The following is a 69,358-nucleotide window of genomic DNA, read 5'->3' as shown; positions in this document are numbered from 1 at the left end:
TAGGAAATATGGAGGATATTTGATCACTACCAAACGCCACAAGAACTTCTGGCTTCTGGCCTAGTATATCATCAATCATATCACTTCATTTGTATTTGGAGCTTCCACAAAACAAAAGTGTACTGCAGAAGCAACGAGCTTTACATTTCAAATGCAATCAGTTGTATAAAAAATACAGTCCATCTTTCAACCTCATGGAGTAGCATATAATGGTAATGAAAACATGATTTGCAAATTCGAGCAACGCTCAAAAGTTTATATAAACCACATACCAAAAGTGCATATTATAGACCAATATGTGCATGCATTTGGACATACATATCAAACAGCAGCATACTCTAGATGACCGAATTTCTTTTTTTTTTTTTTAGGCAGAGCAGAAATCAGGATTACAAATCGCAGGCAAGTTTAATACACTAAGCAACAAGGTTTGTAATAACGACACAAACAACAACGCTCGAGATCAGAACCTCCCCTCTCACATCTCAACCGCACGTCTCATCCTCCCATATTGCCACCTCAGTATAACCATCTTCAGTAGCGCAGGCTCGGAACATGCCTACCGTATTGAATGGCATCGCAACGTCTCCCGTTGCAGACACCGCGACCAGACCTGTAGTACGGCTGGGTGCACACTCTTCAATCACATATGTCGCTGCCTCTTTGAGAGACAGCCTCTTGTACTCCATAAGAGCAGCGACGTCCCGGCCAACTGTGGCTCGGATGATAGCCTCACCCTTGCCAGTAGCAGAGACGGCGCACAGCTTGTTGGCGTAAGTTCCTGCACCAATGATTGGCGTGTCGCCTATCCTCCCCACCATCTTGTTCACTAATCCGCCAGTTGATGTAGCAGTAGCTAGGTTTCCTTTCCCATCCACAGCCACGCACCCGACTGTCCCAAGTTGACTGTCTCCGTTAGAAGGCGGCACTTCTTCAACTTTGGTTAGTGGTTCTGTATAATCGATCTGGAAAAAGAGAGCGTGTTAGAAGCATATCATCCAGTTTAGTACCAGTGATGGTTTCATATAATGCAGTAGCATTCATGAAGATGGCAATATTTGATTATAATAATGTAACATCTTAATCGAGCAAGTAAAGATGGAGCTGATTCAATAATAGACATTAGACACACATGTTGAATTTAAGTGTTGAATAACCAAATCATGTAAGGATTTCATCTATGTCCATTCAACTTGAAGACAAGCAAATATCATGGTCCAAATCACTGTGCCTCCATTGGAGTTTGTATGAAATATTCCGAATGCAATGTTTTTTAAGACTGTAATAATCCACCTAAGGTATATTAGGCTAGACATTGGTTGAGTGTTCTGAAATTTGGCCAATCTTAAAATAAAGACATTACCAAGTGAGTTACACATATCCACTATATTAAGAGAGATGGATCTAAAACGAATCAGAGGCGACCATTTGGGGTGAGAAGACAGACTATCAATAGCTAATACAGTTCAAACACTATCATATGCTTATGCTCAATATAGGATGATGCAGGAGGAATGGTAGAGAGAGAGAGAATCAAGTAAGGAGCATACCTGAACTCGATTAGCTTCTTTTGCTTGTTTCAGTCTTTCAATGTTTTCTGGGGTTATAAAATGGCTTGACTCACATTCAGACGCACACAAAAATCAGACATACGGTATATGATTGAATTCAGCAGCCATATCAGAAGTTTCCAATTATAAACTATACTTAGGTAGATGACATTATTCAAAATACCTAGTCAACTGGTTCACTTTCAGGCTTATTTACTAGTAAAACTCATACACAGAACAGAGAGTGTTGAATGTAACCACTTGAGAAAAAGAGACTTCGTAGTAAAGCAAGAATCATAGTGAATTGACTGAAGATGAATCACGGAGAAAACATTTCGACCAGATTCAGCCAGAGAAGATTGAGAATTGGACAAGCCTAATGTAGGTTCAAAATCAAACCGTATCTCTCATGATCATCATACATGCCAAAACACGTATACCTCAACAAAATAATAGCATGAAGTGTCACAGAAGTTTCATATCAGAAAATAAAAGGCAACATGAAAAGAATCCCTCAGAAAACAATGTACATATCTTACTTGATCCCTTGCAAAAGCCTCGGCCCCATCAAATCCAAGATATATATGAGGAGTTTTCTCCATAACTAGTCTTGCTAGCGAGATTGCATTTTTGACCGTGGTAAGGCCAGAAACAGCTCCACAACGCTTCGTATTCCCATCCATGATACAAGCCTCCATTTCCACTGTTCCATCGCTTGTCAAGACAGACCCTCTCCCAGCATTAAAGTGCGGATGGTCTTCCAATTCGCGGACCTGCACAGGACAATCCAACCCTGCTGCATTACTCGAAGTAAAATAAGAGGACAAATTTTTCCAACTTTTCTACACAGCCATGGATCAAACAACATTCACATTCCCCTTATTTTCACGGTGCTAGATTGAAGCTCAATACACAATTGGACACCTAATCAGATGGATTTATGAATAGTGCACTTTACCATGATGCATAGTAGTAGTAGTAGTAGTAGTAGTAGTAGTAGTAGTAGTAGTAGTAGTAAACAAAATTATGCGCAACACATTTGTAAGTGAAAACTGCATATTTCGATCCAGCTACGTACGAATACTCTCATTCATATTCTCAATAAACATATCTAATCACAGATTAGCAAAGTGAATCTAGGCAAGCGAGATCGTGAAGAATAGTAAACGGAATTGAATTTAAATACATACGACGAGTTCGACGACATCGAGTGGTGATCGACCAGCTTTGATAGCAGCGACGCCGACCTGCAGAGAGTGGCGGAGGGCTGCTTCTCGGGGCTGACGGCGGTCCGGTGGCAGCGAGCGAGGGATATCACCGGCGCCGCCGTGCAGTGCTATAGCCCAACCCATCTACTACTAGTTAGTATCCGTGATCAATGGGAGCAGTTATTTTCTTTTTTGTTTTTATTGGACGGACATCTCGATGATTGCGACATCATCTCTTTCATTTTTTTTGAAGACTGTTAAACATTTTTTTATTGGGCATATCAGAGTTGACGTGGAGATATTAGTAGTCATGTGCCACGTCATACCGACATGACGCGTGAATTTTTTGGATCCAAATTCTGCACATTATAGAAAAATATTTGGTACAATTATGAAATATTATTTTGAAATCAGTTGTGATCCCAAAATTAATTATGCATTAGTTATTTATGGCCGTGATACTACTAACTATTTATATGCGGCCTTTTGATATGATGTGCATAATTTGAATAACTAGAGTATTTTAAATGATTGGATATTGAGTATTTCTTAAAAACTTTTTGTTATTAAGCCTTTGGAGTAGTGTATAAGTTGACAGAAATAAGTATAGTCTTTTTCTCAAGAAAATCATAACTGCTCATGAAATTGAAGGTCGCAATAACTTCCCCTCATTTATATTATTCTTTAGTTTTTCAAATTAAAAAATTTCAGTAACTGTGTTCAGTGTTCACCACTCCTTTAAGCCGCCGCAGTGAAGTGGTAAAGAATGTAGAGTCCGAGACTTAGTAGCATCATGCTTCAATACTTGCCGCCTACCTCTACGTAAGAATCAATAATGCTTTTTCATTTATTAATATACTCCACTTATCACTGTTTGATTTCATCAGAAGAAGCGGCCAACACAAGCGATGAATGAAGAAGCTTCAGCCATGAAAGCAAAGATGGCGTCATCACATAACAGCCTGCGGCTGGCTGACCCACGCTTTGCCGAGGAAGATTACATAGTGTTTTGCTTTGGGGAAGATGGGGAGATTCACTTGATAAATAATGATAGAAGATCTGCAAAGGTCTGATCTTTCATCATCCATTACTTATTCCATTTCTTGATTCAGAATGAAGTTGATGAGCAGCCAAATGCAACCAAAATGGAGTCCTCTTTTGAGTCATGTGATTCTTCTAGTGTATCACACACCAGCACCTCCAGCTCCTTTGCCTGAGTCCAAACAAATCTAACATACACTGCTTTTGTAGTAGTAATAAATATGAACAAAAAATTGAATGTTGCAGGGTGGGAATGGAGTGGATAGGAAGCCCCCTTCATATGCCCAAGGTCAAGGAAGAAAAACGGGACGCCTACAGGCGCTGCTCTACATTCTAATGAGGCATTAAGCTTAGTTCCCTGCGCTTTATTGCCCCCACAATGTAATTTTTAATATCAACATGAGTTGATTACCAATTGTCAGCAGACATCCAAAAGAGTTTTTTTGAATGGTAAAGAATTAGTGTTTATTTGCAAATACTTAATTTGAAAGTGGAAACATTACTGCAAGTAGATACATAACTTTGTAATTAATTCTGCAATAACCACCTAGATGAATTTATATTTGGGATCTCAATTTTTCTAAGAGGAATGAGCCAACCTTTTTAGCTAACTCATGAACTATCCATGGAGATAAGCATGCTACTACAATCACCTTCTCATTTGAGAGAGAACTAACAAACCATTACACTATCTCAACGTAAAGAAATGCAGTTTACTGGAATACCTAAAGGACTCCATTCAAAATAAATATTACCACTCGTTTAGATATCACACCACATCAAGATCTTCCAATCATTTTATGCAACACGGCATGCAAAAGCTATAGACGTATGTTTCAGAGAACAATGCCTCAGAGAAGCTGCTAAGATTGTTGCAGAACTAATGACTGCAGATGAAACCTTTTTCTTGCGGCAGCAGAAATAGATTCTTCATTTTGCAATTCTTTTGTAGCTGCCACAGCAGTGATATAAGCAGCCCTTGCAGCTTCCAGTTCCTGCATATCCATTTCATGATCCTGCAAAATTAGAGGAGATGGTGTATCGGTATGGCAAAAATCCGTATGCTTATATCTGACAATACAGTGGCTAACAGCAGAAATGGGCACCATAAACTAAGGACATAGTGACTGACTCCAATCGCTTGCCACATAACCAGCCAAAATTGGGGAAACGTAATACAGAGAGCAACATAGTTGTTTGTTAACTTCAGAATCCTGGGGGGGGGGGGGGGAGAAATAGCTGCCTCCGAATGGTAATTGACTTACTATGTCATGATTTTGATCAATAGGATAGAGGACGTCGTCATAATCTTCAGCAGAAATGGAAGAATCATTCCTTGTCAAGCCTTCAATAAATAGCATAAAAGATGATAGCTCCCCTTGCACCTTGTCTAGATCTCCCTGGACCCTCTCCACTTTCTTGTTGGAAGTCGTAGCCTCCCATTGTAACTTTTCAACAGCTGCTTGTTTGTCGGCAAGCTTAACCTGTAAAAAGAATTCCCCCAGATTAAATAATAAATAAATAAAATTTAGTTAGTATAGGTACAAACGGTTCGGAGTCAGAAAGATGGATCGGGAGCATGGTACAGCACAATTGATCATTTTATGATGTTAATTGCTAACCCTAATAACATTCAGCTTCCTAGAAGGAGCTCACGTTACATACAATTTGAGGATGTCAAGTCAAACTAGTTTTTTTTCAACAATCTTACTACTGTGAGAAAATATGCTTACTATCATCATGAAACAAGAGCTTAATCATGCAAAGAGTGAAAAGCGGATAGAAATATTATGTAGATCAGAAAGGAAAATAATGTCAGAAATCAAAATATTGATTTTACCATCTAACAGGGAAGGATAGAGCATCTTTATATGCTGCTAATTTTAGTCATTCTTTTCAAGTCCATTTATATGGTTGAAAATTATTAGAGCTATACTGTTTCAGGATATAAGATTAGATGTTATATCCTAAAGTCAAAAGAACAGAGTGATGAATGGTCATCCTAGATATTGTACTGAAGGATACTTTGGAAAACCAGCATAATAAATAAACTCAGCAAGGTCCAGAACACAATATATCTGTTAACAATAACATCACAAGTGTCACTCAAAATATCCATACCTCTGCATCCGAAAGCTGTAGTTGAGTGGAATTAATTAGTGATTCCTTTTCTGCAGTCTCATTTTTAAGTTCCTCATATTTTGTCTGAATCGAAGCTATCTCATTCTTTACAAGTTCTGCTGATTCCAAAAGTCCATCCTTTTCTGATAACTGCTTCTTTAGCTCCTCTACTTGGTCCCTCAATGCCGTCAGTTCTTCTCTCTCCTTTTCAGAGAGCAATGTTCTCGAGGAAACTGATAAGTCTTCTATGTCTTGGCTGTTGGCTGCATTCCTGTCTCCCTGGTCCCTGCGCTTTTTTGTTGGAAGAGTAGCACTCCTTCCAACTGTCTGCAATATACATCAAATATCAATACCAGCAAAAGAATTTACTAGTTAGGCAAAATCATAGTGTGAATATAGTGGAAGAGTAGCACTCCTATTGCTACTCCTCCACCACCACACACACACACATCTAGCATCAAGAAGTATAGTTGGATGAATGAAGGTTATCATAAATCAGTCATTACACTACTAAGTACTAGTATACTAACTGTTCTACCACAAAAAGCACTGCATAGTCTCCTACAACACATTACCTGCACCTATGCAGATGCACTAAAAGGGATGTAAGCTGCTAAAAATCGCACAGATAACACATTCACATACACATAAGTACCCTAAGTTGCTTATTTAGCTATTTATACAAAATATAACAGACTCAACTTAGTTAGCTAAGTAGGTAAACTACTAATTTTAGGTAATCACTAATCGAGTCAAACAAACTTCAATTTGTGAAGTATTTGGAAATTCATTCAAAGAGATGAATACTACTTAGAGTGAACATCTCCAACAACATCATACACAGTTCAAACTGGATGAATACATATTAAATATGAAACTGCACCACTTTACATGTAAATCAATTTGTAAATTCAACAATGTAGAGAGAGTGAGTTTTACCTTTTTATAGAGGGATTCTCTAGAAGGCGTCTTTGTGTAGATCATAGAACCCCGCCGCGTGAACGTGGAATTGGATTTCTGATCCTAGAGTTGCAAAAATTCAAATTAGAAAATAGCAACAACGGAAAAAAGGGAAAGTGAAGTGAAATAGGCGTGGATTGTTACAATGAGCGACTGGACGAGTGGGACCATCTCCACCAGGTTGTTGAAGAGGACCGGATCGACGCCTCCGTTAGCAGTGGCAGTGGCGGCGGCGGCGGAGAGAGAGGAGAGCGTGCAGCTGAGGTCGCCGCCGGAGAGCCATGACTTGGGGTCCAACCCAAAGTCTTGCGAATCCAACAAATGCTGCTGTTGAGATTCGTACATCCTCCCCTTCATTGATTTAGAAATCTAGGTAGATATGCTGAGTTTCTTCACATCTTTGAAGCCAAGGATTTTTGTTTTTTTTTGAAGCTATGGATTTATGTACGGGTGGGTCGATTTATAACGTTATCGTATCGAAAATATCGATATGAAAGAATTTCATATCATTATTGTATCGAAAGTTTCGGTATACCAAAATTTTGGTATGAAAAAAACTATACCGTTACCGTATCAAAATTTCGATACATTATACCGAACTTCGGTATACCGTTCTGAACGGTATATCGTACGAAAATTTTATACCATTTCGAATACATGTATACAAAAAAAATATAATTTCAAAACTGAAAAATAAAACTAAAATTAATATAATTTCAACACAATGAAATAAAACATTGTTCACATCTCCATAATCAAAATCCAACACAACATAACACCAAAAAATAGCATAATCAAGTCAAGTCCGAACAAAATACATTAGGTCATCCGCATCGCGTCTCGGTGTTGTCTCTATCTCGGTCTCGTCTCGGCGGGCGTCTCGGTCCGGAGGGTGGGTTGGCGAGACGTCTCGTCACGCGCAAGCGCCAAGTGGCGAGCGCTTGCGCTAGCTGTGACGCCCACTCGCCGGCCCACGAGTGGGCGTCGTTATGCTAACGAAATAAATAATTTTTTTTAAAAAAATTGATTTTAATAAAAAAAATTTAAAAACGGTAATATTACCGTTCAACGGTAATTTTTTATTTTTACTTTTTCCTTTTTTATTCTATAAATACTACTCTTTCGTTCTCATTATACACAAACACACATCTATTATTCTCAATTCATCTCTCTTTTCTCTCCAATTTTCATCTCACCTCTCCAATTTCCATCTCAAAATGTCCGGCGACAAAAACTCTGGTTGCTCCGGCGGCTATTACTTGAACGCATTTGGCGACTGGGGGGCATGTACAATGTCTTGGGTGCTTCCGGTTCCAGTTCGTCGACGCCAGGCACCCAAGGCTCGTCGACGCCGGCGGCGTACCAACCACCCTATTTTGATGTGGATGCATACTCTCGTCCCTCCGCCCCGAGGTATGGGCAATCGCAGGGATTATACCAAATTAGGGAGGATTTTCCGGATGAACCCAATCCGGAAGGAGGACGAGGCGGTGGAAGCTCCGGGGGTCGCGCATTCGACGCCGTGGAGGAAGAGGAGGAGGCGGCCGAGGAGGAGGAGGAGGAGGATGTAGGCCATCATCCATACAGCCGCAACGACACGATGACTCTGTTCAACGCTTGGGTCAGCGTCTCGTACGATCCCATCGTCGGGAATCAACAAACCCGCAAGGATTTTTGGAAAAAGGTCACCGACGCCTACAACGAGAACAAGCCAAAGGGGTCCCGCCGCCGCACCATGAAGATGCTCCGCAGTCATTTTGACTGAGATGTCAAAAATTTTTGCTGGATCTACAAGAATGAAGCGGCGAATTACCAAAGCGGAGCTAGTAGAACCGACATTCTGAGAGCGGCTATGAGAGTCTTTTTTTACGACAACAACAAAGAATTCAAACATGTCGATGGTTGGGAGGCGGTCAAAGACGTTGAAAGGTGGGCTGGCGGTGTCCAGTCCAACACGGGCTCAGGCTCGAAACGCACGAAGCACACGACGGGTGGCCAATACTCGTCTAATGAGGGTAGGTCAGGCAACGCCTCACAAGAGGTTTGAGGGCACAACCACCGATGCAGGGGGCTCCTCCAGTGGGCGCCGTCGGCCGCAAGGGACCAAGGCGGCGAAGGCGGCTAGAGGGAGGAGGGGCCGAGGCGAATCAAGCCAGGCAGGCTCAGTCTCAGGCTCGAACACCGTATTGTACATGTATTTGACCGCTGGCTGACACTTCTCGCATGACGCCTCCCCAATATCAAGCTCATCTTGCCGGAATTGAGTATATGACAAGACAAATTGGTATTCCGCCTACAGGTGGCTTGAGTGCACCACCGCCGCCTTCGGGGGATGATTCCCCGGCGGAGTAGTTTTTAAGTGTGTAATTTTTAATTTCTAGTATTTTAAATTATGTCTTTTTATTTATTTTTTTAGATTTTAATTATGTATTTTTTTTAGGATTTTAAATTATAATTTTATTTTATTTAATAGAGTGTGTTTTTATTAATTGAATTTTTTGGAAATAAAAATAAAAAATAAAATTGAATGAATAGTTACGGGATGAGATGATTAAGAGATGGAGGGATGCAGGTGTTGTCTCTTAGTTAAGAGATGGGGTGAAAAGTACAGTGGGGCCCATGAATAGTGAAAAGATGAGACGGTTAAGAGACGGATAAGAGACAGAGATGCGAATGGCCTTACAATAATTAGCAACTTGATCTTGAGCACCAAACCCTTCATTTTGTTGAAACCATCTAGAAATATTAACCTACATAAATTCAAGACCAAGAGATAAATTAGTACTAATTCAAAAGGGAATTTTAATCGCACACGAATATAAGCATAGAATAGAATTGAATAATAAATATTTTTTAAATATATAAATAAATTAAATGAATATCTATTTATAATTTTAAACTTTTAATTTTAAAAGATAAATTATATTATTATATTATAATCGGTATGAACTGTATGTATTGATAATTCAATATTATTAATTTTGGATATATTTCGGTATACCGATAATATCGATATATATCGTATATTTGATATAAAACGGTATACCGTGGTATAAGAAAATTCATATCGTTATCGTATCGAAAACTTACGATACGGTATTGTATTGTACCGAAAATTTCGGTATACCAAAAAATTCGATAGTTTTCGATACGATACGATCGATATACCATTTTTTCGGTATATTTACCCAGCCCTAGATTTATGTAGAGGTTTATTGACCGGCCGGAATTTGAATTTCCTTAACACTTGGTAAAAAAAACTTAATGAAAATAATAACGGCCGCGGAAATATTTTATTCATTTATTTTAAATTTAAGTACGAAAATAAAGTACTACTACAATTCAAATTAGTGTAAATTTTTGGGTGGAAGTTTGATTGTAAAAAGAATTGGGAATTATGATCCTTTAATGTAATATTCCAATAATGATGATTTCTGATATATATGGTACTTAAATTGTGTTTGAAATGGAGTTGTTAGAATTTTGATATTAATCAACTAAATCCAATTAACTAATTATATAATAACTACATTAATTAATTGACGCAATATATGAAGTAAGTTTTTTAATTTAATTTTTAAATGGTATAATAATAATAATAATAATAATAATAATAATAATGTAGTGAATAAAATTATGTACTATTAAGACCGAAATATTATGGATCCAAACGTACATCATCTCAGAGTCCGAACCTGTTGTTATTGGGCTTTCAGCTTTCTCTTGATTTTACAATTGAATTTCCTCTTTAGTCCAGAAAACTGGAAACTATACTTGGGCTTTGGGTTAGTGGTTTTACACACCATTTAATTTCTAAGGTTAAAATTGTCCTAATAATGCTTAACAACCTCAATTTGGAAAAGATGGCAACATGAAATTGAAATGCACTAGTAATTACTTACTCCATCATTTAGTACATTTGTACAGTTGAAAACAAATAACTTGCTCGAATCACATATCAGAGCATCTCCAACCATTACACAAAACTCTAACTCATTTTAGTGTAAATGTCACACTAAATATTGATTTTACTCCAACCATTTACACTAAACTCAAACCTTAAATAATATTTTCCACTCACATACTTTTCAATCATACCCATATATTTTATTTAAATTACACACTAATCCCATGACACTTTATCAATAACTAAATTAAATTAAATAGTATAATAAGATTTATTAATTATTATAACTGCATATTGAAATTTATTATTGACAATCAATCGTTAATGATTATGTCAATTTTTAAATTAAAATAAACAATCCTTAATATTTATAGTTATGAACGTGTAGAAGTTCTTGTGGTTTTAATTTAATTAATCTTTACGTGTAGTGTAATTTAATTTATAATGTTAATTGAACTTTTTCCAATTTAACTAATATGGCCCAGTCCACTAATTAATTATTAACTAATATAAACATAATTAAATTTGAGACGGTCCGAGCGCAGGTCTTGCAACCCCGCCGGTCGCTCGAGGTTTACCCTATGGAGTCAGCGAGAGATTATAAGCTCAGGAGAGCATGCGCAACCAACAAGCTCATCTTCAACTCATGAACGACATGATTGAAGAAGTTTGGATACGTAGTGATTGTTGAAATTGTACCTCTTTTAAGTATTTTCGTTGTAATTTTTTTTAAAATTAAGTAATTTATGTTTTTTTGCTAATTCTTTAATTTAGAGTCTAATTTTGTTATTTATAATGGGTAACCATAAAAAACAAAAAATTAAAACTGAAATGAAAAATGGATAATAGATATGGCACCCACTAGGGCCAAACCATTGCAGAAAAAAGGGGCATGCTGATGTGGCAACCACTAGGGCTCCCACTGGGGCATCCATTGTGGATGCTCTTATGATTTTACTGCCAAATAGAATTAAAAATGACACATAGACCAGTTGGGTTTCACCTCTGACCCGCCGTGGGAAGAAGCAAACAAATCGAAAGTTCATGGTTTTAAAAACTAATCTTAAAGTTGGTGGGAAAAATCGGAATTCGGGAAAAGTTTATGGTTTTTAAAGCCAAAAACCCAAGTATTAACTAGCACTAGAAAGTAATATCACAATATTCAAATAAGGTATGATATATATTAATAATAATAGTATAAGATCTATTAAACTTAATCCCAAATAAATTAGTAGAAGAAAGAAAAAAGTGGATGAATAAATAGATTGAATTGCCCTTCGTGGCCTTAAGAGTACTTTGGTTATAAAAATATTGGAAATAACAAAAAAATAGTTGAATTGATATTAACTTATAATTAATGGACCTCAAAAGATATTATGAAATGTTACGGACCAAATTTGGTCAGATAGTTGATGTACTAAAAAAGACGTTCTCCATTAAAAAATAACATATTGGGAGTACATGTTTTTTTGATACATTGTTTTACAGGCATGAGGAAAACATTAAGTCGTCATGGAATGCAACATTTTTATGATTCTTCTAAATTAACTTATATATATCTAAATTTATTTGTTAGTTTATTTGTTACGCTAGCTACCCTTATCTTATGTGCTATATAACTATTCATACTCTATAATTATGACTTATGAAGTAGTACAATATCCCACTACGGTTCCTCGCACGACAACCATCCAATTAACTTATTAGTACTATATTTGCTTGATTTTTTTTGTAAAGTAAATGTAGAGCATCATCATCTGAATTCTGAGATACATTTGTGTTATCCAAATCTTGGGTTGGGATAGTCTGCTAATCATGTTTTTCAAGTGATTACATATTAATCGTTTCTTTATAAGGATTTAGTAATTTATAAATTTTAATAATCAATAATTAGATTCAGCAGTAATCCAATATTAGGATTATTCATTTAGGGGCATCCAAGAAAGTGAGACTTCTTTGTGTGAATGATGAGGGAAATTCAGATTCTCAGATCTATTCAGGAGTCAGGAGTAGACATTTATTTACCTATAATATTAAATGTGGGTGACAATTAATTTGGTACTACTATCTCAAATTCAATGGTTAGGGGAAGAAGAAGGCATGAAAATAGTCATTTCCATTTAATAGCACTACAAGTTTGCATTTAGACTTTTGATTAGTTGAAATTTTGTGCCTGCGAAAGCCTTTAATTATGTGCATTCTTAATTAAATTTCTTTCAACGAGGAAACAAGTATAAAATAGATTAGCACGTTGGTATAGATAAAAACTCCAATAACACTGGCGTTAGTAAAGGGTTAATGATTTAATCTATCCCGAAATTCTAATGATTTTACCAAATTTATCCCAATCATTAAAAATTTATCAATTTATCTCAGGCCTTTTGCGATTATATATCAAGCCTATCAAATCATCCCAATATTTATGGCACAATTTATGTATGGTTATGAATGATAAATCTGTTTCAAAAAACAAACTTATCTTGTAATATGACTATATGAGAAAATAAGTAGTCGGATTGCAATTTGTTTAAAAATGGATGTAAAGGTTATAATACCACCACAGTCATATCAATACGACAGATCAAGCCTCTCATCATTGTATAATTTGTATTTGTATTCTAGTTTTTTTCATGTGTATTACTATTTATCCTAGTTGATAAGATGCAAAATTTATGCTGCAAGGGGAAATTCGGTAATTGTTTTATTTTATATAAAGTTAATGAAATCATTAGTGAAGCATCAGTTTATTTAATCACTTCTCGGATCGGCTCTCATTTAGTATTGGTACTACTTGGTAAAGTTGTTATGTTAGTATGCTAGTTTACATATATATGTTGTCTGTATAAATAATGTTGAAAATGACGACATATTTTAATTTGTTTCAACATGATGCCCCAGTTGAACATAGTAGATCAAATTATTCATGTGTACTATATATTGTTTTTATTATGCTTTCCTTTTCATTAATTGTGTAGCAGTGCAATATAAATGACCTAACAATATTACACATGCAATCCATGCCGTTGAAGAAGAGAACACCTCATTTGGAGACATTTGGAGGTCCCTGATTAGTATAACTATTTTTAGTACGAAGAGATACTATCTATCATATCTTATATACATAAACTTATCTACCCCAATATTATAGTACTACTACATTTTTTATTCGAATGAAAAGCTAAATAAAGGGAAGTGACAAATGCATAGTATAAATTATACATATTGGACTTTTCAACATTTTACATTGAAAATTAATTTATAAATATTAATTAATATATTACATACTGTACTTATCATTTTGCAACAATTTACGAAATTCTTTTGAAACTTTAACTTATATTTGCATATTTAAGAAGGAAAAAATATATTTTACTATAATTAATTCGAATCAAGCTTGAAATTATGTTAATATTTGATACTTTATAAAGTTCCGATATCATTTCTTATACAAAGGGAACAACTAGAATGCGTAAACAACAAAACAACACCCAAGAAAACAGCCACCACATGTATTAGATGATATCGTTATTAAATTATAATACAGATAAAACTTTATTGTCGCATAGATTGGAAAAATATGAAAAGTGTATACTTCTCGTAATAATACAATTTTCTAATTAATAACAACAGAAAAATAATAAATAAAATTTAGGGTGTCCTTGAGCCTTTAATAGTGATTTAAAACATTTCTATTGAACCTTGATTAAAAATGTTGTTGGACTTTAATTTGAATGTATATTGAGAGCATTCGTAATAAGATAAACCCCTAGGACTTAGCATGTTGTACAAGAATAAAACCCCTAATCGTTATTAAAAAAGTATTAATAAAATTCCTTCAATTAGATTATTTCGTTGACAAGTTGCTGAAAATAAGATTATGAAGCATGCATATATGTTGACACGTAAGCGAAGCACTTGGTAGTTTCATAAAACAAATAGACACGTAATAATAACATGCCCACCACTTTTTGTGAGATACGAATATGCAACCACCATGTTTTACAGTCTTTGTCCATATGTATTAACATGAAAAGAATGGCCACAAGGTGGGAAGAACATAGTTGATTGTCATTAAAAATAGAAGCGACAATATTACAAAGTTTGCTATATTTTTTGTGATTTTTAATGCTCTCCTCCATCGACAATCAATTGTGTCTCTCTTCAACTTTGGATTAATTTCTCTATTTTTTTATGAAGCGGATTTTTTTTATAATTTGTATAGTTTACTACTCCCTCTATTCCATAGTAATATACTCATTTTGGTATGTTCCATAGTAATAGAGTCATTTCTCTTTTTAGTAAAAGCCAACACATTTTTCTACACTTACTTTACTATCTCTTACTTTTTTCTCTCTTCATCTTTCTACCTTTTTCATTTTCCACTTTATTATCTCTTTATTTAACTCACCTAACACAATTTTTCTTAATCTATATGCCGAAAAGAAACGCCTCCATTACTATGGAATTGAAGGAGTACTATAAGTGGAATCAAGATGAAGTAATTTGCTATGCACTACAAATTATATCCTTTTACACAATACTAAGATTTATGCACTTTGTACACTAATATACACTCCAATCTTTTTCATAGAAATAGACATTATTTCCTTTTTCGTATGTATAATAATAGAAATAATCTACCTCCAATATTTCAAAAAACTTTTCCTCAACTCATCAATATGTAAGCCAATAATCCAATAATATCTGTTTCAATTATATTTTTTTCCTTTACTTTACTAATTATATATTAAAAAAAACCTTATATCGTTATTAAAATATTTATTTTAATGTGATGAAAAGAGTATACTGCTTAAATTGTTTACTTTGCTTCCCGAACATTTAGTATACCTCTGCCCTATGTAGAAATGAAGAGGCGATGATTATATCGTAGCGTGAGAAATTGTCGGTTTGGTGGGCAAGGATCCTCTGCTGTGGATGAAACACGGCAGAGGGTGCTGTGCCACCGAAACGACGCCGTTCTTCACTTTTACCCCATTAGTTCCACTTTTTAATGTATTACAAATCTACTGCTCAAGTATTCTTCCATTAAATTAATATATAAAGCTCATGTAACAATTTCCAATTTTCCATATATTTCATTTTTTATTCTTTAAACATATAGATTGATCTTCGTAATAGATAGCATTTCATTTAGAAGTATCTAAAACATAATAAAAGATTAGGTTTCATAATTAAAGGATCAATTAGTGAAATCATAATAGTTCATAAAAGTATTTTACACATTACTATCATTGTTAATATTTTTAAAAATATAATAGTTCTATTGATAAAATGAAACTACAGCAAAAAAGGTGATGGAAGAAAAAATAAGAAATGAAACAAAAGAAGCTGTAAAGAAATTGTTACATGTATTAAATTAGTGGAAGAATACTTTAGCATTAGATTGGATATTAAAATAAAATTAAAGGATAAGGCCATCCGCAATGGGGAGGACGATGGCGCGCATCGTCCGCGGCCGCCATCGTCCGCCCCATTGCGGGTGCGTGACATAGGCCGCGGACGATCGTCGCGCCCTATATTAAGGGCGCGGAGTATAGCGCGGACGATACCCATCGTCCGCCCCATTGCGGCCTACGCGGACGATGGCACGCGGTTTCGTTTTTTTATAAATAGAGTTCATTTGTAATTTCATTTCACGATTTCACTTTCGAAACTCATTACATTTACATAATTACTACGAAATGGATTCAAGTCCCAATAGTCCTATGTTTAACGGAGAGGCGCGTTGGCTGGGTACAGAACCCGGCGAATATCGTTCGTTCGACGCCGACACCCAGTACGATCCCGATTTCAGTACGGAATCGTACGGGTTGTCTGACATGGAGCCGTCTTCAAACAGACGAAGCGCTCCCTCCCGCCGTGACGCCGCAGCGGCCGATCCCGAACCCTCCGCGACCGCTTCCGCCCCAGCCAAAAAGAAGCGGAACCGGCAGCGGGTGCAGAAGTTGCCGCCTCTCGGAAATTGCGATGAGTACGCCCCCGGCCGTACGAACTACACCGATGACGAAACCCTCATTTTGGCCCGGTGTTGGGTAGATATATCGGAAGACCCGATTTTCGCGAACAACCAGAGGCAGGTCGCGTACTGGGAGCGCATCGCCGACCTCTACAATGAGGCCAAGCCGCCGACCGCGGACAAGCGCAAACGTGAGCAACTCCGCAAGCACTGGGATCAAGTGAAGAAGCAAGTGAACTTGTACGCGGCGGAGTTCGAGAAGTTCACGCGGGCACAGGGGAGCGGCGAGAGCTTGAGCGACGTGCGCGCTAAAGCGCTGTTGTCGTACCGGTCGATGTACGGCGACTTCAAGCACGAGGCCATCTGGGCGCTCTTGAGGGACAAGCAGAAGTTCCAAGGTGGAATTCTGCACACTGGTACGCCGAAGAGGATGAAGACCACCGAACCTGGTGATTACACGAGCAGCGGCAATCACCCGGTTGACCTCAACTGGACGTACGTGGATGAAGGGAGTTCCGGCATACCGATGTCCTCCCGGCGTCCTCTCGGTTGACCTCATCCTCGACCGCTGCAAACCCATCTCCGTTCCCGGAAACGCTCCTTACCCAGACGACCACCGCGTTTGAGTCGTTGGCAACAGCGTCGATGGCGAGGACGTTATTGCAGACGCACAAGGCTCTCAAGAAGTGTACCGACCCCGACGAAGCCGAATATCTCCGGGCGTTAATCGATGAGCTGCGTTGGAAGTTGGGAATTGCACTGACTTAGTTGTTTTTTTTTGTAAGTTGAATGGTGTAACTTTTTTTTATTAATGCGTCGTCATTTGTTATTTAGACGTTTTTTATTTACTCGTTACTTGTAATTTGAAAACATTTAAATTAATTAAACAAAGCAATAAAATGATGATGTGGCGCGCCTTAGGGCGCCCCACTGCAGGTGGGAGAAAGGAGGATAAAACTGATGACGTGGCGCGCCATAGGCGCGCCTTAGGGCGCCCCACTGCTGATGCCCTAAAAGGTGATGGAAGAACAAAAAGGTAAAAATATAAGGAAAGAAAGAAAAGAAGAATGTGGCGTATAGAAATTGTTACATGAGCTTTATTATATATTAAATGAAACTAATGGGTAAAAGGTGAAAAACGGTGTCGTTTTGGGGGCACAGTACCGTCTGCAATGATTGTTTTGGGCGACTCTGAGGTTCGTTATACTGTCATCTCGTATCGCCACGTAGCGCCTCATTTACCGCTTGATGATTGACACGTCTGCCAAAAAAAACTTAATTCTCGTGGGTCCACCACCTTAGCTGGCTTTCATTTATTGGATGTTTTGCCATTCGATTCAATTCTCATTGGCTAGAGAAGTTATCCACCACGGACGAGCTCATGTTGCTGCCAATCCAATCACCGATGTACTATTCTTACCTTTTTTGAAAAAGTGAAATACCCTAATTCAAAAAGAAATTAAAAGGAAATCATCGACTATATACGTTGGTTTCAATTAATTACACAGGATTGCAACCAGTTTCAACTTTTAAAAGACCTTCAATATGGAGTATAAAACTAATTAATTTAGCTGTCTTTAATCTAGGTTAGTCCTAAAGTATAAAAAATCCAATTGACCACTTCCCAAATTCATTTTTAATCTGACAACACAAATTCTAATCTGAAATTAATAAAATAAGAGTTAAAGTTGTAGTATTACTTCATTGGTTGCTAAAAAGTTTTAACAAATAAAATAGACTAATTTTATTTGATGGACTATAATGACAAAAATAGCCTACTCTGTATTTATTAGAGATATAAAGTATAAAGTTTGAGGGAAATTTCGAATGTATTAATGGGTATTTATATATGAAACTCTTAATTATGTTTTAGATTTAACAATTAATCCATACAAAATTATGAATTAAACATTTAATTTATCACCTCCTCTATACTTGATGTTGCCCAAAACGTCTCTTGCAGTGGTCAAACATTTAAGCAATCTTAATTAATTATGGTGTGAAGTAAGTCCATTTGTTTTTCTATTTAAAAGTTAGGGAGCAATTTAATCGCAATTGTGTCAATTTCTAAGCGGTCAAATTCTTACCCCTTCGTATTAAATATCATCATAAATACATTTCCTCTTTTACCACAATTTTGGAGGGGAAAAAGAAAATCTTTTCGGTTATAGAAGCTATTTTAGCCGATTTTGAATATCGATTGGTTAAGATTTAAGAATGTTGATGTGTCGTAATAAATATTGTTGGGCAGCAAGATTTTACTCTTAAATCAATTCACACTAATAAAATCTATAAAAAAATAAAATAAAAGAAACCCACCTCAATTATGTGATGGTGGTAGGCATGTAAATGATTTTCATGTACTCCATTCGTTCCTCTACAGTAGAGACGTTTCATTTTCAGCACCCGTTTTGAAAAAATAATAATAAATAGTTAAAATATAGAAAAAGTAATATAAGAGATAGAATAATATAGAGAAGACTCTTATCTATATTTCTCTCTCTTATTTTACTCTCTCTACACTTTAACTATTTATTATTATTTTTTCAAAACAAGTGCTCAAAATGAAATGCGGGATGGAGGGAGTATCTTTTACAAATTTAAAATGTGGGAAGATTAGTAATATGAAAATTATATGTATAATTTGCAAAAAGAAAAGAATCAGAGCTCTTTCAAGATGCTGACAATGCTTTGAACTTATTAGGGATTATTATTTGAAATCCAACTTACAATATTTGTTACTCCTATTTAGTGCCTAAGATAGAGATTTGCATCATTAGAAAGCTTGTAACTATTCGAAAATAGAGAGACATATCTGTAAAACATATTTTTGTGATGATTAGGAAGTTCCAAAAATAGGATATATCAACGACTCTACTTTCTTTCTCTTCTATGTGCATCCATTTATAAAAATAAACTGATAAATCTAGCTTTTGAAAATGATATGGAGTAGTCCTATTTGGCTGATTTTTTTTCTACATTAGCTATATGACTGTTGCAATTATTGAAGTTGTTACTGTTTTAAGGGGAAATAGTACTCCTTGTATTTATCCTATGTTAGTGAAAAGGTAATCTAGATTAAGAGCATTAGTAGTGGGGCGCCCTAAGGGACGTCCTAAAGCCCGCCCTATGCACCGTCACGTCAGCATTTTATCCTCCTACCCTTCCACATGCAGTGGGGCGCCCTATAAGCAGCCCTAAAGGTCGCTCTATAGGTTTCATTATTGTTTTGTTAATTAATTTAAATATTTTCAAATATGGCAATGCAAAATAATTAAAAAATACCACGATTAATTAAAAACGACAAATCCTACATTGATTAAAAAAAGTTTTACACGAGTTAGAAATGAAAAAAAGTTGACTACTCTAGAAAAACTGCCGATATTCGTCAATGTCTGTACCCGGCCCAACGTGCACCACCCCCAAACATCGGACTATTCGGACTTGTGTATTCACCGGAATCCATTTTATAGTGTAATTTGAGTGTGAAAAAGTGAATGGAAAGGTTACAAGTGAAGGTGGGGTATGGGTATTTATATAAATAATTTTTTTGAAATAAAAAAAAACGTGTTGCATCGTCCGCGTCGCCCACAGTGGGCGGACGATGGCGCGGACGATGCCTATCGTCCGCGTATCGTCCGTGGACGATCTATAGGGCACGGACGATGCATCGGGCATCGTTCGCGCACCCACAGTGGGCGGACGATGGCGCCCAAGGTATCGGGCGGCTTATCGTCTGCCCTATTGCGGATGCTCAAAGCGAGCGGAGACGAGCACAGCAGATTAGAGCCCAGAGCAAGATTAAACACAAGATTTCACTTTCCTCTGATTTGCGCGCGCGCGCGCACACACACACAGCATCTCTCTCTAAATACACACGCACTTGCAAATTGCAATACTACAAACCGACACAGTTCTTCATTGTTATCTCGCTCTCCTTCTTCTCTCTCAATATCCCTCTTTTTCCTCATCCATCTTCGCTCTGTGGCTTGCCTTCAGATGCCGTTTCCTCCGTCGACACTTTAAACCTCGCCGCCGACTTTTGCTGCAATCCTTTTTTTTTATCACTTTGGACTCCTCTAAATTCTCTTTTCATATCTTTCGATCTGTTGCTGGAGATCCGCACAACTAACCACAATTACACTAATGCACCTTTAATTTATCCATTTTTCTTCGATTTTTGGTCGGTTGGAACATATTCCTGCTGAATCTGCCCCCCTTTCTCATTTAGATTTGGAATTCAGTTTCACATCTGCCTTTAATTGGAGGCGCATTTATACGGCCATTGTGTTAGATTGGATTTTTGGGATCACGAAATTGAAGTGGTCAGACAAAATCGCGGTTGTTTGAGTTAGCTAGGAGAGATAGAGGTATATAGGGAGAGTGTGTATGAGCGTATTGGGATGTGCAGATTAAAGGACTGCGAAGAGAGCAACCGACGGAGAAAGTGGGGGATAATGGGGCTCAAAACGGCGGCGTTTGGGGGCGATAGATTGGAGAAGCTGAGAAATAGCGGCGTCGTATCGAGATCGAGGATGAAGCTTTGGATAATTAGAGCGACTACATCGATTTTTCTGTGGACTTGCTTAGTTCAATTGACGGCATTGAGCGAAACTCGGGGGCTTCGTGTTTTGAAGGGATGGCCCTCTTGCTTCTCGCAGGAATCGTCGGCCGTCGCCTTGGATGGTCAATCGCATCTTCTGAGAGTTTTGCCTCCAAAGAGTGAGTGTCGGCTCTGTTAAATCTTGATTTGATGAGCAATTAAAATCGTGTATCTAGTGGCGTTTTATGGTTGGATTTAATTGCTTAGGTGTTTTTTTCCTTCTAGTTCGGTGTGGATGCTTGCCTTGATCATCTTGGCTATTTTTTGTGGAAAATTGATGGATGGTCTTGTTCTGGGAATTTGGAATATGATGATAGTGTTTCATTTGCTGCACTGATTACCGTGCCTGATTAATTAAATGTAATTATTGTAGAGATCCGGATTTTAGATGTATTGAGTTATACGTTTTCTTTCAAAAACTTGGTTCGCTAATTGATTTTCAAAGATAATGAACTATTTTCTTTTTCATTGATGATAGCTGTTTGTGTGCTTTGATTATCACTTTCATGTTCTTCTAGTTCATGTGATTTCGACATGCTTTGTTGGTCGTGTTTGTTTCTCAAGAATTGACTAAAAAATCAGAAGACTTGCCACATGAATATCGTGTGCTGACCTATGATGTGAAAACCATATGTTTCTGATAGGGGTCTACAAGAACAATGGTTACTTGATGGTTTCATGCAACGGAGGCCTGAATCAAATGCGGGCTGCGGTGGGTATCTTTTTTTCCCATGATCAGAGATTGAGTATCTTTTTTTCCCATGATCAGAGATTGAGCTCGACGTCTATATTAAATGGTTGTCTAACCTTGTCTTTGCACCTGCAGATATGCGACATGGTAGCCATTGCAAGATATCTGAATGTTACATTGGTAGTTCCTGAACTTGACAAGACTTCATTTTGGAATGATCCTAGGTATGTTTACTGATGCACATGCATATCCAATTAGTTATTCTAAAGTTTTTTTATTTCGCCAGCTAAAAAGAGCTGTTTGAGTGTTTGCAGTGAGTTCCAAGACATATTTGATGTTGACCATTTCATTACATCCGTGAGAGATGAAGTTAGGATACTCAAGGAGCTGCCTCCAAGAGTCAAGAGGAGGGTTCAGCTAGGGATCATCTATACCATGCCCCCCGTTAGTTGGTCAGATATTTCATACTATCACAACCAGGTTAGCAAATATCTGGTTGCTGCTCGTTTTCTGCTCTTCCGGATTACAAATTCATTCACATTTCCTTCTTGCTGCAGATTCTTCCACTGATCCAGAAATATAAAGTTGTCCATTTAAACAGAACAGATGCTCGGCTTGCCAATAATGATCAGCCCATGGACATTCAGAGGCTCCGTTGCAGAGTTAATTTCAGTGCTTTAAGGTTTACTCCTCAGATAGAAGAACTGGGCAGAAAAGTTATTAAAATTCTTAGGCAAAATGGTCCATTCATTGTGCTTCATCTGAGATATGAGATGGACATGCTTGCCTTCTCTGGTTGTACACAAGGTTGTGGTGTGGACGAGGTGGAGGAACTAACACAAATGAGGTAAGCCATAAGCCTTTTTGTGCGTATTTCATTAATGTTTACTGATTGTGCTGGAGCTAATTTGCACATTATTTTAAAGATACGCTTACCCATGGTGGAAAGAGAAGGTTATAGATTCTGATATGAAACGGAAAGAAGGTCTATGTCCTTTGACACCAGAAGAAACTGCACTCACATTACGGGCACTGGACATAGATCGCAATATCCGGATTTACATAGCAGCTGGGGAAATCTATAGAGGAGAAAGAAGACTATCTAGTCTTAGAGCATCATATCCAAATCTGGTAAGTATATACCATCTCTGTTGTAAGCTGTAGTTTTTCTATGATATGCTGTATTCATCATCTCTTCTGTCTATATATAATAGGTGAGGAAGGAAACATTGCTGGAGTCTTCTGACCTTAGGTATTTCCAGAACCACTCGTCTCAGATGGCGGCACTTGATTATCTTGTTTCACTGGAGAGTGATATCTTTGTTCCCACATATGATGGAAATATGGCTAAAGTTGTTGAAGGACATCGCAGGTATTGACCATGATCATGTTCTCTATATATCTGATTTACATATTGATCTTGTTTCCTATAGTTGAATATCATAGTACTATCTCTTGAGCTCTTTTATGAGACTGTTGCATTTGTCATGCGGGTTTTAGACATCTTGGATACAAGAAGACCGTTTTACTGGACAGAAAGCTGCTAGTCAAATTGATAGACAAATATAATTTGGGGTTACTGAATTGGGATGAGTTCTCTACTGCCGTTAAAGATTCTCATGCTCAACGCATGGGAAACCCGACCAATAGATTGGTGATTCCTGATCGGCCTAAAGAAGAGGATTATTTCTACGCCAATCCCTGGGAGTGTTTGCAAATGCAGAATGAAGACGAACCACAGCAAGTGAGTAGTATTTGAACCTTGATAGGAAGAGCAGTTGTGTGATGGACCGGGAGCACCGCAGAGCAGATTGACCTCTCAAGAAGGTGGGTTTTGATTGGAAGGGCACTTCTTGAAGCTTGTAGGTAAAATATGCAACTTACACAAGAGAGGGTTAGGGAAGTGCTTGATGAAGTTGTTCTTTTTATCTAACTTAAATAATTACTAAAATTCTTGTATAGAGAAAATCTACCCTCTCATTTAAGGGGGTTTATATCGATTCCTCTGCATTGTACACAAAGACAAGCAAATATACAGATTTAATTTACTGTCAACTATGCAATTTAAATTTTTTCTCATTTTACATATTATTTTATTTTGTGACGTGGGATCTTTTTATTTTGATTTTCTCTAGCTAGTTCTTGCATGAGATGAAGATGACTAAGAATTCACTATATTTAATGATTTTATCCTTTCTGAAAGAATACAAATCAATGGCATCCTGAACTCATTCTTGAAGCGTGTAGAGAAAATGTGATTCATTCTGGAATTTCATTTAGAGAATAAAAGATCACATTTTAATTTAAAACAAGAGAAGAAGTAATCTTGACCATTGCCAATTATAAACTTGAAGAATATCTCTTGCGATGTCATCAACATCAACAAAGAATGTCAAATGTCCATGTGCTATCATAATATATTTAAGAAGGAATATTGCCTCTACATGCACTTCAACCTAAAACTCTTGAATTTCACATGAATTCAAAGTTTAATTTGACAATACATTTATTTAGTTTTATCGCGAAATTAAATTGTCTACTAGTATGTATTTTCTGTATGTCTATCTTTTAAAAAATATAGACACAAAGTGCAGCTATAGGTATATTTCAAACATCAATGTAACGTTCAATGTATTGCAGCCACTCACCCCATCTTAATATAATCAAGCAAATATTCGAATGTTAAGGACGACGATTTTTTAGAATAGAAAAGGAAAAAGAAATTGATGAAGGACGAAGTGCAATATCATGTTCTATCATTTTATTTGGTTGATAAATAATTGAGGAGGTTAGATTATTGGTCTTGTCTTCTGGTTGTTAATGCGGATCAAAGTAAATGGAACAACATAATATTCGAGCTTATAATAGTTGTCATGAAAAGGTCTTCAAATATTAGTTGCATTTACTATTATAATTGGGCTCTATAACCTATATCCTTGTCACGATTTGGCTTTTACAACTTGCAGTGATTCATGGACATTGCAATTTAAAAAAATATTAGTGGTTTAAATCCTCTTCATGTAATCAAGAATTAGTAACAAATTGATTTTATATAAATACATTTGTTAAAATAACAATGGGGGGGGGGGGGTGTCATTGGTTTTAGATTTCTAATATTTTTATTACTCTAGTGTGGAAGATAGATATCTTTAAAATCTAAAACCAAAACTTGTTATAACTATATCGACTAAATCTTTTCTATTATTTCAAATATTCTTCCATGTCATTCTACTATTTGTGATTAAAGATTGTAAGCATAAATTATAATTTAAAAAATTAAATAGTGGAAAAAATAGTGGACCACTCAATGATTAAGGCGAGTGAAGAATTCGAGAAACTAACTTGATTGATCCCCCTATAAATAAACGTTTTTACCTGAAATACATGACTTGTATGATCCAAGAAATTAGCCTCGAGTGTATACAACTCATAAGAATTTTCGAAATAAATTTATGCAAACAGATATGATATGACAATTCAGTTACATTAAAATAGAATGGTTGCTTTGAGAGTACACCAAGTTCAGCTGAGGGTATTCATAACTGAAAATGGTTACTAAACTAATGTAAAAATCGTGACATTTCGAATAATGGAGAATTGAGTAATGGTTTATTTGATTATTTCCCTTCACTTTAAAGTAATAGGCTCCATCATTTTTTCCAATGACAATGCTAGCTGTGTTTGTTATAAAGAAATTATCCACGAACTGTACTTTTATTTATGCATAAAACAATTAGAAGTGACACTTGATACTTATTTTCTTGTTAAAATGAACTTGTTGAGAGCTTTTTATTGTTGATAAAAAACACAAACAAAAATATGGCACTGTTGTCTGCAAACATAAGAAATATCCCTTTTAGAAATATATCACTACCTTTGAAAATGATTTTTATTTCATGAGGTAAAGTATTCAAGAAATCCAAATTCAAACTAATACGATAAGTATAAATAGTAAAAACCAAGAGCTGAAATCAAAAGCAGGGCTTCCTAATATCAGAATGGAAGCCTCTTACATATAGTACTAATAAATTCCTTATAACATACAGATAGTAGTACATAAAAACACAACATTTTTGTGTGCTGAGATATGTGTATCCCAAAACTGGAGTTAAAACATCTGGAATAATAAAAAACACATGTACAACGGTTCCTGATTTTGGCATACCTCTCTGTCGAAAATGGAACCCAAAAAAATGAACAAATAAAACTACCAAAGAATATTACTATACTGTTACACTAGGCTTCAGCTAGTCCTTAGTTTCTTTGTAGCACGCCCCGACTCCTTCCCCGTTGCAGAACGCGGTAAGGTGGCATCGACTTCATCCTCCTGCCATGGTCATAGTTTTATATCATGCTATTCAAGTTTAAATTTATAGTTAAGAGCAGAGAAGAAAGTCGTTTCACACCTTGGAGACGAAAGTTGAAGAATGTGTGATGCCGTTTGCTTTCTTCCCCAGATCGACTTGTACTGAGATGCTGGCCTGGGATAGATCCACTCCAGAGCTCTGTAACGCTTGTGTAAGAGTACTCAACAGCCTGACATGTTGAACATACTAAGTTTAGGTGGATTTGAAAAACTATCGGTTTCTCAGGACATGCAAATCAAGAGAAGCGCTCACCCTTGGGAATAGGCGCTTGAGATGTTGATCGTGCCACTTTCAATAGTCAGTTCCTGTTCTGGCATTTTATTGTCGGTGGTACATGATCGAACCTGAGATGGAGGCCTTGCCATAGTTTTCTCCACACCAGATGCCTGTTTTGGTGAAATTGGGGAAGCTGGAATGCTTGTTGTCCTACTACCAAGAGTGAAGATATTTGGCTGCATTGGCGAATGAACAGCCCCAGCTTTAGATGTTGATTCAGGAGGTTGAACCACTCTTTCTCTCAAAGTAGTAGCAGTGCTCAAATCCGAGTCTACTCGGTTTTGCCCACTGATTGGCAGGCTGGGAGAGACGACAGCTTTGCTCTCATCAAACTTCTTGCCAAATACTGATGCTGGAGCAGAATCAGTGCTTGTTCCTCGTGCAAGTTCTACAAAACCTTCGTTTCCATGACAATTCCTCTGCTACAAAGTGAAAAAACTCAGTAATTAAGTTATTTTACTTTGCAACACTGCAATTTAGGACTAGTAATTGGTGTTAGAAACCAGAAACTAGTAATTGGTGTTAGATCTTCTTACCTCATTATTTTCATCTCATAGTTATCCACAAGCATAATTTTTTTATATATACCAAAAACATGATAGAATTAATACTGTTCGCCTAAAAAACATTTCAAAATTGTGTATGAGAATCAATTGAAATCTTACTTACCCATTTCATCATTTTGGATGGCTCACGATTCCAGATGTTATATGAACTGTCATATCTGGTTACTTTCTCTTGTAAAAACTGGATGTATTCGATAACCTGTAAATGTAGTACAACCTCAGTTTTTAAGTTAATAAATCCTGTCTCAGTTAGAAGAATTTTTTTGAAACTGCAGTTACCTCTAAGAGAAACGATGCCTTGTCTCTCTTCTGGTCACTATTAGGAATGATCTCTCTCAGCCTCTGAAATCTGCAGAACACCAAAAACCATCTTAGAATGTACTAGGTTCTAAGAGATGCAGGATTGTTTTTGTGACACACTTCTGACGAGATAATACGAATCACATCAGGAATGCTGAAAAAGTAAATACTTCTACTTGCCAGTACTATCAGAAAGATTAAAGGCTATTACATCTCCAAAAGATGTTTGACAAAATAAAATGGCATAGAAAGAACTCGAGATGTAAATTATGTTGCCATTTCTATAAAAAGAAACTTATTCATCCCATCAAACTATATTGGCATAATAGTATATATTCAGATTCCATTTAATAACAATTTCAAACACACAAGCATCAAGATGTGAAGATGCAATACTCGAGGGAAGAGAACACATCCTAGTTTCAGAAAATAGAAAAGAGAATGTGATATGGAACTGGAAATCATTTTAAGTAGAGACATGGCAAATTTTGTGATAATTAAATCCAAGTTTTACGAGATAATAGTTTGTTATATATTCTGGAAAAAAAGTGCATACGAAAGTTCTTGAACTTTAAATAGCGAGGGTTGAGAAGCATGCCTGTCATTAATCTTGCTCCTCCTTCGTTGCTCTGTAGCTGAGTGTTTTGACCGTGGAGTATTAGGCTTCTGATCTATAGTTTTTGCTTCAACCTTCACAGACAAATTACCTGTCAAATTAGAATATGTCATCAAATGCAAACATGGTATACAACTATTTTTAAATGAAAAAACAAACCTTTCAAATGGGGCGATGGCTCTTTCTTGATGGTGAACTCTTCTTCTTCATCATCATCATCATCATCGTCTTCTTGGTCATTCTTAGATGTCATTATCATATCCATGAAACTTTGGTTCTTCTGATGAGACGATGATGGCCTGAGAAAACCCAATAAGGTCCAAATAATATGAGATATTATTTACTGTAGTTATATGATGGGGATATAATTTGCTCACAATAGTGATGTTCTAAGACTACAAAGAAAAGGAAAAAAAAAAAACTGGAATAGAAAGTCACTGACTGAGAAGATGAGAAAGAGCTGAAGTTTGTGGCGTTGTTCTTATGGTTAAAAGAGGATTGTGATGGATTTTCCATGAATGGCGCCCATTGCCCTCCAACCGCATTAACACCCGCTTCTGTAGACCATCATCAACTTCAGCATAAAATTCCAAACTAGTGTTTTCATATTAATAAAAATACAATGGCCACCTGCTATGATAAAATACTATCTTATCTAATCTAAAATTAGTGAGGAACTGAGGCTCGGAGATGACCATGTTTGTGCAGCATATAAAACAGCAAGCATGATTTAACAGAATTTAGAGAATTAAAAAAAAATTCATTCCTTATATATGTCAAGACATAAAATATGGAAGACCAATATATAACTGGATATGTCAATTTCCGCGTCACACCATCAAAGCTAACTATGAACTAACAAGGTCTCATCCCAAACAAGGAACACAACAATAGATGTGAGCAACTAGTGAGTAAGTAAGTTGAAACAGCTAATTTCACAAGAGATGTGACCATGAATATTCCTAACTAAAAAATATAACAGCTTCTTGTTGAAAAGTAGTCACTGAATTTGCATTTCAAGAATGCAACCAACTAAATGCAACTAAGCATACCTCGCAGAATATGTCTTTCTGTGGCAATATTCTCCTTCCCTGTCTTTCCCTTTTTAACTGCAGATTCATTCCACAGAGTAAAACTAGAACTGCAGTTTGAGTTTCCATCGTTCCTAGTAGTACTACTCGGCTGAGCAGTAACCATACTCCCCTCAGGCTGTAACACCATTTGATTGAAATACGAGATGCTATACGTCCCAATGCCACCAGGAAGAATATGCTCCACCGAGGCCGGAGGAGCTGGCACTGGAGGCCTATCAACAGCAACCACCGTAGCTTTAATATCTTCTTTCGTTGTTGTCACATGCTTCCCCGCCCGTTCCAATGGTTGCAGGAAGTCATGCGTTTTAAGGTAGCCACCTACAGTTTATGTAGAAAGAAATGCAGTGTGTTAAGCAGTATGATTCAAATGCTACCATTTCTGCAGGGAAACATGTTTTGGAATAATCAATCCACCAATAAACCACCAATAGACCCATGAAGCCTTTCAGATTTTTTCTTTTGAAGATATTTTAAGATGAAACGAAATACTTATACATAGACCAAGACCTTACAAGATATTGACACAAAATATTTGATGCCTTTCTTTGCCTAGTAAAAAATTCTTTCCTTCTCAGGCACCCTTATTTCTACTTCAACTTGTGACATATGTAGTATTTCATTATATATACTTGTTATTCATATTCTGAGGAGAAAAAGGAGATGGCACTAAAATTAACGCCTTCTTATATAGAAAGAAATGACCCAAAAAACTACAAGGAGTATTTAATTTTCATACTTTCAGTTATAGCCAGATTAGGTTGTACTTATATTCGAAATAGGCCGCAATTCTAAACTCTTTCATTTGGATTGAGTTAATACAATTGATAAGTTCTGCACTACATTTCAAATTTCGCTGCCCAAATAACTTTAATAAAGAAAAAACTAAAAAATAAGTTTATGCATAAACCCAGCCATATGACACAGATTTTATGGGATCAACAAAAAATGAGTAAAATAATGAATTGACGAAAATGGGCAGCCCAGCAGCAGGATGGGGATGAGCTCATCGCTAAGTTCTAACCTGAGCCTTTTTGGACTAGGCAAAATCAGCCAATCCAATGGATGGCCCACTCCTAAAGACAAATGCCCAGATCTAACATACGCCGATGGGGTCACGGGTACATTTACTGTGCCACTCGTGGGTTGCTCTCCCAATATATTTTCCTATTTCCTTTTCCCCACCAACAATTACCCCACTCATTTTTCACTTCCTTTTATTTCTTTAATTTTTAGTTTATACTTCCTCCATCGATTCAAACCACACACCATAGGGTTTGCGAATCATCACCACTCTTAAAATGAGTAACAATATATATATGTTGTAATTTACTAAAATAAGAAATACTCTTTTTTTTTTACTGTTTATCAGTCAAATTTAGAGGAGATTTTGAATCGATCGGACTCTGAATCTGATGATAAGGAACGAGATTTATCCATCTAATTTCGGAGCCTTTTTCGGAATTAATATCTCATAAAAATCTCAAGAGTTTTTGACGCGACCAATTTCGCATAAAAGCATCATAAAAAATAACTGCAGCATGCAAAATAAATAAAAAAGGAAAAAAGGACGGAATTTCGCCATGGAAACTGCTTGACTGAAAATCGTCGACAAATAATATGTACCTTGCGAGGGAGACGGATCTTGTTGGGTATGTGCAGCTGATGATGAGTACAGTGAGAGAAAATCATGAGTTGCCTTTCTTCCTGTTCGGCGACAAAATTCAATAATCACACCAAAATTAAAAATCACACTAGCCAATCCAATTTCCCCAGAATTCTGGTTATGAATTCGGCGTTTTTACCTTCAGTTCCTAGAGGTAATTCCATGTATAATTGATTCCTCAATCTGCAGCTTTTTTTTTTTATTTTTGTTTTGGCGTATATAATTCGAGCTCCGATTCAGATCCGCCTCCAACGTAAAGATCGGAGGCGCATTCGCCGCAAATCTTCTTCTCTTCCCTAAAATCCTCGCCGAGAATCGCAAACGGCAATTCAACCACACACGAGTAGCTCCAATTCAGATGAACAGCAGCAGCATGACTTCCTTCACCATCATCGAATCTGCAGTTGGACACAATTCAACTGAATTACACGCAATTCAACTCCAAAACAATGAAAAAAATCGGAAATTAAGACTCGAAAGAAGGCGCTGAGCTTGAATCGAGATTCATTTACGCACACAGAAAAATTAGGATGAGAAACGCAAAATTGAGCTTCAGATTCTCCAAAAGCAACACCGAGCAGTGGCTTTCGCGGGATCGATGGTAGGTCCAGCTCGAATCAAACACAATTCCCTAACAAAAAGAAATACAGAGAGTTTTGAGAGAAAGAAATTGAAGAGAAACGGAATTTCAATTATGCGTTTCTCTCTCTCTAAAAACTCTCGTATGTAGATGGAGAAGTCTCCTTTGTTTTACTGTATATTTATATGCAAATGTGTATGTATATATGTAAGCAGAAAATGGTGGTGGAGGGGGGGGCGTTTTCGTTTTCGTTGTCGTATTTCCGAATAAAGCGTTATTGGTAGGTTTATTGGGTGAGAGAGAATGAAGGGCGTTGAGTTAACGACGTTGCGGCGGTGTAAACGCCGTTTGGCAGCTCAAGTGTAATGTACGGGCACATCACACGGAAAATAATTTAATTTTTTATTTTATTGGGAATTGATTTTTTTAAGGGATTTTGGTGATCCCGATTAACCTTTTTTTACTATTATAACTAAATCTTGTTGGATTAATGATGCATCTCTCTAGACTCTCTATATTTCATTTAAACTATTCTTATACTACTAATATGTCACATGTCAAAGTTTCTTGCTCTCAATCATCAAATTATATGTTCTATTTCAAATGTGTTCGTTATCTTATCTTCATACATACTGACTTTCCTGTTTAATTGCTTCAGAGGAAATTCATGACTTCATTAATGTTAATCATATCTTAGAAAAATATGTAGCTACAGCAGCCTAAACCACTAGCTACAGTTATTGAATGGATATGAATTCCTAGAAAAGGGGTTTGTGAATGGATATGTATTTACCTGTTATATCTTGTTTGTATGTACGTGTGTCTCTTGCCCATACTATATGACTTTTTTGTTTATTTAATTAGTACTAGATGATAAATTGAAGAGATGATCGAGAGAGGGATAGGTGGTCAGAATAGTGAAATAGACTTTACAAAAATCTCTAACGAGTTAAATAATATATTCCCCTTCCGTTATATAAAAAAAAATATATGCAATTTTTATTTTTATCCGCATGTACTTTCTATTTTTAAAAATTATCCCAATTTAGTATCCTATATTATTGATGGGGTACGAACTAAACCCTAATGGCAAGCCCAATAACAGTGACGGCCCATCAGCCCAGAGCCCAAGAAAGAGTATCTGTTCGGCACCAAAGAGTTCGGCACGACCAAAGAGTTCGGCACGACCAAAGAGTTCGGACTCAGCCTACAGCTCGGTAAAAGCCGACCAGTCAAGCTCTCCTCTCAGATCGGCAAGAGCTGATCGGTAAAGTCCAGCAGTTCGGTCTCAGCATTCGACCGAACTAGGAGTTGGTGGACTCACGAAAGGCCTCCACGACCTCCACTATACCCACGATCTATTTAGTGGTATGAAGCAGTTATTGAGCAGTTATTGCTCACCCACGATCTTGTTAGTGGGGCTGCAAACCACGATCCTAGTTCAATGTATAAATAGAACTTAGATCTGATAGAAAAGGGTTAAGCTCTCTAGAGATAAAATAGCATATAGCAAGTCTGTATTGTAAGCTGTATTTTCGCAGATCAAGCAATACAAACCTGCCCTCATTTCTCCCCGTGGACGTAGATTTACCTCAGTAAATCGAACCACGTAAATTCATTGTGTCATAATTCTCTACCAGCATTTACTAACATCAATAATTCGCGGATCCATCACTGGCGCCGTCTGTGGGAACCAGAGAACAAAATTTGTGATAAAGCGAATTTTTGATCCATTTTTTCCACCCAAAAAATGCATACCAGATCGCAGAATACCCGTATTCCAGCCCGTGAGAACCAGGAGGAAGCCAATCCATCCCATAGGTCGGGAAAACAGCCTAGGGATAAATCCACCACCAGTTCTCATGGCGAAGGAACAAGCCGCTCCAAAAATCGTCCCACTGAGTCTTCCCAGCAGCCCGATTTGAATGAGGCTGTTAAGCAGTTTTTGGCTGAAAAGCAGGAGGAATTCTTAACCTTCCTGCGAAAAAGCCAAAAGCAGCCGGAGACGAAAACGACGGATTCTCCTTCTCCCTCCGCACAAGAAAGTCACTACCGCAGTAGTGTCGCATCTCCCAGGAGAAAGAATCCTCAACCCCGACATATTCCAGCTCCTCCTCGGTACCGGAATCACAGGAGAACTCAATCTCCTCCATACCGACGAGATATCGGATTCGCCGTGTACGGAGCACTGAAGACTCCGTTCTCGGACGACATCACCCGAACTCCCCTACCACAGAACTACCGAACTCCGTCGATGACTTACGACGGGCTCGTGGACCCTCACGATTTCTTGGGGCGCTATCAATATAACATGGCGAACCAGGGTCTCAACGAGGTCCACATGTGCAAGCTGTTTCCCGAGCTGCTCATCGGGAACGCGAGAAGGTGGTTCGATAGCCTCCCCCAGGGCAGCATCAGATCTTACCGAGATCTAATGGATGCCTTCCACAGGAGGTTCTTTCAGAAAGCGGAAGCCCGAATCACTTCGGCTCAGCTGCTTTCCATTCGTCAAGGTCGCGACGAAAAAATTAGCGACTTTATGACAAGATTCCACAAGGAATGCCTGCAAGTAGACGATCTCAACGATCTGCTTGTCATCTCGGCATTCCAAAATGGAATCCTGCCCGGAGCTCTCTACAGGAAGCTCGTTGAGTGCGGTCCGCAGACAGCTCAGGAAATGTGGGACATTGCGGACCAGTACTCCCGGGCCGATGAGGCAGACCGTCGTAAACGGTCGTTAGACAGCTCATCGTCCCGAGGAGACAGAAGGAAGCCCGATCATAGCGATCAGGGGCATCCTCGCCGGACTCCATTTGAAAGAATTCAAAGGGCTCCGGTGCAAGACAGATTGGGACCTCGTCTCAATCCCGAGAAGCCGCCCGCTCAGTTCGTACCGCTGAACAAGCCGAGAGCGGAAATTTTCGAACTGCACTCTGACCTATTCGAAAAGCCAAAGCGGATGACGAAATCAGCCGCGCGCCGACCACAGGATAACTACTGCTCCTACCATCAAGACCACGGTCACGATACTGAGGAGTGCAGAAACTTGGCTGCAGGTATCGATGTTCTTGTGAAGGCAGGGACATTGAAAAAATACCGAAGTAAGCAGCCAAAGAAGAATAAAAAGCAGAGTGGTGCGAACTGCGCCCCTCAGGATCCGAAAAGGCAGCCGGATCCCGAAGACGATGACGAGCCGCAATATGATGGAGTAATCCAGACTATTGACGCGCTCCCTGCCGGGAAGACCAAGTCGTCCCTAAAGTCAGAACGCAGAGGCTCCAATCGAGAGGAGCCAACGCATAAAAGGCTGAAGCAGGACGAAGTGATTACGTTCTCGGCTGCTGATCCCGTCCCGGCCATCTCTCCTCACCAAGACGCCATTGTCATCCAAGCCGGAGTGGCAAACAAACTGATCCACAGGGTGTTTGTGGATACAGGAGCGTCGGTTAGCATTCTTTTTAAAGAGTGCTTCGACAAACTAGAAGTGGACCCAGCTCGGCTCAGTCCGGCTCCGCTTCCCCTGAAGAGCTTCACCCAGGAGGACACCCGCCCTGAAGGTATTATCAGCCTTCCGATCACGGTGGGGAAAGCGCCTACTAGCTCCAGTACGATGATTGAGTTTTTCGTGGTGAAAGCTCGGTCCCCGTACAACGTCATCCTGGGAAGAGACTGGCTCAACACAGTTCGGGCCGTTTGCTCCACCTATCACCTCACCATCAAGATCCCCACTAAAGGAGGGATAGCGGTCATCCGAGGTGACCAAAAGAGAGCAAAGGAATGTCTGCAAATTGCGCTTAGAAGTGCCGAGCAGTCAGATCGGCACCACCAAGCATAGCAATCACAGCAGCCGGAGTCAGAGGCGATGACCGAAGTCATACCGGAGCCGAACTCGATGACAGTTCAGCTGTACGAAGACGATCCATCCCGAACGGTTAAGATCGGCTTCGCGGGAACGCCCCTACTTCGGGAAAAAACCATCCAGCTCCTCAAGGAGTATAAAGACGTCTTTGCATGGTCTCCGTTGGACATGACCGGAGTGCCCCCCGAGGTAATCACTCATCGGTTAAATATTGATCCTTCAGTCCGGCCGATAAAACAGAAGCAAAGACTCTTTGCGGCAGAACGAAATCAAGTCATCCATGACGAAGTCCGTCAATTATTGAAGGCGGATGTGTTATTCGAAGTGAAGTACCCTTCGTGGGTAGCCAATCCTGTCATGATCAAGAAAAAGGAAGGAGGATGGCGGATGTGCATAGATTTCACCGATCTAAATAAGCACTGTCCCAAAGATTGCTATCCCCTTCCGAACATAGATAAAAAAGTAGAAGCTTTGATAGGCTTTGAAATTTTTTGTTTTCTTGATCTGTACAAAGGATACCATCAAGTTTTAATGGATGAGATTGACGCTTCAAAAACGGCCTTCATTACTGATTTCGGCATTTTCGCTTATAAAAAGATGCCATTCGGTTTAAAGAATGCCGGAGCCACTTATCAAAGGATGGTAGACAAGCTTTTTCGGCACCTGATTGGAAAGGAGGTCGAAGTGTATGTTGACGATATAGTCGTCAAAAGCAAAAGCACTTCGGAGTACGAGCACAACCTCAAGTCCACTCTCAACGTGCTCAAGAAAGCCAACCTCAAACTTAATCCCCAAAAGTGTACCTTTTTGGTAGATTCGGGAAAGTTTCTGGGTTGTTGGGTTTCAAAGGACGGACTCAAGGCAAACCCCTCAAAAGTTCAAGTTGTTCAAAACATGGCAATGCCGAAGTCCATACATGACGTGCAAAGGCTAACCGGATGCCTAGCCGCACTGAATCGATTCCTTTCTCAAGCAGCCGAAAAGCAACTGCCGTTCTTCACGGTGTTGAAAAAGGCACCAAAGTTCGAGTGGGGGGCCGAGCAGAAAAAGGCCTTTGACGAGCTCAAAAGTTATCTAGCCGAGCTTCCTATGCTCTCTGCTCCAACCGAAGCCGAAGTAATATTCTTATACTTAGCGGCATCGGATCAAACCATCAGCGCGGTGCTTGTACGAGAAGAAGGCCTAAAGCAGCTTCCCATCTACTTTACAAGCCGAGCATTAAGAGGTCCAGAAACAAGGTATCAACCACTGGAAAAGATTGCTCTGGCATTAGTAAATGCAGCAAGGAGACTGCGGCCATACTTCTATGCTCACAAGGTATGCGTCTTAACTGATCTGCCACTTCGGCAAGTGTTGACCAAACCGGAAGCATCAGGCAGAATCGCCAAGTGGGCTATAGAGTTGGGAGAGCACACAATTGAATATCTACCTCGGAAAGCCATCAAGGGACAAGCCTTGGCAGATTTTCTTGCAGAAGCAAAGTTCGATCAAGCAAGTCCTGTTATTGCCGAACAGAAGAATTCTGCCAATGCCGAACTAGCACAGCCCTTGGAATCCGAAGTAGAACCGCCGGACTGCTGGAGCGGATTCGTAGATGGAGCTTCAAACAAGATGGGAAGTGGAGCTGGTATTCTACTTGTCGCTCCCGACGGACACGAGGTAACCTACTCACTTCGGTTCCTATTCCCCACTACTAATAATGAAGCCGAGTACGAAGCCCTCCTGGCCGGACTCCAGTTAGCGCAAAGTCTGCTCGTCAAATCTCTCAAAGTCCATTGTGATTCACAAGTCATAGTAAATCACATGTTGGGTACAAGTGAAGCCCGTGACGAGAGAATGAAGAAGTATTTGGACAAAGCGCAAAGCATCAGCCGAAGTTTCTCCTATTTTCGGATAATCCGTATTCCCAGAGCGGAAAATAGCCGAGCAGATATCTTAAGTAAGTTGGCCTCAGATCCGAGCTCAAAGGCGGAAGAATTAATGCATCGAAGCATTGATGAAGCCGAGGTACATTCAGTATCCAGCTCGCCGAACTGGATGACGCCGATCTTGCAGTATCTGGATCAAGGACAATTGCCCGAGGATAAGAGAGAAGCTCGGAAGATCACGTGCCGAGCTCTTCGGTACGAACTTCATGAAGGAGTCCTCTTTAGAAAGTCTTACCTCCAGCCGTTATTGCGGTGCGTAGGACCAGAAGAGACGGACTACATCCTCAGAGAAGTTCATGAAGGATCGTGCGGTAGCCACATCGGAGCCAGAGCTTTAGCTAAAAAAGTTCTGAGATGGGGATATTATTGGCCAACCATGGTACAAGAGGCAGTGCAGCTCGTCAAGAAGTGTACGAAGTGCCAAATTCATGCAAATGTCCCAAGGATGCCGCAGACCGATCTGTACACTATGCAAAGCCCTTGGCCTTTCATGCAATGGGGCATAGACATAGTGGGACCACTTCCTCAAGCTCCTCGGCAAATGAAATTCCTTATCGTTGCCGTGGACTACTTCACGAAGTGGGTGGAGGCTGAACCATTAGCTACGATAACGAGCTCAAAGGCATTGGACTTCGTCTGGAAGAACATAGTGTGCCGATTTGGCATACCCCACATCCTCATCTCGGATAATGGGACTCAGTTCACCGACAAGACGTTCAAGAATTGGTGCCAAGAGCTAAACATTCAACAGCGGTTCACTTCGGTCTCCCATCCCCAAGCAAACGGACAAACGGAAGTAACGAACCGGATTCTGGTGAAAGGGTTAAAAGCTCGGTTAGAACAAGCCAAAGGACAATGGGTAGAAAATCTCCCTCAAGTCCTATGGTCCTACCGAACTACACCCAAAACCTCCAACGGTGAAACTCCGTATAGTCTGGTGTACGGCACTGAAGCCGTAATCCCGGTGGAGATCGGCGTACCCAGTCCCCGAACTCTAAATTTCTCCTCAGAAATGAATGACGACGGACTGAGAGCAGAACTAGATCTCGCCGAAGAAAGAAGAGAATTGGCGTGCATAAAAGCAGCCAAGTATAAGGAGCAAGTAGCCCGGTACTATAACCAAAGGGTGAAAAAGCTTCAATTTCAAGTGGGAGATCTCGTCTTGAGAAACAACGAAGTAAGCCGAGCAGAAAAGCTGGGCAAACTCGAGCCCACATGGGAGGGTCCATATCGGGTGTCAGAAGTCCTCGGCAAAGGGTCTTATAAATTGACTCACATGTCAGGAGAACAAGTACCCCGAACATGGCACGTCTCCAACCTCAAGAAGTTCCACTTGTAAGAGACAAAGTCCGGTCAGTCTGTCTTGTGTCTAGTTCGGTCATAGGGGTACATGTTTTTATTTGTTTGTTTTTTTTACTTGTATCTTTTACTTGTCGTTTTATAAAAGTTTAAAGTTTTTTTTTTTTTCTCTTTCGTCTTTTTCTTTTTTTCTCTATGTGTTTTGTCTCTATGTGCTTGTCGTCTCTTACAAATGGTACCAAGGTATATCGTTCTTTAAAGACTGATCCCCTTTTTAGATCGATTATTAAAGACTATTGTGAGTCCAAGCTTCTAAGGAGGATATAAGACCACAATTCAGCTTAACAAGCAGTCCGTCTGAAACGAACTGCAATAAGCCAACGATTGTGCGTCCAAGCTTCCAAGGAGGATACAAGACCGCAATTCAGCTTAATAAGCACTTCGTCTGAAACGAACTGCAATAAGGGAAAGTCCGATCCACGCGATAAACCTCGCCGAATTAGGACGACTGAGTTCGGTCAAAGAAGTTTACCTCATAAGACCGAGGACGACCATGTCTAGTCAAAGAGGTTTACTGCATAAGACCACTTCGGTTAACTGGGAAAGTCCGATCCACGCGATAAAACTCGCCGAATTAGGACAAGGGAAAGTTCGATCCCGGCGACAAAAATCGCCAAATTAGAACACAAACCAAGTCCGGTCAAAGATGTTTATTTCATCAGACCAAAGACGAGTCCGGTCAAAGATGTTTATTTCATCAGACCAAAGACGAGTCCGGTCAAAGATGTTTATTTCATCAGACCAATGACGAGTCCGGTCAAAGAAGTTTATTTCATAAGACCAAGGACCAAGTCCGATCAAAGAAGTATACTTCATAAGACCGAGGACAAGTACGATGAAATTTTTTCGCTAAGCTGTAAATACAGTGTTAGAGGTGGAAACAAAATTTCATTTTTCAAATCTTGTTCAGCATACAACTCCGCTACCCTACTATTACAAAGGACTATTCTACTGTCCGGGGTTGCTAAAGTTGAGCCACCTATTCACAAAATCCTCTGGAAGCCGAGTTCGGTCGTTCCGAGCAGATGAAGAATAAGCAGGTCGACGAGATGCTATCCTCGACCCAACGCCTCTTCCCCGAGCCCGAGAAGTCCTAACACCTCGGCGATGAAGAGTCTCTGCAATAAGCATCTGCTGATCTTGCTCGCTCATAGTCACAACTCCTCGGCGAATTTCAGTCCGTCCCTGTCTTGACGATTCCGGTTGCTCCTGAGCCCGTTCTCGTCTAGACGTTTCCGGCTGTTCCGGAGTTCGTTGTTGACTTGGAGTAGGATTTTGAACAAGGGAACCAGAGGTTTGATCTGGAGTGCGAGCATCTGTTGGCACGATATGCCGAAGGAATCTTTCTATGGAGGGGCGCCGAGAAAGAACAATGTTGTACCGAGAAGCCCAACGCCGTAGTGATTTCACAACTTGTTGGCAAGCCGAGCTCTCCAGCGCATTGTTCCTCCGGAGTACAAGATATTCCTCCCACAGTTCGTCAACTCGACTCTGAACATCTGATATGGTCAATCCCCCGCGCACACGGATGTAATCCTCGTACGCAGTCCTCTCAGCAATGGTCGTATTCAGCTCGGCCTCCAGATCTTTCTTATCGGACTCTAAGTCCTTGATATCGGCCTCCAGCTTCACTAAACGAGCCAGAAGCTCGTCATTCTTCGTCTGATCGGCTATAGCTCTTCTCTCAGCTTCGTCCAAAGCCGAAGAGTACAGCCGTTTCCAGTGAAGTATCTCCATCTCCTTGGGTACAAAGCAGCTATATTAGTTCGGCAGTTGTACCGAGCAGATAGTAAAATACAACAGGAATAAAGGCGAGTACGAAAAGCTATACGAAGACAAGTGTAGAGAATTTTTCATTCACAAGGAAAATTTTACACTAGGAGGGCATCAAGGCCATTTTACAAGGAAGAAACTAGACTAAGAGAAGGGAGACGAAATCATACTCCGCCAGCTTCGTCTCCGGCTCCTCGGTCTGGTACAGCTTCTTTCTCCTGGGCTACCTCAGCCTCAGCCTCGCCTCCTGCCGGCCTCGCCTCCGCCTCCTGATCGGCCTCCTTCTCCGGATGCCCGGCCCGCTCGACTTCGGCTTCCTTCTCCGGATGCCCGGCCTGATCGACTTCGGCCTCCCGCTCCAGCGGCTCGGCCTCACCCTCTCCGTTGTAAGTCGAAGCGGGTGAAACGGGTCCCACGGAGGCAAAGATAGCCTCCAGGTTCTCGTCCCGATCAGCTCGACAACTCCGGACTCGGTCTGCAGAAAGCAGGACCGAAGATGAAGCGAGCTCCTCAAGGAGCGGCAGATTCTGAAGCCGAGCTGCTATCTCTCGGCTGTACAGAGGCAGCACGACGTCGGCCCCCTGCTCGCCCTTATCGGCAATTAGCCTTACCAGACTACCGACAAAGGCCGAGAACTGGCTGCTCAAAAAGAGTCTCTCCGTGTAGGCACGGAGACCCTCTCCTTGGGCAACCACGGCGGCAGCATCCCTCTGTTTCGTCTGCTCTCGCTGGATGACGAGCTGGTTTTTGGCAAACTGAGCTTCATCCTGGGCCGAAATCCTAGCAGCCCTGGCTTTCTCAAAGTTTGCCTCAGCCTGCTCGGCCCGGTGACAAGCAGCCGCCAATTTCCTCTGCATCTCGGCATAGTCGTTGGACGCTTTGGAGAGTTCGACGGCGACGAGCTTGGAGAGCATATCATTCCTCTGAAAATGGATAAGGAAAAAAGTTAACAGAGGGCACCAAAAATACAGGACAGAAGCCAAGCCAAGGAATCAAGAAGACAATTCACCTCGGCGAAGTCCGTGGGCCATAGAAATGGCTCACAGATATGCTCCGAAGGAGGCGCCAAGACCATGTCTTTCTCTGGCGCTCTCGGGGGCTTCTGGGTCTTCCCCTTCCTATTTGCCGAAGTCGACTCCGGCTTCTTTGGACCCGAAGAGGTCTTTTGCCTCTTCGGATTCTTCTCGGCATCAGGCGCCGAGCTGGTAGCCTTCTCTCTCTCCGGCTCCACAAGCTCGGAGGACTTTCTGATAGCCTTATTCAACATGAACACTGCCAAAAAGCAAGAAAGCAAAGTCAGATTTTCTTCGTTAAAGCAGTAGAGCATAAAGATAAAGAGAAATCCTCACCCTCGGCCTCTTCGTCCGAAGACGAGATGTCGAACACGACGTCGCCCTTGACGAGCTCAGACTCCGTGTATTGTTTCCTAACTAGGAGAATCTTGTTGAGCTCGCCGTCGAGCTCGTCCAACGGTTCAGGCCGAGGGTGACGGATAACGGACTCCGGCCCTCTCCAGGGAAAACTAGGAGCCGCGGTCCTATCATAGTAGAAGAAGCGATTTTGCCACTTCGGCCACTTCGTTTTACAAAAGGCCCTAAAAGGCTGTAAAGGGATCAAGTAAAACCAAGACCCCTTCCTCTTAAATTGAAAGAATTTAAGGATCGCCTTCAAAGACAAATCCCTTCCTAACCTACGGAGTTCGGCAGCGAAGGCCGACAAGTGCCTCCAAGAGTTCGGAGTCACCTGGCCTAAAGGAAGCTGAAAAAAATCTAGTAAATCTATAAAGGCAGAAGGGAGGGGGAAACGAAGCCCGCATTCTAAGCAGGCCTCGTACACGGTGACGTAACCCTCCGGCGGGGAGTCAGCCCTGTGATCACCGTCAGGTACCACCGCCTTCCCCCCAGGAAAAGAGTATTTTTCGTAAAGGGATATCACAGTATCCTTACTCAAGATACTGTGAAAATACTCTACGGTCTTCTCCCCGGATTCTTTCCGGCTAGAAGACCCCTTACCCCCTTTCCTAACGCTACCCGACTCCGAAGAAGAAGAAGAAGACATTTTTCTTACTTTTGAAGGTGAAGATAGTCTGAAAAAAATTCTTGAAAGCGGAGAGAGAATTTTCGCAAGAAAGAGAGTATAGAAGACGCAACAGCAAAAGTGCTTCAATGATGAAGAAAGAGCGTATTTATCAGATACGGGAAAGATTTCGAAATCGTTGCGCCGTTTCGAATCCCACCTTTTCAGGAATCAACGGCCGGATTTTACTGTCGCATTTAATGCAGGCATGCGCTAGGCACGTCCCCTGACGTCAGCCTCCCCCTTACCGTTATCCAGAATGCCGAAGTGACTCACCTCGCCGAAGTGATCCACTTCGCTTTTCGGGGGGGGTAGTGATGGGGTACGAACTAAACCCTAATGGCAAGCCCAATAACAGTGACGGCCCATCAGCCCAGAGCCCAAGAAAGAGTATCTGTTCGGCACCAAAGAGTTCGGCACGACCAAAGAGTTCGGCACGACCAAAGAGTTCGGACTCAGCCTACAGCTCGGTAAAAGCCGACCAGTCAAGCTCTCCTCTCAGATCGGCAAGAGCTGATCGGTAAAGTCCAGCAGTTCGGTCTCAGCATTCGACCGAACTAGGAGTTGGTGGACTCACGAAAGGCCTCCACGACCTCCACTATACCCACGATCTATTTAGTGGTATGAAGCAGTTATTGAGCAGTTATTGCTCACCCACGATCTTGTTAGTGGGGCTGCAAACCACGATCCTAGTTCAATGTATAAATAGAACTTAGATCTGATAGAAAAGGGTTAAGCTCTCTAGAGATAAAATAGCATATAGCAAGTCTGTATTGTAAGCTGTATTTTCGCAGATCAAGCAATACAAACCTGCCCTCATTTCTCCCCGTGGACGTAGATTTACCTCAGTAAATCGAACCACGTAAATTCATTGTGTCATAATTCTCTACCAGCATTTACTAACATCAATAATTCGCGGATCCATCAATTATCTTATTTATAGCTTATAACATCATTAAACACTAATTATAGTACTAATAATGTGTGTCTCACCATCCACTAGCACTATTTTAACTATCATTCTACTCATCTCTCTTACTTTACCAATTTTGTTTCAATTTTGGTGCTATATGAATTGTCCATATTTTATGGATTGAGTGAATATATTTTATAATATAGAAACATATAGTATTTCCTAAATTAAAAGCATTAATTTTTTTGAATACGAAAAATAAAAATAGTAACATGAATTAAATATCAAAGAATATTCAAGGCAAATTATTAGAGAGGGTGTGTTTTATTGTTGGCGCGCACGTGCAATTGGACAAGGCAAAGCGGAGTCGCCCTCGTTGTAATTCGACCTTAAAACTGCCACACTGTAAATGTGTGGGGTGTCACGTGACTCACATACATCTCTGCAGTTACCGGCACTGCAATTACATACTACTACTGCTACTGCAATCTTACTTAATTACACTTATCTTGGTTGACCTTAAAATTAATTAACTGAACACTAACATTTTCATTAATAACCCCCAAATCAACATCATTACTGCACAGATCCCCATTCACAAATTTATCCAATACCCTTTCTCTATTCTCCGCACCACCTTTCAATTAAACAATGTTAATACACTAATACTGTTAATGTTAATTACTCTCTTGTCGGTGCCTTCTCAGAGTAATTCCAAATTTCAAACCATACTTCAACAACTAATTAACAATAGTACTTAACAAAAGATTAAATTTGGAATCTGATTTCGAAATTCAAATACTTGCCTCATGTACACTTCATTTGTCTTCTAACTTTAACCCTTATTATGCTTTCATTCTATTATTAGCTTTTATACTTGTAGTAGCCTAAAATAACTTAAAATTAGGAGTACTTTAGTAAAGCATATTCTATGCTAAAATCTAACTCATTCTCACGGCAATGTACCTCTACAAAAATCTGAAACAAGATTTGACAATGCAGTAAAAAAGCTTATACTCCTACTTTTTACCAGTATATTGGTGGTCATTTTAGGAAAAAACTAAATTTATCAAAAATATTTAATCGAATAATTGTGAAGGTAAGGTCATTTTTTCAACCATTTTTTGGATGGATCCGTACTGTATACCTTAACGAAACCATCATACCATATTTTACCAGAAATTATGTATAAGAAAAAATCATACATTTACCTTACTAAAATTTTCGATGTACCGAACTATTTTTTATATAACGGATTTCAATATCGTTATTGTACCTCATTTTTGATATGTTGTACCAAAATTCGGTATACTATATTTTTGTGATATATTAGACTTTCAACGTTAGTGAAAATAGAATATATGAATTTTTAAAATATTATTTAGATTATATATTTTTATATTTTACATTAGATTTTAGAATTTTATAATATAGTACTGTTAAACAATAAATTTCTATCCCTTTTATTTTATTATCTCTCTTATTTTATCATGTATTTCATCTTTTATTTCATTCTTTATTCTAGTACTTTATTATCTCTAAACTTAGATCACTTAATCTATTCTTCTAAAATCTACTTTCCTAAAAGAAATGCTTTCTGATACGGAGAGACGAGGAACTATTAATCTTTCCAATTTTAAAGAACCAGTAATTGTACAGATATGTATATACGCATATGTGGTTAGTAAAGGAGGAAAAGTCACGTGCTGTAACTCTTTCTATTGCACTGGGAACGCGGGGCATCCCTCACCCACGTGCTCCCACTTCATTCTTTGAATTTATTTCTCTCTATTTATATTTATACTACTTTCATTCATTCATAAAGAGTATACACTTTAATTCGGCATGAATTTTAATGCAAAATTTAAAAAACAAGAGAGAGATAGAGAGAAAAAGTAATTAAAGTACTTGTTAGTAGAGAATGAGCCCCACATAATTAGAGTTAAAAGAGTTTCCAAAATAGCAAAGTGCATATTATTGTGGGACGGACTAAAAAAGAAATATTGTATATTTTTGTGGGACGGAGAGAGTATATATTTTCTCTATCCAAAGAGTATATAGCATAAATTTTAATGTATGATTAATAAAGTAAGATAGAGATAAAAAGAAAAAGTAATTAAAATAATAGAAGAAAATGAATCTCATCTCAAATTAGAGAAAATATAATTTTTAAAATTAAAAAGTATATATTTGTAGAACGAATTAAAAAGAAATAAATTCACGCGCTTGTGAGATGGAGGAAGAAATTATCAGTTACTATTGCTATATGACCTTGCATTTCTATATAGAGTATATAGACAGATAACACTCATCTCCAATTTTTTCAAGGTTTCCTATAATCCCATTTAGTTTTCACAAATGTAACATAATTACATAATTATATGTGTGTTGAAATATAGTGAGAAAAAAAATATTGGATGAGAGGGTTTTTAAGGACAAACTTTGGATTGAAATTTTCAAATAAAAAGACTTGGTCGATCCTAATTAAGACCTCACAATCCTCAATTAGGGATGAATCAATCAAATCAATTTTCAAACAAAACTCAAAAATCAAGAAGGCTTGATCCTAAGATCTCATAATTCTCAAATTAGGGTGGATAATTTTTGACATGATATGATAATTCGATATGAATCTATAAAAAATTAATGGGTTTCGATAGAGCTAGGGCTGACAATAAATCCACACGAAATTAATGAGTTTGGATTAAGCCTTATTGAGTTAACATGTTAAGAACACTATAATTTAAGGTTGGGTTCGGATTGGATGCGTGTTGGATATGAATAACCAATTAAGAAAAAAATATTACTATTATTTTCATTCTTTTTATGAAGTTAACAAAAATACTACTTCAATTCTTTAATTTCTTGTAAATCATGTTTAAATCGTATAAAATGGATTTAGATCGTGTAAATTGAGTTTAAAAATCAGGTTTAATCGTATAATATCAAGTTTAATCATGTAATATCAGGTTTGGGTGGTTATTGTGTCGTCATCATGTCGTGTCAATCCATATTATATCGTGACATTAACGGGTCCATGTCGAGTTTGGTCATGTTCGGGTTTAGAGATAGCAGGTTAGGTTCAAGTTAGGCCTTATAGGGTTAGGTTGTTATCAGTTTGACCCAATAATGACCAAACCCTGCTACCAATAAAAATAGGTCATGTCTTATTGGGTTCGTGTCCTTATCGGGTTGACCCGCTAAAAACCTGATAATTTCAGTTGGATGTGAGTTGGATCTTGAACTCGGCTTGGCATATTTTGATGTCAATTAGTAAGATACAAATGTGTGAATTCCCGAAATTGACATTTCATCATTCATATAGAGTGACGTCGTGAAGATATATGTTGTACGAATTCAAGTCCAGTTCAAAAGTCTTACCGCATAAAGTTGTGTTCTTAATTTCTTGCAAATAATCGAAGAAGAATTTAAAGTTTTTAAGTTTTGCCAAACCAAGTCGTTTGACGCTAAAAAAACTCAAATCAAATCAACTTGATTTGGAGATGAATGTTGATTCATTCATGCAATTACATCGATCACTTCAAGTATGTTAGAAACAAAAACATGCATACAAATTTAAAGGAGCATCCGAATTTATTATTCAAGATAGATTGGATATAATATTCGAATATTACCAACCAAAAGCTTTTTATGGTTAAGCATGAAAGGACGAACATACCTATATTATTTGCATATTTGGTAAGGACCAAACACATCTATAACAAATTATTACCCATTTCCCAATCCCATGTTGAATTCTAAAGATTAATCATATGAATTCTAAAGATTGATTGCATCCACAAATTTGTAGATTTTGTTCGTATTCAAAAATGTAATTTTGTTTAGCAAATTGCGACAGCACTATGGAGATTTCCACTTTAACTTATTAGGAAATAAAGTTTAAAAATAGCCACTCATATACACAAAAGAAACAAGAAAAAGTATATAAGATCCAAAATCAAATACTGTAGTAAGATTATATTCAAGGGATTGATGTCCCATAATCCTCAACTAGGCTCGAAACATCAAATCACAAATGTAAATCTCCCGACTTTTCATTAATATAGGATCTTTGTATGTAATAATAAAATTGAAAGTTTAAAAAATAGATAATAATAGTTTATAATATAGGATCTTTGTATGGAATCTTGTGAAGCAATAATTAGGCAATAGTATGAAAAAGCTTGGTGGTTTAAGTCCGACAATCAAGCTAAGCTTTTACATTAAATAAATAGTAGTAGTAGTAGTAGTATTTAATCAATGGCATATAAGTGGGGAGGGTTAGAGCCCAAAACAGGCTGGCATCAAAGATAAATACACTTTCTTAGAATCAAAGTTTGCTAGAACATGGCTTATACCACTTCCATGCACAGCTTGTTATTCCAATATCCAAATATTATACCATTATTTTTAGTATATGCATTATTTTAATTTAACATTATGCGTGAAGAAGTGCCTGTGTTACCTTTTTCTTCTTCCTTCACTCAAAAGATGGAGACATTCATTCATCCGTGAGTCTTGAAGATCATCCACACAACCATAATTAAATAAATAAAACTTCTCTCAAATGTCTTTCTTACACCGGATCATGTGGTAAATATTAGGGTATTGTTAACATTATAGTTGGAATTTTGATGTTAATTGAAGCTTACATATATCACCACAAGTGGATTTGACAACACTTTTATCTTTTTCACAAAATATATACTAGTAACTATACAAACTTCATTCACATTCAATCCTTCAATGCTGAAAATCAACTTCTACAATGTTAGTCGGTCGAATTGACTCATGTTTTAAGTTAACAAAGAAGATAAGTATACGCTATAATATTTATAAATTTGGAATAAATTTATAATAAAATGGGTTTTATTTACGAAAGTACAATAAAATTGTAGACCATGGGAGTATATTTTTATGTATTCAATACTATTTCAAGTATGAGCAGTAAAAATACATAAAGTGATGTATGTAGAGAGTCCCATCCCCGCAAAATTTGGTGCAAAATTAAATGGAGTGTCGTATAATTTTAGAAATACATTCTGAATATTAATTTTATTTTTTATAGTCCCTGAATCCGACAGATCTAATAGAATCAAATTTTTTTCTAAAAAATATGTATATATTAATGAGTACCGCGCGCATCGACCAAGTGTAGAAACATTGAATCTCACAATTATATGTATCTGTATCTTAGTTATTAAATACTTCAATATTTTTTCAATAGTTACTAAATGTAACAAATTCATATGTATTTGTGTGTTCAATGAGAAAGGTTAGTGGGCTGACTACTTGACTAGTGGGAATCGAGACAAGACGACGTACTTTATTTAGAGATATAGGACTATATTTTAACTTTTAACCATATGTAGGGTATGTTACAATATTCAGTAATTTTTGCCTTCAAGAATTTATTAATTCTGTGAAATAATTGTTCAATTTGCAGCGTTAAGTGCAATTTATTTGCTTAACTAAAAATAATGTTTAGTGGGAAACTGAATTATTCTTTTTCTAAAGTCAGTATCTAGACAATTGTGTTTAACTATATATTGACATATTGTTAACCATATTTACAGCCCTAATAGTGATCAACGGAGGGGGAACAGACAGTGGGACACTTGTCCGACAAGGAATTTCAAAAAAATCTACGAATTGTTTTACAATTGTATGGTTAATGCTACTAATTTATAATTCTAAAAAATCCTTATGAAGGTTCCCTCATTATTGATCTAACTAACGTTTCTTTCTTAAATTTGAATTCATAACATTATATCTCAGTTATTATTAAATGAAATGAAGTTTATATTGGTCAGATGCTTTCGCTTATAACATTATTAAAGATCATATATGCTACATGTCTAAAATTATATGCTACTACTATATAGGCTAAACATATAAATATCATACTACTACTATATTGTACTATAGAAACAAGACTAAAGTCTATTTTTGGTCCCCTACATTTAGTCTAAAAAACTTTTTGGTCCTTTACATTAAGTCCGTGACCTTTTGGTCCCAAACAATATGTTTTGGTCTAAACTTAACTTTTTCCGTTAAAATTAACGATCAAATGTATTTAACCAAATTAATGACTTAATTATAATATAATTAACTTAACTAACTTATTTAATTTAATATTAAAATTTATAAAATATTTTTTTACTTAAAATAATAATTGATTATTATTAAACGAAAATTTACTTAAATAAAAAATTGACTTAATTATAATCTAATTAACTCAATCAATTATTATCCTAAATTAAAATATAAAAACTACCTCTTACTTAATGAAAAAAACATTTACGGGACTTCACCCAAAAATAACATGGAATATTGATTGATATTTGGGGATGGATCGAAAAAAAGTATGGTCGCGTAAATGTTAATTTTGTACCGAAAATATCATAAAATATTGTTTATTTTTGAGGATGGGTCGAAAAGAAGTATGGTCCCGTAAATGCTAATTTTATTTTATATAAAGTCCAGTAAATGTTAGTATTTTCATAAAATAAGAGATAGTTTTTATATTTTAATATAGAATAATAATTAATTAAGTTAATTTGGTTACTTAGAAATAAATAAGTCAATTTTTATTTTAAATAATTTTTTAATTTTAATTCATTTTTATTTTTTAAGTAAAAAATATTTTAATATTAAATTAATTAGGTTGATTAGATTATAATTAAGTCATTAATTTGGTCAAACATGTTTGACCGTTAGTTTTAACGGAAAATGGTTAGGTTTGGACCAAAACATATTGTTTGGGATCAAAAGGTCACAAACTTAATGTAGAGGATCGAAAAGTTTTTTAGGGTAAATGTAAGAGACCAAAAATGGACTTTAGTCTAGAAACAATATTAATGTCTTTATATTAAGCTAAATTAAAGTGCGGAGTAGTAATTTGGGTTGAAGATAGAAATAGCACAATAAATAAACAGTTTTTATCTACTGTGTAATTTGACACATCCTATTGAATTAGATGACCACTTATTATCGAATGTTTAATTAATATATAGGCTACAACTTTCTAAGTTGATTTAACATCTACAACTAACATTATATATGATACATTAATTTGATTCAGCTTAGTCAATAATTATGAAGTCATAAATGGATGATCTAGACAAGTTCACGATTTCATGTTGACTATATTGACAAAATGAGGGACATGTGTCAAGTAATTACTCATGAAATATGTCGTGTCTTCGATATTAGCATTAAGTCCTATAATGATGCAACAATTGGCAAAAAAATATCAAAATAATATACATAGTAATATTGAACATGCTAAACTTTATTACAAAACTTATGTCCTCAAATTACGAAAGCAAACCTCTGGTTGATTAGCTTCCATGGTTCAAAAAATACCAAAACAAACTCAAGTAAGAGTGAAATTATGTTGATTTATGTGTTGAAGAGTGAATTTTATAGCATAATTAATGCAATGCCATTTAAATTTAAAATTTTTGAGCTCTCGAAAATTCTCAACCAAACACTCTTAAGCAATAAACAAAAAAAATGAAAAAGTGTTACTAAAGAAAAGGAAAAAGAAAAGTTGAACTATGGTGAAATTGTTTTTTGTAGATTTAGGAAGAAGACAAAAAAACAAGCCACAAAATAAAACTTCAAAATTATCCATATTACAAACAGGGGCAGCTTAACACACAATTCTGTGATGTTGATATGCAATTACTGGAGTTGTTTTTGAAAACTGGAAAGTCATTTTCTATAATTCAAATTTACGCATATTTGTTGAAAAATGCAAGGTAAAATTCAAGCAACAATAATACTATTAAAAAAAGAGGTTCAAGGAAGAAACTAAATACCCCTTGACATTTGCAGATTAAATAAATGTTGGCAGCAAGAGTGTAACTAAAATAAAATAATGAAAAGCGAAAATGATTTAATTAAAATAATAAAAAGGGAAAGGTAAAGGAGTTTCCCTGAAACATGGACATTCATTCTCTTGTAACGCAGCAGTGGTATCGTATCAGCTTAGGGATCAGTTAACAATAATTAATTTCCTGTTTAGGATAATAATATCAATGTTTATAGATACATAATGAATTTAATATTTTATTACTGTAGCAGGACAGGTGGCGGAATCACCGTGAAAAGCGGGGAAAGTCACGTGATCAAAAGAAATTGTCTGCCTACCACGTCCCGCCTCACACATCACGTGGCCAACTAATGCCGTGATGTGGTGGGGCCCCCACCCCCTTTCATAACGCAATACTCCTCCTACATTATTTTACTCTAAAGTTCTTTCAAGGGCACTAACGTCATTTCGTTTTCTCTTGCGTGATTGGTTTTCCGTTTTAATTGGAATTAAATTCTTTAATGAAAAATAACACTCGTGTGACTAGGATGTTTTGTTCTATTATAAAATGTTGGTAGTGTATTTAGTAAAAATGGATGTTACAAAAATAGTCTCGTCTAATTTCTAAGTATCAAATTGCTTACTTATTTAAAAATACTAATTTCTTTAGTCAGTGCTAAAAGCTTATGCAAAATTAGCTAAAATGCCAAAGCAATGAAATTATGAAAGATGAGTATCCGTAGTCTTTCACGGGTTTAAATCGACTATATATATCCATAGGATTACGATGGTGGGACTTTGCTTGTTCGTCGTTGAGTTGAGGCTAACCTTTATTTGGCAAGTTTTGTTCAAGGATTTATCACTAACATTTTCAGTAGTACTCCCTCCGTCCCGGACTACTTGCACTTATTTCATTTCTGGGCGTCCCAAGTTATTTGCACTCTTTTCATTTTTAGTAAAAATTATCACCTACAGCCCCAATTGTTGACTTTGCTATACACTCATTCCTTAATCTCCGTACCGAAAAGGAAATGTGCGAGTAGTCCGGGACGGAGGGAGTATATTGTAGTATGTAAATACCATAGACAAATTTATATAAAAAAAGATAGATGTTCATAGAATAGTGTTGTAGCAATAAGTTATTATAGAGGTGTTAATTTTTCAAAGGAATTAGGTAGAAAGTCATGATTTCGGTTGACGATTGTAGTTGTAGTGAGAGTTCTAATTAAGTAGATGTGGGGAAGGTTTTATATTATAAGGGCCGGTTCAAATGAGATGGATTCTTGTTTAACATGCTAACAGGATCTTAGTCTAATCCCAAATTCATAGAATACTCTGAAAATTAAGATCATAAATTTAATTTAATTAGGTGTAAAATTTTTAATTCAAATTATCTTGAATCGAACAGGCTACAAGCTTACAACAATAGATTATATTTCATCCAATAATGAATAAATGTCTAACTTTGACTCGACGAGATTTTTAAAATTATAAAATAATTAGATTGGAAAAATTAGTGAAATGCAATCATATTAGTAGTGTGTATATTTTATAAATAATAAAGTGTGGTTATAACGAGTTTTTAAAATAATTTTAGATCTATTATAACGAGTTTTTCAAAAAATAGTATATATAATGGCAGAGATTATTTAGAACGAAAAGAAAAGTATTGTCTGACTATTGTATGTAATTGATCGAAATGATAACATTTCACAAATTAACATATGCAAATGAAATCACAAACAAGCGAGACAACTATATCACGACAACATAAAAGTATATTAAAGGAGTCATACGTAGGATTTAATTAAAAACCTCTCGCAACTAATAATATCAAAGTTTGGATGGATTTTATTGTCATATCATTTTCAACAATATAATGTCTATTTAGATTTAAGGTATTGTGGGAAATAAAAAAAAACAATATAAAAATTCATAATTTTTGCGACCAAATTTTAAGTTTTTAGGAAAACCTAGAATTCGGTTATAATTCTTAATACTACTGATCAATTTCCGAAAATAAAATATGACTCTATATATTATATTATAGTAGTAAATTACAATAAAATCATATGTATTATTACGAACATGAACATAACTCTTATACTATTAAAATGAATTAACTAATGTCGCTCTCATAATACATATATATAAGCTCTTATGTCATAAAGACATAAACTAATGTTGACACAAGTAATGGTATATATAAAAAATTTAACTTATAAACGACCTCATTCAAAAGGAAAATACACAAACTTTAATAGGCAAAGCATTGGGTTATGAATTTCCCATACCCAATTGTTATCAATATTTTTATGAAATTATTAATTTTATAATTTATTATTGTTAATATAACTATAAAATTAATAAAAATAATGATAACGACATTGGGTATGGGCAAAGCATTGTGTTATGCTTAGGTAATAGTAATAGTATTCATAATAGTCCTAGTAGATAATACAGCTATTAAAATGATATAGATAATAGATTAAGATTAAGATATGGGAGTAGAGCTGTAGAGTTGTATAGGCACGTGAGTGAAAGGCTACAGGCGGTGCGTCGCTCTCATTCTCGTGACGGAGTCACGTGCTTCAAATTATAATAAGCTCTCTCTCACTTTATTTTATTTTTAGAATAAGTCTTCAACATCAAGATTGGATACCTCATGCCTTTTCTATTCATGCCATCACTCTCTTCTTAAATAATAATTGTTGAACAAATACTATGATATTCACTTATTTAATCAATGTTGCAATTTATTTTTTCTTACATGTATGGACGCAATATTAGTTATAACTCGGTTGAGAAATAAAAATAGGTGTAATTAGATAATTAAACTTATATTCCGTTTATATAAAAATGTCAATGCTATTTTATTTCAAACTAGTAGTAACTAGACAAGGTAATTGTGATAATTCATTCTATTGAGACCAAATACGTTAAGCCAAAGCTGTTCTCTATTCGGGTCAATCAAACTTAATTTTTGCCAAAAAGTTTATGAATTTTTTGACATGTGTGTATTTTTTTTAATAATCATGTTTTGTTACAAAAAAAGGGTTTACTCAATTAAGACACTTAATCTCATTTTAGATGCAAAAGTAAGTGTTATCAACACTTAAAATCAAGACTCTTAATCTCATTTTAGATGCAAAAGCAAGTGTGATCTCAGTTTAAGTTACATAGTATTAGTAAGAATATTCATGAGAGATAAGAATTGCACACACATTTGCTGTAAATGATTGTGATGCAAGAAAGAATTATCATTAACTGTTGGCAGGGACGGATCTATTTGGTAGCCACAGATGCAATGCCCCACCTAAAAAAATTATTAATGCTACTTTTGTTAGTTAATATAATTTTTTTAAAAAATATTCTTATTTATGCCCCTTCTTAATTTATTAAAAAATATATATATATTTTTATTCCATTTATATAGAATTTATGGCTCCGTCGTCCCTGAGTATGTTGGAGTACAATAAGAGAAATAAAGGAAAAGTAAGACTTCTAAATCGAAAACACAAATACTCCATTATACATATGCATTCTTTATTGGAGAAGAGTAATGAAATTTGAAAATTAATTAACGCAAAAACATCGATTAATTGGGTCGGCCTTAACAAGCTTTTAGTTCTTTTGTATTTGGGTCAACTGGGCTGCTTTCACACCTCCATTGATACTATATCACTGTGAGTTTACGTGTAAATTTGATTTAGTGGAGTATAAAGTATTACTATAAATTTAGAATTCAAAAAACAATTCATATTAGTTGGATATAAGTTTATGTAACTATGTTGTAAAAAAGGAAGAATTGACAATGACAGAAAATTGACAGTCAAAACTTATAATCGGAGACTTTAACCATTAACTGAACCACTAACCATTATTCATGGACCAGTTAAGAATCGAGCTTTGGAGTAATCGGAGCCGCCAGTTCATGAACATTGAACACTATTAAAGCAAGTAAATGCCCGTAGAACGAGCATGTATATTATAAACTTGGATTTTAAGACACAAAGATTTTCATCTAATCAACATTAATCGGCCAAATTAATATCATAGCTAACATGGTGTTTAATGATGCAGAACAAAAGTAGACACAATGTACATAGAATAAAATAAAAACTAAATTAAATCCAATGCACATTTTTTTTCCTGATTAATTAATGGACAATGGATGAATATTTTTAGTATGCACCAAAATTTGTAGTGTAATAGAACAAAATTTAAAACCATTATGATCAAAATTATTGGAGATGGTCCTAACTCGTACGATATTAGTATTATTATTATTATTATTATTATTATTATAATAATATGATGTGCATAAAAATTTTGTCTATTGGTATGGTGTGGTGTATGCATTGTTACATGATGCCATATGGTTATACTTCCATGACCCATGCCATAGTGATATCAAAAAGTGGAGAGAGAGATGGGGAGTAGTATTTGATAGTGGGGGCATGTGCAGTCCCCTCTCAACTGACCTGTCATTATCAAAGCTATCCAATAGTTTTCTATATCTAAGTGTGTGTGTGTATATTTCTTACTGAGGATGACGTGGCGGGATATGCACGTGCTCTATTCATTCGCTTTGGTTGGTGCTTAGGGGAGTCACGTGGCCCCACCGGTGTTGTGACATGTGTTCCATTTTACTGTTGGTCATTTCCGGAAATGCAATTTGTATTATATTTATAAATGCATCTTCGTATCCAAAAACTACCTTCATCATTTTTATTCCCATTTGCAATGTATGCATACGGATTTTGTGCATTAAAGATAATTCCACACTAGGATTTTTCAAAACTACAAAAATAATTCAAATGTTGAAGCTGCATTTCATCCACATAAGTCCATAACTTTCACTTCTACATAATTGGATGATTTATTATACACTACAATTAATGATTTCACTGAATAGTCGTACAAAATTGACGTACTAGTGAATTATTGGAATTGACTGATAAATTTTATTTGGAAAAAGGAAAAGAAAGGAAAAGTAAATAGACTTGAATACATTTGAATCTGACTAATTACTTATAAATAGCATTTGCGACAAATACATGTTTCGGCGTTTTCTTGTCTTGACATATTCGATTTAATTGCAAATTTGTCATAAAAACCAGTATATGAAATGTGGTCAATTTTGATTACTTTCACTACTTTAAAAATAGTCAATTATATCCCCTGTCTTGACATATTTAATTAAGTGCAAATTCTCATAAACATTGTAAACTTTGGTGAAATTCGGGTCAATTTCACGGACTTTAAAAGTAGTCAATTATCATAATTAGTTTAGATTTGGAGGGAAATTATGTATAATTTGGAAATCAATATTATCTAGCCTAATCTTGTATAATATATTTTCATATTAAAATCAAAGAGTGATTTTAAAATTTAAAAAAAAATCATGAATTTGATCCAACATGTATGTAGAAGGCCCTCCTCTATATCTCACCTTCTCGTTGGAGTCATTAATATTTTAAAATTTTCCAACACCATTATTCGCTGGTTTCTACCAACCTACTCCATTTTGAACTTGTTCATTCATATTGACCTGTTTTTGGTTAAATCCAACAATGAAAAAAATCTGGGCTAAAATCTTAGGTCCTAATCTTCAATCTACGATTTTTGGGCCAACTATTACGCCATAGAGTTTACGAGTTTTATTATAACAAAAAAATGTCATTTTTTTTAACTTGATCTCGTATTTGTATACAAAATGAGTTTCTACTCTATATTTACTTGCATTATTACTCCTAAGTAACTCCGTGAGAGGCTGAGCGCTAAGGCCACACTCCAATACCCATATTTAAAGGTTCAACTTCTAAATGGTTATCAAATTATTTAGTTCTCATTTTGAAATACACGTATCAAATTGGAGTTGTTTCACTGAGTACTAAATTAAAAAAAAAAATAACAAGAAAATAATATAACTTGAATACACTCGAGACCCCAAATAAACCAAACCGAGTTAAAGAAAAACACAAATGGGCATTGAGCCTGTTCAAATGATTCAATGATTTAGAAAATTTGGGCCTATTGATAGGTGTGCAACATTTAAGTTTTTTTGGAGAGCAAAAAATTTAATTGAAATTTTCAGTTGGAGAATGATGTTTTTCGTATTTTGTTGTTATAGTAATAACTTGATTACTTTAATTAGCAAATGTTGGAGTTGTTAATTTGTCGAGTAGATGTATGAGCATGATGCATATCTGACGAAAAGCTAACATAAGGAGATGATATTTACAATTATTACTCATCTTACTCCATACCAAATTGAGATACCAATCTGAGTTGAATATGGAATACGTATGTTCCCATGCGAAAACAGACATATATTCGACTTGATACATTTAGCAGGATGAATTTATTAATCACTCCATTAAATAGTCCATAACACAAGGTAGGTAGAGCAAATCTGATATGGTATGTTGGTTTTGGAGTGAAGAAAATTTGGTGAATTTAGAAAGAAGAGAAAGAAGAATCAAGGACACTTGAGCTTGCCGCCGCGGGTGGTCATGGTGGCGTAGCATTTGCCGCATTTCTCTCTGTTTCCGTACTGCCCTGGTGGAACACACTTGCATCTATCGCAGCATGTTACGCACGCCCTCAGGCATACGTTCTTCCTCGAATGATTCTTGCACCGCACCACACACAACACTCCACACTCTGCTCTCACAAAACAAATTCAAATACTAATACTAAACCCCCCCATTTTTTTGCTTAATTAGTAGTACTTCTCTATCAAATGAATGAATGCATTATATATGTATGGTTTGAAGTTAGTTACCTTTGGTGTTCCTTGGTGGCGATGGCGGTGGTGGGGACGCCTTTGCTACTGGAGGAGGGGGTGGGCTTGGAGATGGTGGTGGTGGTGGTGGGGACGCCTTGACTACCGGAGGCAGGGGTGGGGGTGGCTTGTTGTAAGCATTATTTAACTCATTTTTTTCCTCATCTGATGAAACCTACCAAAAATGAACACATTATTATAGGAGTATAGTGTAAGGATTAACAAGGGATGATGTTAAAGTAAGAAAATACTACTTAAAAGGTGAGGCCAAATATACCTTGGTGTTGATGAGAAGGAAGCAAGTTAGGACAAGAAGCACACCTTTTGAAGCCATTTTTGGAATGCTTAAGATGAAGATTAATGGATGGTGTTAGTGATATATATAGAGTTTTTTTGGGGTATCAAATAATGCAATGAGACATGTTGTGATGGGTCTAGCTGTATGCAGCAGTCTTCACACCACGTGTAAACACCTCTCGATTCTCTTAAACAAATACTATAACCACACCACTTGTTTAAACCAAATACGAGGCTTCCTTTTGGTTATTGAAACTTGCAATTTCATCTTGAAAGCTTCAACATAGACTTAGACCAAGTTTTAGTGGGTAAAATAAGTGTTGTCTATCTGTTTAGACTATAGTGTTTGATGGGATTGTAATTGTATGGTTAAAGAGGGAAGCACCGACGTTCTAGAGTCTTCACTGAAGCTTAAAATAAGATATTAGTAAGTGACAACTGAGATATGTCTCAGGAGACTGAGTCCATGTGAGATCACATGTTACTCAACACTAGTCAACTTGTGTTTCAACACTTGAGAGATTCTCTGTGTCACAAAATTTAATTAGAGTTAAATATGAAATGCTGCACATGAGTTGTGCAAAAGCCTGGTGCCAGTTTCTTTATTGCAAATTGTGTTTCATATCTCTTATTTTTATTATATTACAAGTTCACACCAACGCAGTCTTCGGTCCTTGGGGCAGAAGCAATTTGTTTAGCTTTACATCCATCCCAAGGTATCATTTCTAATACATCGGTGGGGCACGCCCGGACACATTGGGTACATCCTATACATGTATCATAAATCTTTACTGAATGTGACATTGGATCTATACATTTTGAACGTCATAAATTTTCGATCTAGAAAACTAACTTATAAATGAATCCTATAAGTTAGATACCGGACGAATCAATGAGTGATCATAATCAATTTACTTCCGAATTTCTTTATGAAAAAGGACCAAAATACTTTGACCACATGTATGCTCTGATAATATCATATAGTACTATTATTTTAATAATAACTGAAAACCATTTATACTTGGTCTAGTCCATTGTAGTATTTCATTCTTATTCAAACATCAAGTTGTAAGGCTTCTTGTCATATCTATAATAGTAGTATAAAAGTGATGTCTGTTTCTTTTATGTATGAGAGAGGTTGAGGCCATAGCAATATAGAAAACTTAGCTCATAACAAAAGAAAACAAGGTTAATTTTTGTTCTTGGTACACTGTTGAACTGACACGGACACGTAAGAGATAAGACGAGGAAGATGACAACGAAGTAGGAAAAGATCAATAAAAGAGGGTCGGGTGGTTCAAGGGCACTTGACGAGATGGCCGTGGATTTCGACACTGTTCCAGTTGTGGCACTTTGTAGAACCAGGCACACATTTGCACTTGGCACAGCACATGGTACATTTCCTCATGCAGGGCCTTTTCGGGCTAATCGGCTTGCAGTATGATGCACATTGTGCCACACAACCTGCACGTGAGATGGTTGTGAGAAAACAAGAAAATTTTGTCAAGGGCTTTAAAAGAACAAAATTTGTGAGATCTGTACCATGTGGTGGAGGAATTGGTGCAGAGGCAGGTGCATTGTGTGAGTGAGCAGGGGATTTAGCTGGTGCGTGGGCAGGGGCATGCTCGTGGTGGGGGAGGGGGGCATGAGCAGGAGTTATGGCATGCTTGTGGTGGTGGGCAGGTGCGTGAGCCGGTGCTATGACATGCTCATGGTGTTGGTGGTGGATGGGGGCCTTAGCTGGTGCATGTAGTGGAGTGTAGACGGGGGCAGGAGCCGGTGCTTTGGCATGCTCATGGTGGCGATGGTCGTTGTTCTGTAATCACATGATGCACAAAAATATGAGATGAAACACTATTTTGCAATGTAGATTGCCAACGCATGCATTTTGTGCATGGATAGTAAACTTTGTACTGACTTTATAGTGTGACATAGATGTAAGTTAGGAATGAAGAAGGAAAAGGAGAGAAAAGTGACCTCGATTTCAATATTTTCGACGTCTCCTGCGGACGAGACCTGCGATGACAAAGAACCATCAATATCACATATGTATAATTACAAAATACTAGTATTAAACAAATAATCTAATTAGTGAACTTTTATACTAACCATTCTTGTAACCAAAAGCACAAAGGCTAGCATGAAAATGAACCCTTTAGAAGCCATTTTTGGAAACACACCAAAAAGGCTAAATAATCAACAAGAGAGAGGGAATTAAGCAAGTATTCGATGTTTAAATTCTGGTAAGCAGGCATGTTTATATAGGGAGAATAAAAGGCGTATCTATAGCAAGAATATGCATGAAAAGATGGAGTAATTAATTATATATTATAAAGATTACAGATTGCTAGGTGTTTTAAAATTTTGATGTACAAAATGTGTAAACCAAGTTATTTAATCACTGGGCTCAATGGAAATTGTCCATGACTGAAATTAGTATAGTATTCATCTTGGAATGCGATTAGGATCATTACCTCAGAAGCATAAACCAATGCAAGAAATCATGCTTTTTTTCGGAAAGTTTGCTGGATTATTTACTGAAAAAGAAACATTATCCTCATTTTCAATATCAATTTATAATTTCAGCATTTTGTGGAGCATAATAATCTCTCCGTTCCGCGGTAGTTGAGTCATTTCATTTTCTGTCATAGTTTTAAAAAAATGATAATAAATAGTTAAAATGGAGAGAGAGTTAAGTAAGTGACATAATAAAGTAGATAAGATTGTCTCTCTTAATTTACTTTTTATCCACTTTAACTATTTATTATTATTATTATTATTTTTTTTTTCTAAAACGAGTGCAGAAAATGAAATGACTCAACTAGGAATGGAGGGAGCATAAATAATGAAATAAGCTGAGCATGTCCGAGGAGTTGGAAACTTGGAATACTGAAGTGGGACGAAATAATGACAGAAAAAATGTTTATTGCAAACTGAGTATCTCGGTCTTTTCGTTTGGTCTTAGATGAGCACAAAATAATACTCACTCCGTCCCACAACAAGTCACATTTCACTTTTATCATAAATAGTAAGTAGGTCTCAAATTCCACTAACTCACCTCCCTCACATTCTATTATAAAACAAAAATATCAAAATATGAACCTTATATTCCACTAACTTTTCCAACACATTATTCTTTATATTACTTAAAACTCGTGTCCATACCAAATGTGATTCCTATTATGGGACAGAGGGAGTATTCCGCATTTATGTTAGGCGGAGCGTTTCTTGCTTAAACCGACTTATTGTTAGTAAACAAAATTAGATTGTTTAAATTTGAATTTAATGTTTTTATCGTTGTTACGTTATATCTAATGGAAATGGAAAATGGACACAGAAAAACTGGGAAGGACTGAAATCTGGTCAAAACAACTTGATACATGTGCTTTGCACTTCAAAAATAAATACTGGAAAGGAACTGTCATATTTAAAAAATGTTACTCACTCTCGTAGCTCTACCATATTCATCAGCACTTTACCAGCTGATGTTAGAAGTTCTCTCTCAATAATTACAGAAATTGCCTGAAAAGCAGGGTGTCTCTCACCATTGGAGACTAATTTTGCTGGTCTTGTAGCAATGACAGCGTGTCTCATTGCGTAAACACAGTTAGGTTCATATCCTAGCACAAAGTGATTTCAATATGGTACTATGTTATTAGTGTGTAACAAACATAAGTTAAACTATCAGCTAACGCCTAAATGCATATTGAATTCAGTGAATACGGTAACCGATACATATGTTGCTGTCAGCAGTGCTCAACATTCATAAAATGTAAGGCAGAATATATATAACCTGGATGCAGGCTAGCTCAAATCTTCAATCTAGAAGCTCAAATTCCAACTCTGCAACATGAAGCTCAGGCCTTGCATTGTCTTTAACCGTGTACCTGTAGAAAACACAACTAACCACAGCAAAAACTACATGTAATATCACAAAATAGCTCAAGAGTGAACAGAACTGGTTTATAGCATTTTCTTCTTGAATTATTTCCCTCTGTCCATCTTTTCAGATCACGTTTCATTTCCTTTCATTTTGTCACCAATCTCTAATTTAAGAAAGAGCTATAGTAGAGTGTGATTATACAGAAATTGCATCATCAAATGATTATATAATAAACGGGTAAAATTTATCCTTCCAGAGAATAGTGGAACATGTATCCATCATAGCAATAATTTCCCTCCCTATGTTTCCACCAATAGAATTTTACTAGTACATGTAGCCTAGATAGACAACTAGTTGAATTAACATACGATTGTAGTAAGCAGAAACTTCAAAATAAAAACTTCTCAAAAGAAGTTTCATTTTAACAGATATTTTCACCATATTTTACAACGTTAGCTGTCAGCTCCCCCCAAAAAGTGCAGTCATTCATTTGTCAAGAACCGACATGTTCTTAAAGCAGTCCACTGAGCTTCACTTCACGTCGCATTCCACTTGAATTTCGCCATCTGATACAGTAATTTGATGTGAGTTCTACAAAAGCGTATATGACAAGAGATGACAAAGTAGGAACTGCGGAAAACAATCTAAAGGGGATTACTCTTTAGATGTAATGCAAGGTTTGCTTGAGCATCAGCTTCAGTGTTGCACTCCTGATAACATGCAAGAGTATGCAATTTTAATGAAGATAGAATTGATGATAAAATGCTGTGCATGACCATCATAAAATATGAACAACTTATAAATGGAGAATTTATATGGGCCCATAAAAAATTAACTAGGGAATTATTTAAGATCAGCCAGGTACATAAATTACATTATTTTATGTACATAATTCAAAGATTGCAGATCACATAACTATTACCAGAAAGTCGGCATGGCACTACATTAACATGAAAACCTTATACCATGTGGCATACTACACTAGCCACCCCACAAGGCACAAGCTATTTCAAAAGGTGATGTTAATGGTTAACAGAAACACTTTTGATGTTCATACTTCATAAAATTTAGCCACCTGTAATTGAACTTAATCCCTTTATTCGTTCGTCCACAGAAGTTCTCTTTTCAATAAAAGCAGGGAAGAATCAAGTCATAATATTTTTAACTCACTCTTTCAACATGACGGATCTCAAATGATGCAAACTGATCTTTGAGCTCTTTAGCCACCTTACACAAGTCAGCCATATTCTGAGTTTTGGTTCTCCATAGACCCTGAACCTGTCCATGAGATAAAGCAAAAAGGAGGTAACTACTTTAAAGAAGACTAGAGATTATGTTCAGAATAGATGAGAAAGAAAAACTTTTCAAATAGTATAAAGCGTGTAAGCCATTCCTACTACTATTAATGCTAACATTACCAGGTCATTTGAGGACAAATAAAGGTAACATGAGAAACTGTAAATAGGACAAGGAAGAAAAAAGTACCTGCATGCAGACTAGCTTAGAGTCTCCCTGCATACGTACATATTTGAACCCTTTTGATAGAGCATATCTTAAGCCTAAAATGGCACCTCGGTATTCAGCGACGTTATTGGTCACAATTCCTACACCTTCACGCAGCCGAAATACCTATCAAGATTCATGGACACACTGAAAATGTAAGGAGCTCTTATGTTAGAAATCAAGAACAATAGATGAATTATGTGATGCTGTAGATTATTCGGATATTTCACTCATGATTTATCATTTCAAGTTCTAAGGCAAATTATGTCAAAACTTCAAACAGAGTGACACACACACAAACTCACACGATGATGCGGCAGTCTATTGCAAGTTGAGAGAGAACAAGGTGTAAAGAGTTGATCAAAAAGTAGAATGACATAGCATTCACAATTAAGATGAAAGTACCATGCCCCCATTGGCTGATCTCAGGACAGCCCCTGCGCCAGCTGGTCCAGGGTTTCCTTTTGAAGCACCATCAAACTCAATAATACAGGAACTCTGTAAATAACCGGAACCAGGAGTTGTGAGTGACAGTATATTTAGAAACAGCTCATACAACCTTATGCCTCAGGTGATGGATTGAACAAAAGGGAAGCATAATATATGTAAGCCACCAAAACATGAAATATTATGGCAGAATAACTGTGAAGGCCTCTAGTAGTAGGTTTAAGATTTTTCCTTCAATTAACTTTGTCAAAACCCAGAAGCATTCATAATACTGATTGTTGCAATTATCTGAAAACACTGTTAGAGTGGAACTGAAGCTAACTATATCATTTTAAATGATCAGATTATTCCATACCATTTGCTGATGAATCGAAATACGAGAATGACTCATAACAACTTACGCAGTAAGAAGAAACTGGTAGACCTTGAAGAAAATCGTCTAATTTAGAAGGTTTTAATTGAGGATTTGCTGCAAAAGAAGCTGAACCAACTATGTCCTGCTGGAAGAGAGAGGCAGAGAGATAGAGAGAGTTTAAGAACCATCTGTTGGAAAATAATCACAAACAGCACAAAATTAATCACCTATATCTAAAAATCACAATATGTCTCTGAACAGTGGAATAGCTTTATTTCAAGCATCTTTATAACCTTGCACTATGCAACACATAAATGAAATTCATATCATATGCTCCATGTCCCACATCAGAATAAGTGAAAGACCAACAAATTTGGATATCTGGAAGGTTGGGATGTTGTGAGTAAATGATGAGAAATATCCCATAGCACAATCAAAATTAACCAACAAAATTTTGAGAGGAACTCAATGCTTTTTCAATGATCACAACAGAATCAATAAATCCATATATAGGTCTATACTTCAGAAGTAGAAGTGCCATAACTTGTAAGGAACAATACAAAATAACATGGAAAAAAATGATGTGTTTGTTTCATCCAAGAAAAGCCCCACTAGCAAATAGGCATGTAGGGTAGTAACTGCCTTGTATCAACCTAGGGTGAGTGGAACAATTCACAACTTAAACTCCAACTAGATTCATATTCACATGCTCCAACTCCACAACCACAAGTCCTAACTAAAATTACCTGCGGTCTCTTCTCTTGATGATTCTTGCTAGATGATTTACTTGTGGAAGAATTTGGTTCCTACATTCAGAAATTTAGCAGGTTGTTAATGAATGTTGCAGGTCTTACCGGTTATCACACATTCACACTGCTATAACACTTGGAAGGCATACTAAGTGTTGTCAGATGCATAAAATATAGCCACATTTTAAAAAGGATTTGGACATAAAAGTCATTCACTTGCACATAAGTCCAGAATCTAACTCGAAAAGGGCATGTGATAAGTTGGCCAAAACGGTCATCTTGCACTTGACTGGCATCAATAGAATATATAGCATTCTTAAGTCCGTGTGACGAGAGGTACTCATCAGCTTCTTTAGACAAACCATACCCTTTGAACACGCGAACTGAAGTATCATCCACCTACAAAAAGAAAGTGCATACATAATTACTCAGTGAACATAACCTTTAGCACACTCTCACAAGTTGTTAGGCAAATTATATAGTTGGAATCAGGTAAATTTTGCGAATTACCAATTGCGAAGAGCCCATGCATCATTGTAAATTTATAAGACTACTTACTTTAAATAATTTTTACTTTTAGTTGATACAGCCGTTCAGTATGTCAACTCCATGTCTAGACAAGATTTATATATAGCCCATAGGAACCTTAAGAATAGAACAGAACAGAACATACCACCATCTCATACAGAAATTAGATATAATTGCTTCATACAATCTAAAACAGCATATTTTTTACCTGTAACATTTCTACTGAAATTAAATACGGAGTAGGATGCAACTTTAAGCTTTAAGTGGAACGTCATTAGTTACTCATATACTACTAGTTTAATATCCACAAAAGGCTCTAGAGTATTGAATTACATACCATATCAAACATAACCTAACATAAATTAAAACCAAACACAAAAACTTGTGCCATTACACATATAATCACAGGTAAATATTTTCAGATCAAAGGAAATTCTGAAAGGCAAAGAAGCAAAGATAAATCAAAGAGAAGAAAATAACCGAAGATCGAAGAACGGATTCAAGATCATTGATGCTCTTATAGACTCCAATAATATCCCCCTTCCACACAACGTAAAAGGCGTCCTTTTCATCCCCCATTCTGTTGTCTCTTCCTGGACTTCGAAATCCGAAACCAGCGGCGAATAATCTCTCAGCTCAACCAATTTTGCAGTGTTCGAATTGATAGTAGAAACCCTACCCAAGATCAACCACCGCAAAATTTGGGATCATATTCCACTAACAGAATCCAACAGAATCAGAAATTAAAAAAGAGTGGAGTGGAAAATTGTCACCTTCCTCCCGGAATTTCAGCTCAGAAAACTAATTGAACTTTTCCTGTTTACTCTTTTCCTTTATTAGCTGAGTGAGTAGATAGTTTAGGTGGACCGTATGTACTTTTTGTTACTAAAACTTTTTAACTTATTTACTTGGAGTATTTTGTGAGTATGTATAATGATTGGTGACATCAAAATTGGTCTATGATTTACTTAAACTATCAATAGTTTTAATAATCACCCGTTAGCCAAGTCAAACACCCACGGGCTAGTTGATGTCGAGCCTGGTTCGAGGCTCGTTGACTAAACATTCGAGTTTTGAACAGACTTTTGTCTGAGTTGAATTTTAAATAGCTCACAAATGGCTTGATTTATATACAGCCTTAGGTTTGGGGGTTAAACGACACAACATACTAAAGAAAACAACAAAATCACATCCTATAATACATTTTCTGCATTAGCATATGAAAGATTAATCCCATGAATTAGACAGCAATCAGTTACATAAAGCTTCAAAAGAGGGGACTCTGCAACATCATGTCTCCATCTTTCACACACCAATTCTGCCTGAATCGAGATTTTAGAAGCTTCTGCTACCAGCAACTTGTTTCAACATTTTGGCAAGATCATACGTCTTGAACTCTTTGCCATAACATAAGCTAAGATCAAGGGGCGTATTCCCATCCTGCAGTTGAATATCCGATCAGCAGTGGAGTCGAACAGCAACACTAAATGATAGAATTTACTAACATTCTAAACTTAATCCGCTGTTGATCTAAAGCTTCTTACATAAGAAAGATCCCTAACATTACCTTGTTCCTTCTGTTTATGTCAGCGCCATTGACTAACAAGATCTTCGCTATGTATCTGTTTCTCGTCTGCATTGCCACGTGCAATGGTGTCCATCCTTCCTGCAAAGAACAAATTTTATCTACCATACATGGTATATCCATCAAAAGGTTGAAGCAGGGAGAGGCTCACGTTATCAGTGACGTTCACATCAACCTTGTACTTCATCAACAGTTTCACAGTTTGCATCGCCCCTACTTGAACAGCATAATGGAGGGGAGTAACACCGTCCTGTGCAAGATCTGAAAATTGCTCAATAATCCTTGAAACCATCCAGGAATGAAATACGATCATATATAACCACACACAGTTGTATACCTGATCTCGTGCTTCAGGATTTGCTCCTTTCCTCAAGAGATGACTAATGACGGCCTCTCTCTTTCCAATGACTGCCAGATGCAGCGCAGTCAACCCACCCTGTCCAACCAAGTTCGTTTAAAAAATTGCACGAACCATGCAAGAAATGGTATGGAAACACCTGTACCTTATCAACTAGCTCGATATCATATCCATTCTCGAGCAGACCATCCATAAATTTTATCTGTCCAGCTAGAGCAAAGGTATGGAAAGGCTTCCATTTCTCCTGTACGAACACAACATGATCACGGACTACTTTTTCAACCAAAAAAATCAATTTTAACCATTTTCATCTAACACGAATGCAAACCATAGCAACTCAATCTACCGTTGACAATATATCTAGGTTAGGAGTTTTGTTCTGCTCCAAAATTGCTATTTCCTCCGGCCTCAACATGTGCTCAACATCTGCATTTCACAAAAAGCAAGAAATTGAGTTCTTTTCCTCGTTTCGAACAAACATTAGCAGAAAAACAAGAAGCAATGCAGTACTCCAAATCACAGACCTCTAACAAGGCTTTCCTCGTACTGTTTCATAGACAAGGCTTCAGCATTGCTAACGACAACCTTATCATTCCCATTGTTCTCCCAATCACTCCTATAATCCGCTTCCTCGTCTTCTTCTTCTTCTTCTTCTTCTTCTTCTTCTTCCTCATAATCATCCTCGAATTCACTGTCATCACTCCCATCGTCGGGGTCTTCCCACAACCCTTCTGCAGCGGCCCTCGCCTGTCTTTTCGAACTCATGATCGTGAGACAAATAGGAAAACGGTTGTTCCGTTTACTCGAGCACGTGACCGCGCCACAATCACTGAAGCGGCCATAAGAAGAGCGCAATGGTACTCTGGCTGCAATGTCCAATTGTTGCTGAGGACAAAGGACTAGCGCATTGCTCAAGGAAACCATCATTTTATGATACTAGTATTGATTATTCACCTGCTACAATACTTTTTTTAGTGGAAGAGTGGAACGGGTTCGTTTGTGCATTTTGTCGAACAAGTGGCGTGCAATATTAAGATAAATGTATATCGGAGATGTACCTTGATGGGGAATGATTTCTGACTTCGGGATAAGATAATTAAGAACGAATATGGAAGAATTCCTTAGTAATGGAGTGGAATCAGGTGAAAATGGAATTGCTCCGGCGGCATTGTGACTGTGAGAGGCTCTGTTGAACGCCGCTTCTTTTCTATCCAAGTTCCAAACCAGCGGTCCGGCCGAGATTATTTCTACTGATAATTTATTATTTAAAATTAAATCTATAGTAAGATTTTTTTATAAAAAAAGCTCTAATCATTCAACTTCATAACTTTTAAATTAAAAAATTAAATTAACATTGAACTAGGGGAATCAATTGCTTGTAAAAATTGAGAAAATTTGAAAATGAATAAAATATGTGCTCCAGTTGATTTTCTAGTTTTGTAAAAAATCTTATAAATTCAACATTATAAAATATTACATATCTTAATTTTAATCATTAGTAGCTAAATATTTTTCTTACTATGAAGCATTAACACTTGCATTTTAAATCGCACAATCAAAATCAATCTAGCTTGCTTTGCTAAGACTTTGATAACAGTTCTATCTTTGGTAATGGA

At 37.1% G+C, this 69,358-nt stretch overlaps 9 protein-coding genes across 27 annotated transcripts in view; 2 read left to right on the top strand and 7 right to left on the bottom strand.

Annotated features, from left to right (window-relative positions):
* Positions 1 to 231, top strand: part of LOC121750188 — a 1,181-nt gene extending 950 nt beyond the window's left edge. Inside the window, exon 3 of the mRNA XM_042144670.1 lies at positions 1 to 231. This exon is cut by the window's left edge and continues 221 nt beyond it. Coding sequence (XP_042000604.1) covers positions 1 to 64 — 64 coding nt within the window. The 3' untranslated portion in view covers positions 65 to 231.
* Positions 232 to 343: 112 nt separating this feature from the next.
* LOC121750187 (isoaspartyl peptidase/L-asparaginase 1-like) lies at positions 344 to 3,013 on the bottom strand. Its single transcript, XM_042144669.1, has 3 exons — positions 2,741 to 3,013; positions 2,090 to 2,323; positions 344 to 965 (listed from the first exon to the last, which is right to left on the bottom strand). Exons 1-3 carry the CDS (start codon positions 2,900 to 2,902, stop codon positions 486 to 488), a joined length of 876 nt encoding a protein of 291 aa, XP_042000603.1. The 5' UTR covers positions 2,903 to 3,013; the 3' UTR covers positions 344 to 485.
* Positions 3,014 to 4,389: 1,376 nt separating this feature from the next.
* Positions 4,390 to 7,300, bottom strand: LOC121750154 (protein MICROTUBULE BINDING PROTEIN 2C-like). The gene is made up of 5 exons (XM_042144627.1): positions 7,025 to 7,300; positions 6,860 to 6,943; positions 5,921 to 6,247; positions 5,065 to 5,283; positions 4,390 to 4,815 (listed from the first exon to the last, which is right to left on the bottom strand). The coding sequence occupies exons 1-5, from the start codon at positions 7,235 to 7,237 to the stop codon at positions 4,663 to 4,665; spliced, it is 996 nt and encodes a 331-aa protein (XP_042000561.1). The 5' UTR covers positions 7,238 to 7,300; the 3' UTR covers positions 4,390 to 4,662.
* Positions 7,301 to 20,602: 13,302 nt separating this feature from the next.
* On the top strand, positions 20,603 to 24,135 carry LOC121752393 (rhamnogalacturonan I rhamnosyltransferase 1-like). Of its 2 annotated transcripts, none has more exons than XM_042147436.1 (8): positions 20,603 to 21,486; positions 22,012 to 22,079; positions 22,194 to 22,282; positions 22,373 to 22,538; positions 22,616 to 22,905; positions 22,985 to 23,189; positions 23,273 to 23,430; positions 23,552 to 23,684. In XM_042147436.1, the coding sequence occupies exons 1-8, from the start codon at positions 21,168 to 21,170 to the stop codon at positions 23,556 to 23,558; spliced, it is 1,302 nt and encodes a 433-aa protein (XP_042003370.1). In that variant the 5' UTR covers positions 20,603 to 21,167; the 3' UTR covers positions 23,559 to 23,684. The 2 variants fall into 2 exon arrangements, with proteins under 2 accessions (XP_042003370.1, XP_042003369.1); XM_042147435.1 differs by having other exon boundaries at positions 20,605 to 21,486; positions 23,559 to 24,135.
* A 1,889-nt stretch (positions 24,136 to 26,024) lies between these two features.
* Positions 26,025 to 31,761, bottom strand: LOC121750135 (transcription factor BIM1-like). Of its 2 annotated transcripts, none has more exons than XM_042144604.1 (12): positions 31,457 to 31,761; positions 31,080 to 31,338; positions 30,901 to 30,981; positions 29,236 to 29,595; positions 28,626 to 28,740; positions 28,343 to 28,482; positions 28,166 to 28,274; positions 27,547 to 27,616; positions 27,371 to 27,466; positions 26,678 to 27,123; positions 26,465 to 26,594; positions 26,025 to 26,385 (listed from the first exon to the last, which is right to left on the bottom strand). In XM_042144604.1, exons 2-12 carry the CDS (start codon positions 31,102 to 31,104, stop codon positions 26,302 to 26,304), a joined length of 1,656 nt encoding a protein of 551 aa, XP_042000538.1. In that variant the 5' UTR covers positions 31,105 to 31,338; positions 31,457 to 31,761; the 3' UTR covers positions 26,025 to 26,301. The 2 variants fall into 2 exon arrangements, with proteins under 2 accessions (XP_042000538.1, XP_042000539.1); XM_042144605.1 differs by having other exon boundaries at positions 26,678 to 27,120.
* Positions 31,762 to 57,567: 25,806 nt separating this feature from the next.
* LOC121751476 (gibberellin-regulated protein 14-like) lies at positions 57,568 to 58,371 on the bottom strand. The gene is made up of 3 exons (XM_042146225.1): positions 58,315 to 58,371; positions 58,038 to 58,212; positions 57,568 to 57,916 (listed from the first exon to the last, which is right to left on the bottom strand). The coding sequence occupies exons 1-3, from the start codon at positions 58,369 to 58,371 to the stop codon at positions 57,732 to 57,734; spliced, it is 417 nt and encodes a 138-aa protein (XP_042002159.1). The 3' UTR covers positions 57,568 to 57,731.
* Positions 58,372 to 59,487: 1,116 nt separating this feature from the next.
* LOC121750955 (uncharacterized protein Mb2253c-like) lies at positions 59,488 to 66,706 on the bottom strand. 17 transcript variants are annotated; one of them, XM_042145645.1, is made up of 14 exons: positions 66,573 to 66,705; positions 66,280 to 66,474; positions 65,512 to 65,670; positions 65,269 to 65,328; positions 64,569 to 64,667; positions 64,126 to 64,218; positions 63,703 to 63,846; positions 63,388 to 63,495; positions 62,876 to 62,927; positions 61,780 to 62,783; positions 60,809 to 60,871; positions 60,312 to 60,350; positions 59,877 to 60,150; positions 59,488 to 59,798 (listed from the first exon to the last, which is right to left on the bottom strand). In XM_042145645.1, the coding sequence occupies exons 2-10, from the start codon at positions 66,376 to 66,378 to the stop codon at positions 62,749 to 62,751; spliced, it is 849 nt and encodes a 282-aa protein (XP_042001579.1). In that variant the 5' UTR covers positions 66,379 to 66,474; positions 66,573 to 66,705; the 3' UTR covers positions 59,488 to 59,798; positions 59,877 to 60,150; positions 60,312 to 60,350; positions 60,809 to 60,871; positions 61,780 to 62,748. The 17 variants fall into 17 exon arrangements, with proteins under 17 accessions (XP_042001579.1, XP_042001582.1, XP_042001583.1 ...); XM_042145648.1 differs by having other exon boundaries at positions 61,880 to 62,783; XM_042145649.1 differs by lacking the exon at positions 60,809 to 60,871 and having other exon boundaries at positions 61,880 to 61,954; positions 62,128 to 62,783.
* Positions 59,632 to 60,500, bottom strand: LOC121752563 (gibberellin-regulated protein 14-like). Its single transcript, XM_042147691.1, has 4 exons — positions 60,444 to 60,500; positions 60,312 to 60,350; positions 59,877 to 60,150; positions 59,632 to 59,798 (listed from the first exon to the last, which is right to left on the bottom strand). The coding sequence occupies exons 1-4, from the start codon at positions 60,498 to 60,500 to the stop codon at positions 59,632 to 59,634; spliced, it is 537 nt and encodes a 178-aa protein (XP_042003625.1).
* A 164-nt stretch (positions 66,707 to 66,870) lies between the features above and the next one.
* LOC121750938 (ankyrin repeat domain-containing protein EMB506, chloroplastic-like) lies at positions 66,871 to 69,107 on the bottom strand. Its single transcript, XM_042145604.1, has 8 exons — positions 68,801 to 69,107; positions 68,267 to 68,696; positions 68,089 to 68,168; positions 67,888 to 67,986; positions 67,722 to 67,820; positions 67,536 to 67,634; positions 67,367 to 67,465; positions 66,871 to 67,239 (listed from the first exon to the last, which is right to left on the bottom strand). Exons 2-8 carry the CDS (start codon positions 68,667 to 68,669, stop codon positions 67,135 to 67,137), a joined length of 984 nt encoding a protein of 327 aa, XP_042001538.1. The 5' UTR covers positions 68,670 to 68,696; positions 68,801 to 69,107; the 3' UTR covers positions 66,871 to 67,134.
* Positions 69,108 to 69,358: the final 251 nt, after the last annotated feature.

Source organism: Salvia splendens, chromosome 10 (genome assembly GCF_004379255.2).
Source record: "Salvia splendens isolate huo1 chromosome 10, SspV2, whole genome shotgun sequence".
NCBI lineage: Eukaryota > Viridiplantae > Streptophyta > Magnoliopsida > Lamiales > Lamiaceae > Salvia > Salvia splendens.
Note: the sequence above shows the minus strand (reverse complement) of the source record. Positions and strands in the feature narration are given on the sequence as shown.

Excerpts from the sequence above, each read along its gene's own strand:
- LOC121750187 (XM_042144669.1), bottom strand. The coding sequence starts at position 2,902 with ATGGGTTGGGCTATAGCACTGCACGGCGGCGCCGGTGATATCCCTCGC. Across the intron at positions 2,324-2,740 it reads TCGATGTCGTCGAACTCGTC|GTCCGCGAATTGGAAGACCA; the intron begins GTATGTATTTAA and ends TGTCCTGTGCAG. Across the intron at positions 966-2,089 it reads AGGCTTTTGCAAGGGATCAA|ATCGATTATACAGAACCACT; the intron begins GTAAGATATGTA and ends CTCTTTTTCCAG.
- LOC121750154 (XM_042144627.1), bottom strand. The coding sequence starts at position 7,237 with ATGAAGGGGAGGATGTACGAATCTCAACAGCAGCATTTGTTGGATTCG. Across the intron at positions 6,248-6,859 it reads GAGAATCCCTCTATAAAAAG|ACAGTTGGAAGGAGTGCTAC; the intron begins GTAAAACTCACT and ends TGTATATTGCAG. Across the intron at positions 4,816-5,064 it reads TTGATCAAAATCATGACATA|GATCATGAAATGGATATGCA; the intron begins GTAAGTCAATTA and ends CTAATTTTGCAG.
- LOC121752393 (XM_042147435.1), top strand. The coding sequence starts at position 21,168 with ATGTGCAGATTAAAGGACTGCGAAGAGAGCAACCGACGGAGAAAGTGG. Across the intron at positions 22,080-22,193 it reads TGAATCAAATGCGGGCTGCG|ATATGCGACATGGTAGCCAT; the intron begins GTGGGTATCTTT and ends TTGCACCTGCAG. Across the intron at positions 22,906-22,984 it reads GAGGAACTAACACAAATGAG|ATACGCTTACCCATGGTGGA; the intron begins GTAAGCCATAAG and ends ATTATTTTAAAG.
- LOC121750135 (XM_042144604.1), bottom strand. The coding sequence starts at position 31,104 with ATGGAATTACCTCTAGGAACTGAAG. Across the intron at positions 28,275-28,342 it reads GCCATCGCCCCATTTGAAAG|GTAATTTGTCTGTGAAGGTT; the intron begins GTTTGTTTTTTC and ends CTAATTTGACAG. Across the intron at positions 27,124-27,370 it reads CATCCAAAATGATGAAATGG|CAGAGGAATTGTCATGGAAA; the intron begins GTAAGTAAGATT and ends TTCACTTTGTAG.
- LOC121751476 (XM_042146225.1), bottom strand. The coding sequence starts at position 58,371 with ATGGCTTCAAAAGGTGTGCTTCTTGTCCTAACTTGCTTCCTTCTCATC. Across the intron at positions 58,213-58,314 it reads TCCTTCTCATCAACACCAAG|GTTTCATCAGATGAGGAAAA; the intron begins GTATATTTGGCC and ends CATTTTTGGTAG. Across the intron at positions 57,917-58,037 it reads GCCACCAAGGAACACCAAAG|AGTGTGGAGTGTTGTGTGTG; the intron begins GTAACTAACTTC and ends TTGTGAGAGCAG.
- LOC121752563 (XM_042147691.1), bottom strand. The coding sequence starts at position 60,500 with ATGGCTTCTAAAGGGTTCATTTTCATGCTAGCCTTTGTGCTTTTGGTT. Across the intron at positions 60,351-60,443 it reads TGCTTTTGGTTACAAGAATG|GTCTCGTCCGCAGGAGACGT; the intron begins GTTAGTATAAAA and ends TTGTCATCGCAG. Across the intron at positions 59,799-59,876 it reads ACCAATTCCTCCACCACATG|GTTGTGTGGCACAATGTGCA; the intron begins GTACAGATCTCA and ends TCTCACGTGCAG.
- LOC121750955 (XM_042145636.1), bottom strand. The coding sequence starts at position 66,378 with ATGGGGGATGAAAAGGACGCCTTTTACGTTGTGTGGAAGGGGGATATT. Across the intron at positions 65,329-65,511 it reads TTATCACATGCCCTTTTCGA|GAACCAAATTCTTCCACAAG; the intron begins GTTAGATTCTGG and ends TTCTGAATGTAG. Across the intron at positions 62,928-63,387 it reads AGATCCGTCATGTTGAAAGA|GAGTGCAACACTGAAGCTGA; the intron begins GTGAGTTAAAAA and ends GCATGTTATCAG.
- LOC121750938 (XM_042145604.1), bottom strand. The coding sequence starts at position 68,669 with ATGATGGTTTCCTTGAGCAATGCGCTAGTCCTTTGTCCTCAGCAACAA. Across the intron at positions 67,635-67,721 it reads ATCCTGAAGCACGAGATCAG|GACGGTGTTACTCCCCTCCA; the intron begins GTATACAACTGT and ends GATCTTGCACAG. Across the intron at positions 67,466-67,535 it reads ATGTGAACGTCACTGATAAC|GAAGGATGGACACCATTGCA; the intron begins GTGAGCCTCTCC and ends TGTTCTTTGCAG.